Source organism: Echiichthys vipera (assembly GCF_963691815.1).
Source record: "Echiichthys vipera genome assembly, chromosome: X".
Taxonomy (NCBI): Eukaryota; Metazoa; Chordata; class Actinopteri; order Perciformes; family Trachinidae; genus Echiichthys; species Echiichthys vipera.
Window position 1 is genome coordinate 36,728,402 of NC_139825.1, and position 61,334 is coordinate 36,789,735.

Consider the following 61,334-nt stretch of genomic DNA (forward strand, 5'->3'; position numbering starts at 1 on the left):
CAGACAGTTAACCAAACAAGTGCAGTCGTAGGCTGGAAAACCAAAGCATTCTGTTGGATGATAATTCTCTGAGGATTCACCTCTATGAGCGACCACTTCCCCATGCCAGTAGTCAAGTGAGGCATGGTTAACATGAAAAAATAAATTTAGTTACTTTGAAACCAACATAGATCAGAAGTCCTTAAAAGTAGTAATGTTAAGATTTTCATTTTTTTCTGAGCACTTTAATTCCATTTCCTGTCTGGTGAGGACATCATGTGATTAAAGTCACAGAACAGCTAGTGAATGGACCATGTGTTGAGATGATTTTGTTTCCGAGATCAAGAAGGAACTTTCAATTTCAGTCTAATGTTGGTGCATTGCTCAAGGGCACAATGGCAGTGCCCATACTTGTTCCTTACATGGGACTTGAAGCAGTTATTGGCAATGTAATCTTGGATCTCAGGCTCCCTCAACAAAGTTCATTAAATATGTATTTAAAAAAGGAAAATCACACAAGCAAAATCAAAATGAGAATCTGAGACATGAATTATACGGTTAAAATAAAAACATAATAAAACATAAAGTACATTTATGTAGACAGTATTTGCAAATAATAAACATGTATGTAGTAAATGTATAATGAGAAGTAAGAAATATATATACACAGAAGTGTAAACAGTTTGTATAAACAGTAAGTAAGTATATAAGGTAAAGAGATAGTGGCAGTGTAATGAAAGAGTGATGAGCTCAAACCTATGTTTACTTGCATTGGACAAAGAATTTGTGGACAGTGAAAATGTTGTTTTCTTATCTTGGTAAGAGTGCTCGTAAAATGTTCTCTTACCTCTGAGTAGAGCAAAAATAGGAAAACACTGGCAAATCCCAGAAACCAATGGGCACTACAAAATAAGAATAAATCATGAATAAGAACAAAAATAATAGGACATTGTTTGTATATCGCTTCTTGTGTAAGGCCTGTTATCACACACCAGCAGTTTGGACTCAAATAAGACAGTGAGATAGAAAAAGAGAGGAATGAACAGAAGACAACTGCAGTCATGCCACATTCAGATAAACACATAGTGTATCTGGGCATCCAAATAATTTGTGTGTGCACGTGGGCCTGAGGCTTACTACTAAGCCTCACTTCAAAGCCATCCTAGATTACCTTGAGGAATGATGATGATAATGATGGTAGAGTGAGCTGACCCTGGGGACTCATGACGTTAAAAGTGCCTTCATTAAGTCTTAAGTTAAGGCCCTAACCACTCTTGGCAGAATCGAAAACAGCTTGCATGCTATCCCTGGAAGCAAAATCTCCTTTTTTGGTTGTACAGTCAAACAAGGTACAGCAAGTAGCAGATATTGGGCTTTTTTGTTGCTGTTCTTGTGGAAAAGAACAGTCTTCCTTAAAGCTTGATCCTGGATTTTTTTCATGCATTTTACCTCACATTATCTCAAATATCTTGCCATGTGAACTTTGGACCTGCAGAAGTCTGTCAGGGCTGATTTTGGCTTCAATGAGCGGCTCCTTGCAAGGTGGCGGACATGATGTTAAGAAGTGTTGGGAACGTCTAGTACAGCAAGAAGCCTACAGCTGCTTAGGTCTAATCCTTGTGGGAAGGTCTGTGAGGCTAGTGCTATAACTCAATACTCACAATTAGGTATTCAGTGGCATAGATGGGTTTACTTCCATACCCATGCACTGTGTACAATGAAAACTAATGCACAAATTATGGACAATTAAGGATGCTTGCCTCTGAGGTGTCATGAGTTTTTTTGTATATTTCTGTGAGGCTAGTGCTATAACTGAATACTGTACTCATCAGGATATGGATAATAGACTTCAGTGCCTTGTTTGATTGTGTGCATGTGTGTGTTTTTGGTATTTAACATAAACATTCATATTTATCATCTTTTTTTGCAAAATGGAAAAATCTGATATCCCCTGTGTAGGTGGTGAAGCCTCAGTTTGACGCTCATAGCACTCTTTCACTTGTCCACATCCAAATAATCCACGAAGACCAACTGGTAAACTTGAAATATCTTACTTCAAAAATGCAGGAAAAGAGAGAGAGAGAGCAAAAGAAAGCTCAAAAAAACTTTACGGCTCCACTAAAGGTGCAGTCTTTACTAAACAAAAATATATATGTCCACAAATATTGTAAATACCTAAACATGAATATATTGCTCCATTATAAGCAAACCATATGTATAAACCTTTACATTATGTAAATATTTTATGCTTAATCCTTCTAATGAACTTTAATTATTCTATCAACAAAAATAAGTGCATTTTGGCTCCTACACCCTGTCTCAGTTTGCTGGGCTATTATTGTGGACAAAATATTCCTTGTTCTCTGTTCCCATCGACCCCGCTCTTTTTCACACTTCATCACACCTTACAGCATTTAGAGAGGACAGCAACCTCTTGCACTATTAAAAGCAGTCAGCAAACCCTGTTTCAGCAACATTTCTCTGTGGCATAATTCACTCTTCCTCTGTTCTTCAGTCAGCAATAACAGTAATTTCTGCCGTGGACACATATCATTGTACGCGGCCAAAAGGACAGTTAGACCACACTGAGAGTAGAGGTAAAATAATGGCAATACTTGATGCAATTTAGCTGCAGAAGTACTGCAGATCACCGTGAAGTACCCACTGTAGAGGAGCAGAAGAAAAACTACAGGCCAGTAAAGAATACCAACAACAACACCACTGAGGTGAGGCACTTTACCTGCACTGCTCCCATAAAAACAACCAATCTACTGACTTTAGATACAGCTTTAGACTGAGTGGATGCTACTTGCTAGTAATATATAGCTCAGATATGTCATACTCTAAACAGTAGTGTGTGTGTAGAAAGATTGTAATCTTTGTAACCTGTAATACTACTGTATACTCAATGTTCTATGTATGTTCACATAATAATTTGCATTCACTCTGCCACGTAGCTGTAACAGAGGCCCAACTCGTGCTGCATAAACATCCCCCAAACCATGACATGACATTGCTAAAGTTCAATTTATTTGGGTCTGATGGTAAACATTATGTTCGGCCTCGGACTGGGAATTACTGAACCCTAAGTGTCTAAAGAAGTAAGGAGGAGGAGGAAGTGTCATAGTTCCGATCTAAACCCCAGAAAGTAATGGCTAAGAAACCTACTACAGTTATTGAACTGTGGAAAAGACTGAAAGACGAATGGACCAAGATTATACCAGAGCAGTGTGAGAAAGTTGAGATGTCCTGTGGGCGCATATGTGCTGAAGTCATTCAAAGCAAGGGCCTCTAAACTTCCTATTCATTTTTTAATCCTAGAGCCCTAAGAAAACATCGTTTAAATCATCTCCTCTGACACAATGGTTACTGTTCTCTAATTTTGCTCACTGTTTTTTTTTTTTTAATTAAGGTTTTTGTTGAAGTACCTTGGTTAGTTAAAAAAAAAAACATGCTAGGACAGCAGAGGTATAGCCCCAGCGGATTCTCTGTCAAATTCTGAACAATAAAAAATAACAGTATTTCAGAATAAATCAAGTAATAATAATCTGTTCTCTAATTTTGATCTCCAGTGTACATACAGCAGAGTATATTCAAATTGCTTAAAAACTCCAGTTGCTAAAAATGGCCTGGTCAAATCCAAACAGTGAAATTCAGATCTGAACACATATGACACCAAGGATGCAATCGGGCCTCAAAGGAATCAGATCAGAGGTCTGGTCTATTCAAAAAAACAACTCTGTAGAAGAGTCTAAAGTGTTCAATGATGACTAAATTTCACAATTAGGTATTCAGTGGCTTATATGACTCAAATTTTTATCGTCATTGATTGCTTTCATACCCATGCACTGTGTACAATGAAAACTCATTTATGTTTTTGTACACATTTTAGCTTGTCATGAGTGTTTGTTGTATATTTCTGCTTTGAACCATCTGCCTAGCCCGCATGCTGATGACTGGTGTGAAACAGAACAGGCCTCTGTGATGGAGATAGAATCCCTGGCATTCCAAACTCACATAAATACACATTACAAAGATGTAATAATCACATTAAATGTGCATAGAACTCTATTTGACATGTGTCATCAACCAGAATAAGTCATGTACTTTTCTATGTGACTATTACTGATGTAAGGTGCTTCTAATTCAAATCATAGCAATGCATGCAATTCAAAGCACTTCATTCGTCTCCGAGGGGCAATTTAAAACGGCTCATTACAGTAGCTTTTTAAAAAAAGGGACACAATCAACAAACATTAGCAGCAGACATACTGCACAATCAACCAAGACACATAGTAGTAGTAGTAGTAATAGTTTTAAAGTGCTTCCTTAGTGCTTCAATTAAAAAGTATTTAATTTCTTATGTTCATGAGTCAGTGATCAGCATTAAGAAGCTGGGCATTTGGCTTCATCTGGAAGATTACTTTTCAGTCATTTCTTTTACTTATCCCCTGTATACCTGCCACTCTCAGACAGCAGCTTGCTCAAAGAGACATTTGAGGAGTCTCAAACAATGTCTCCAGATCATCACAGATTACCAAAATATGAAATATAGATCATGCTAGCTTGTGTAAATGAATGGACCAGAGCTATTTACAGTAAATGCATATTCAACCTGTCCTGCAATCAAGTGTAGCACTTTATTCCCCACTTAAAATTATTACACAGTTACATACAGGATGAGCGTCGGCTGCATACAAGCCAGAGTTTTACAACCCTAAACTTAACCCTGACCCTAAACTGCCAGGCAGACACACAGCTGACAACCTTGCAGTTGGATGGCTTAGACATACGCTCCATGGACAGCTGCAGACTTGCAGATGTGCAAGTAGTTCCACTAAAGTGGATGCATGTGTTCACGACAATTCCCGTGCAACTGGTCTGGGTCCCCGGGGCCTACTTGTCTGTTAACAGTTAATGACGGGGGTTGGCTATCAATGAAAAAAAAAAATTAAATCCATAGTTAGCCACCATAAGCTTTAGGTCATACCAGACCACAAAGGCCTTTAAACACCAAGTCCGTATTTTACATAGGCATTTTTAAAAAACATCCCGCCATTCAGTTAAAAAAATGTTGCACAATCATTGGCTATACCGGGGATTATGTGCTTGCTTTGTTTCATTATAATGTAAGTGTGTCTGCTGAAGGGGTAAACCACAAGGTCAACGTAAATCTGAGTTTAAGACGTTGACATATGAGCAATATTTTGTGACATCACAACTATTTTGGAGGCTAACATCAAGTTTCAATGTGAAAAAGTGAAAGTCTGCTGTTCTTTTTAGTGAAGAAGGAGACAGCTTTTATCCAGGAGTTTTTGAAACAAACAAAATTTGAATATTCACAGATTCTGGACGAATTAAGGAGTAGATGTTATTTTAAGGATTTTTATCAACATGTTACTTTTCAAAGCAGGTTTGGATGTATCTTTGATGAAGGTCATTCCCCATTTGGTTCTTTGTCTTCTGAAATATATTTAAGAGGATCAGTGCTGACATCTGGTAGATGGCCTGATAATTCTCTTTTTTACAGCCAGTTGTGTAGTTGGAAGTAGAAAAAACAAGTGAACTAAAAATCTTAAATTGGTGTCAAAATCAGACAGGCAAGCATGGCATGTGTAAGATATTTATTTCCTTCTGATCATTGCTTATCTAGTCTCATATATATGTCATACTTTTCACATGGCTGCACCAAACCCTGCTCATACCATCTATGCCGATATGACATACATAAATAAATGGATTAAAAAAACAGTAAATGACTTTCGAGACGGTTCATTTTATGGAGATACTGCATGGTAATTCATAGTCAGACATTTACGTGCATTCACATAGAAAGAAAAAGTACAATAAATATTTGCATATCAAAAAAATAATATATAATGACACTTTATTTAGTTTAACCTCAATAATACATTTTAAGTTGCCTGATAAACATGTGGAAAAGGTGTTAAATAAGATTTAAATACACTTAAATATCATAATAATCCCTTCATTTATGACACCTGAGAACTCTATTGACTAAAGAAATTATGAGATTTTCACAATGAGAATTGCATTTATCCGTTGCAACTTTCATTAAGACACAAAAAGTGTTTCCAGATAATTTCATATTTGCATAGAGGCAGATTACGACTGAAGTTCCCTTTAGCTGAAGTGTACACATTGTCAAGTGCAGTAAGGCACTGAAATAGCACCACATACAGAAAGACTTATAAAAGCAAATATGGCTTCTTAAGCAGTCTCCCTGCACATCTACCATAAACACAGTTAAGACTTAAAGAACATAGAAACAATATTTTATTTATTATATACTATACTCTACTTTGAAATATTCCTATGTCATTCAATGTTTCTGCAAAAATGCTCAAAAAACTCTATAAACCTGGCTATACAGATTCAAAAATATACATAAACACAACAAGTACCCTGATATTGTCACAAAAAAAACAAACTTTTAGAATGCTCTTAACAGGAGCATAACAGTTTGGAAAGACGGTTTAAAAACAAAGATGGACAGAAGAATGTGAGGTACAAAAGGCAACAGTTTGTAGGTAGCATCTGGACAGAAATCACACCGCAGGGCCTATGGGCTCAGCGGTGTGAGAGGTGTCTCAAGGGCCGGACCAGCGCTTATTTCTCCAGAGTATCTACTGGAATTATTATTGGCCTGAGGTGAAGACTTTCTTTCATGTTGCTCCAAATAAGATATCGTGCATGTTGGTTAAAAGCTAGGCTAATGGCTCTCCCTGGTCACTGCACACTACCTGAGATTTACAACAACACAGATGATTTGGGTTCTCTCTCTGATGTCTGGAAGAATAATCTTTACAGTTCTTGTAACCTACAACCTTCTCCTTATGATCCAGTAATGATCCGGCTGTGTTTGTGTGTTATACTACAGTGTGTTTGTATGAGTAAACATCTCACTTCCTCCCTCCCACTGCACACCAACTCTTTCTCGAAGAGGTTGCAGCTGTGACCGTTTACTTTAAACTCAGCCAAAAGCATGAATGGAATTTTTTTTTCTTCAAGCAGGTCTTGTACTCATCACAACAATAACATTACTGGAATAAACCCAGCTAAATGAATTGCTCTCAAAAGGAACATATGGCCGTAACACATGCAGTGTGGAGTGATGTCAGTACTCAAAAGTCCAAATAGCAAATATCACATTCTAGCAAAAATCAGACAAAAGGCAACTGTGTGATGTTTGCTACTGACCAGAAAACAGTTAAATTATATTATAATACAAAAATAAATGGACAGTACAATAAATAAGACGTTTCTATCCAGCTATGTACAGTACTTACACCAAATTAATTTACACTATACACACATGGGAGTTAAAGAGGTCAGGGTGGGTTTGAGCTCTGAACTGGCTTAGCACCAAAGAGGAGGGATGTTACGACAAAATGAGAACCTGAAGAGGACGGCCGAGATGAATGGAAATAGATACTGAAAAACACAAGCTGTGCAAACAACCTTAACACAAATTCATAAACCTGCAAAGTGACATACAGGGTTACTGTCATAGGTGCATCCCGCACCTGTTTGAAGGTATTACTCCACTGTTACAGGCAGACTGGAGCCAGAGGATGGTGTACATTTACCACAGTACCCTCCGCACATTCCTGACACTCTGCTGCCATCCTATGGACACAAGTGGAATAACATCAGTTATGTGTAATTTTGCTGGAATTGCTTAAATTATCAGTGTGTAGGATTTAGTGGCATCTAGCAGGGAGGTTGCAGATTGCAACCAACTGAACACACTTTCCCTCACCCCTCCCTTTCCAAACTTCAGGTAGCGTAAAAATGTGGAAACCAGTGTTTGGTTAGTCTGTTCTTCGCAACTGTAGAACCATTGTGGTGCAACATGGTAGGCTCTGTGGAAGAGGATCTGCTTCATATGTAGATATGAGGGGCTCATTCTAATGATTCTTAGTTTCAGGTAATTATACACAAATGAAAAAATAATGAGGTATATTATATTCATTTTCCTGCCGATGAATCCTCTTAATCCACTGAGTCATACTGACCTCTATGTGAACATCAGTTCTGTAATTTTTTTCTTGTTTTGTAATATAGTTACACAGATGCTGAATACGAGTAAAAGCATGCAACATATGTATATCATTTTGAGATAACTTTTTTCAGGATTGCAGTTTGCTTTAATTTCTCTGCTTGTGTTGAAACATTTGTTGAACATCAGTGTCATTTCCCCCCTGACACTGATCTGTAAATCAGATGTTAGTTTGTGGGGTTTGTTAAGAAAAAAACATCACTTTGTAAGGGATTGTTTTTGGTGGCTTTAAAATTAGCTTTTCCTTTTCAAAAGGCCCAGAAAGACTGAGGCACACCAGGCAGAATGGGCCAAATGCGAACAGATTTGTTCTTAAGTGTCTTGTACAAGTGATTTAGGAGAACTTGCTGCATTCACCAATCTTCTCGCATTTAGAATTTTTCTTAAACACAATTTACGAGTAGTCTTATGAGTCATGTGCAGTTAGTCTTCTCAGTTTTTTTCACTGATGGATGTTTATTTCATTAATTTGAAGCAATTTTGAGTTTAAAAATCATATGTAATATACATTTCGCAGTTAGGTTTGAGTCATATTTTGTTTATATGACTCTTTTCTATGACAATTCAAGTAATAATGTATTTCTACCAGCTTTAAATTGGCATGACTCACATTTACTATATTTGGACAAGGGGGCTAAAAGAGTGGAATCATTGGGAGATAAATCTTTTATTTTATGCTGGTCACATTTATAAATTAAAACCTGAGAAATGGTTTTATTCTTGTCCGTCTCCTTGACAGACAATTTCAGTCATTGTTCGCCTTGCTGTGGCGAGACATTTTTCGAGACATTTTCCATCTTTTCCTGAGTTTTAGCAGGCCCTTTGTTTCAGCTAAGCATGTATTTTCCTTTGTGGATTTCTGAAAGTAGGACTTCAATCTCTGAGATTGTAAAATTCTTATTTTTACTCTTTGGTGCCATTTTAATAAATAAACAATTCCGGACACATGAGGCAGGACACATATCCTTATATGGTATCATTGGGGTGTTATTTATGCTAATTTACAATTCCCATGACTACACACTCATTTACACACAGGTGGCATTCAACATGTGTGTTTGGGTCATTTACAGAGTTATCTGAAGTCAGGAGTGTTTGCTAAATCTCCTGGGAATACAAAATGAGAATACGAAAATGTGCTTGCATGAGGCCCATTGTCACCATGTATAAACTTGTATAATAACATGCAGCATAAAGGATGGTGTTTCGTCCAAACAACTCGAAGCAAAAAGGAAATTGCCTCTGACGAGTACACAGAGAGCACTATCCCACGACATGAAAGCCACCGTGTGCGGTGAATGGCTTTTCTGATCTCCTCTGGAGTGCTCTCTCCATCCCACTGTCACTGATTGGCTTTATTTAAACTGCCTTGAGTGCCCACAACTATGGCTATGGATATCACACTGCAAACACTTGTTTGCATCAAAACTGCCTCTTGCTTTCACCTTACCAAAATGCACTCTCCAGCTTGAGCTCCGTTTCAAAAGAGGAGGGTGTGGGCGCACTTGAGAGACCAGCTGCTCAAAAAGGGTCCTTTCTTAGCAAGTTTATGGGAGAACTGGAGCTGGAAATATTGGGACAATGCCCACTTAGAGCTCTGAAGCCAAGAGGACATACAGAGAGGAGAAATAGCCGAGGGAGGGATGGAGTTAACAGAACCGACTGGAAAAATGAGGTAGTAAAATAAAAAAAGTTACAGATAGGTAGAAAAATGCATGCTCTAAGAGTGAAGAATAATGAATTGTATAGTTACAGAACAGTCACATTTAAACCATGTTAACAAGTCAGGTGCCTAGGAGCTCACCGGATATATATTGGTTTGTCATCAAGGATGAATTAGGGATTATAATGACTTATTTTTCTGTTGGGTATACCAGTATATGGACATATTGCTTATACCTGAGATTTCTGTATATCAGCCACTGCATAGTTGCCCTGGGATATCCACAAGGAATCCTCAACCACCTTAAAACCTGTTCCTGAGAGGTTGATCTTGAACCGACCCTGAGAGAAGAGAGAGAGAGAGAGAGAGAGAGAGAGAGAGAGAGAGAGAGAGAGAGAGAGAGAGAGAGAGAGAGAATATTAATAAGATAATAATATCAATGGCCATGTGTTACTCCCGTCAGGGGCAGGCTTAATGTTGACATTTAACAGCCTACAGTAACACTGTCATGCACACATGTCAAGTGGACCGGGTTTAGTCCACTAAAGGTTTCTTGAAACTGTGCAAACTAGAAGACATCACTGCTCCGACGGACTCAGGATCCAGGCTATGGCCCATTTTAAGCGCCACCAGCAAGAGAAGTATTTTATCAATTTTTCCACTGCACACAAGCCTTCAGCTCTGGACCATCCTCACCAAGATTAAAGAATTGAGGCTTGTCCACTGCTCCCACATTTACACTCTGTAAGAAGGCAGGCCCTTGAACCCATGTTTGTTTTGCCAAGAACTGCTCCACTGTGAGTCCCCGTGAGGCACAATCAGCTGGGTTTTCAGATGTGTTTACAAAGTTCCACTGCTCCACTTTTGTGGCCTCATTAATGATGGTAATTCCATTAGCCACAAAGCTTTTCAGCCTCAATGCTTCATTTGTGATGTATCTAAGCACTGCTGTGCTTTCCTAAAAGCTGAGGCTTGGAGGTCCCACTGGAGCTTCCTTTTCATCACCTTATGCATGTTTACAGCCATCGTCGCTGCAGTAAGTTCTAAGCGTGAGATGGTGGTATATTTCAGCGGGGCTACTCTAGCCTAGTCCATCATAAAGGCACAATGAACACTGGCGTCTGAAAAATGATTGAGCTGGGCTGTGGCATTCGGACCTAAATCCCTTGGCTTGATGCACCTTGTTATCTGGAAGTTGGCTATTTGGAGCAATTTGTTCTCCCAGTTTCTCTAGTCATGCAATAGGTTTTGAGGTATATCTTCATCCCAGGTGATATTTTCCTTGCACAGCCTTTGCAGAATGGATTTGGCAGGGAGTATGACAGGGGCAAGAAATCCAAGAGGGTTGTATATGGAGCTGACCGTAGAAAGAACTGCTCTTCTTGTGTTTGAGTCCGACTTTTTTTTACACCACAACACACCCAAGGGCGTCTCTAACAAGGTCCAATGCTTTCACCTCTTTTGCTCTGTCATTCTCCGGCACCGACTTCAAAAGTGCTGTCAATCTAGATAGTTTGAAGCCTCCGGTAGCGCATAGCATTGCTCACAATGCTCTTTTAATGCTATGGCAGCCTTTTCACTGCTAACTTGACTTAAAGCAGTCATCAACATAAAAGTTTCCACAGCTTCTGGTGATGACCTTGACCTGTTGTCTTCGGCAGTTTTGCGCAAGGCTCGCACAGCTGGCAGATGAGGTGGCCCAAAAAAGATAAATTACTACTTGCTCAGCCATCTCTTGGGACAGGTCTCCCTCTGGCCACCAGAAAAAGCGTAGAAGGTCAGTGTCCTTCTCCGGGACTCTCACCTGGTGGTACATGGCTTCTATATCGGCCATCATGGCCACGCTTTCTTCTCTGAAGCGAGTCAGCACACCTTATTGTATTAGTTAAATCTGGGCCTTGGAGCGGCCTTTGGTTAAGAGACATCCCCTGGTAACTAGCAGCACAGGCAAACACAACGCAAATGATTTTCTTTTGTGAATGTTATACACCATGTCAAGGTATATACTAAGCTGTGCCAACCTGCGTCTTTAACTGTGTTTCAGGGAGCTTGACTGTATATCCTTTATTCAACATGTCTGCCGAGCAGTTGGAATACTCTGTATGAAAATCAGGATTCCTGCTGAGCCTTTTCTTAAGGGTGAGTGCACACTGGATGGCTGCGTCTCGATTGTTCGGCATTATCTCTGCATCTGTCATTGGTAGCTCAATGAAGTAGTGTCCCTCCTTGAATTCCACAGACTTTGAAACTGATTCCATGAATCTTTTGTCTTTGATTGACATTTCCAGTTTGTCATCACAGCTGTGTTCTGGAAAGTCTATGCTGTACTGCTGCAACAGCATCTTTTCTATGCTTTCCACTGCTATTCGATTCAATAATCAATTAGAAAAATTCATAGTCAAACATAAATTACTCACTGACAATCAGTACAGAATCAGACCAATCAGTTAAACATCATTGGCATCAATGGAATCATTAGAAGTAATCACTAATGCCATAGAAAAAAACCCAATATACAATCGGAATATTCATGGATCTTAAGAAAGCCTTTGACACAATCAATCATGACCTATTAATCAATAAACTGGAACGGCACGGGATCAGGGAGACAGTTTTGCATTGGGTTGAGAGTTATTTAAAGGGCCGGAGTCCATTTGTGAAGTTGGGAGACAGTTGGGAGATAGTTCATCATGCTTGGACATTGCCTGTGGTGTCCCCCAGGGGTCTGTGCTGGGTCCCAAACTGTTAATTCTATATATAAATGATATGTGTAACGTCTCAAATATATTGAAATTGGTACTATTTGCCCACGACATAAACATGTTTTGTTCAGGGAAGAATTTACAGGAGCCTCTAGGGTGTATCACTGAAGAAATGTGTAAATTAAAAAGCTGGTTTGATAGAAACAAATCATCTTTAAATTTAAACAAAACCAAATTCATGTTATTTGGGAACTGCAAAATGAACACTCAAGCAATAATACAGATAGACGGGGTGGACATTGCAAGGGTACATGAAAATAAATTTCTGGGTGTAATTATGGACGAATAAAAACATGGAAATCTCACATAAAGCATGTTCGAAGCAAACTGTCATGGAGCATCTTAGTACTAGGTAAGGCTAAACATTTTCTGGACCACAAATCACTCCACATTCTTTACAATTCACTGATATTACCATATTTGACTACACTACAAGCACTGTCGCTTCTGCAAAAAAGAGCAATCGGGATAATTCATAAAACTGGTTACAGAAAACAGGCTAACACCTTATTCTCAAAATCCAAAATACTGAAACTCACTGATCTGGTCAGTTTCCAAACAGAACAAATCATGTATAGAGCAACAAACAACATATTACAAGTAAATATTCAAGCAGGTTTTTTTCCGAGAGAAGGGGGATATAATCGGAGGGGGGAACTGAATCTAAAACATCTGTATGCATGCTCAACTTTAAAAACCTTTTGCATTTCAGTATGTGGAGTGAAACTGTGGAACAGACTAGCGGAGGAGCTCAGACAATGTCCAACCATGAGCAAATTCAAACAGCGGTACAAACAGATGGTATTTACAAGGTACAGGGAAGAAGAGGGGTATGACAAACACTAGGGTTCTCAGATTTTGCCATACTTGTCATTTTTTTTTTTTTTTACACAAGCGGTTATTGTGTTGTTTGTTGGTGATTATTTGTTTTCGTTGAGCGTATTAAAAAAAACAAGATACACAGGAAGTAAGATAACCTATAGTAATAGGTACTTAGTGGAGAAGGGGTAGGAATTAATAAGCTAATGCTTCTTCCTACTCCTTTTCAAACATACAATGGGTTTCAATGGATAGTGCTTCGAGTGTAATATATTTTTTACACGTTTGAAATAAAGCATTCATTCATTCATTCAACTGTGACATCCTGCTGTTCTCTTTCCACATGTGCCCTGATTGGTCCATTAACTGTCCATCCCGGGATTGTTTTGACAGTGTACGGTCCATTGTTGCAACTATGAATCACTCTCCAAGGCTCAAAAACTTCAGGAGTGTAATTTCCAGTAAGGAGTCCGACATCAGCATCGATAATTTCACGGCTCTAAGGTAAGACCACTTGTTAATGACCTTTTGGTGAGGGATGTTTTTCTCTTTCCAACTGTAATCCTCTTTTGTACAAACACCTTTGAGAGAGTTACTTATTTGTCCTCATTGATCCCACAAACTTCCAGGTTTCTTACAAGACAGCCCTTTACACGCTTGGTTGAGTTCATGGTGCTTAAAACTATCTCTGTATCTCTCTCCTTGACCATGCAGGTTAAGCTGTTTGACCAGTGCATCAGTTCAAAAGGTTCCGGGGATCCCGGGATCAATGAATGCATAGGTCTCAAGAATTTTCGTCCCTACTTTTGCTTTAACAAGCACTGGAAGAATTGCCAGGATGCAGCTGTCTCCGGCCCCAGTAGCAAGAGAGTCCTCCTAATCCAGACCAACAAGAGCACTTGACATTGTTTGTTGATATTCAGTGTATTCAGTTTGACAGCTTGTGTTAGTTTGCCTTGTAACATTTCCTTCTTTATGAATGTGCAACAAGCTTGGGTGTTTTTGTGAGCACCCATGACCTGTCATTCTTCTACTGCAATTTTTGCTAAGATGCCCCCTCAACAGACAACCAAAACACATGCCATACTTTTGTGCGATTTTCCTAGGATTTTACTGCAATACAGACATGACCTGGTGAGGGCAGTGTTGTTACATGATGTGGTGGGCCTGTTGCTTGTATTGACAGCTTCATTGCACAATGACACACACTCACACTTTTCCTTCACCTGCCATTCCATGCGGGTCGCCAAAAAGGGGGTCATTTGCTATTCTTGCCTCTTTGTCCACAAAGGTTGCCAGATCCACAAATCTTACGCAGCTTTGCTTTCTCTCTGTGATGTCAAAGGCCACAGCCCTCCATCTTGCTCTCATTTTATAGGGGAGTTTTGCAATCACCACTCTCATGTTGGCCGGGTTATCCAGTTCCTCCATATAGTCAACATCTCCCAAATCATTCGTGCAGGTCACAAGAAAAAGGAAAACACTGTGGAGGGATTTGGCTTCTTCAGATTTAATTAGCCGCCAGTTTAACAAATCATCAACCTATGCAGTTACAATCTTAAGGGGGTTTCCATAGCGGTCCTCCAGTAGGCACACCACTTCTCTATAGCCCCGGCCAGAGGGCATCTGTTGGCAGCTTTTCACCAGGTCGTGTGGTTCAACTTTTCTAAACTGCTTCAGGAAGAAGAGTTGAGTTTTTGAGTTGATAACATGTTCAAATGCCTTCAGAAAAAGACCTGAAATCAAGACAAATCAACAACACAGTTCTGTTATATCCATCTGCCTTTTCATAACATCATATAATACTTGTCATGATTTATTTTTTTGTTGACGACCAGTGTTGGGCTTATGCATTGTGATTGTCTCATGTGGACCTTTAATCTTGGGTTTTGCTCCCATTGACAAGACTGGAGGCTGCATGGGATATGCGGGGGAATTGTCACCTTTGGCACATCAACACCCTTTTGAAGATGTGAAACAATGACTTCATCAAGATTTTCATTCATCCCATCAATTGATTCAGAAACATATTCTTCATACACTTTAATCTTTGCATTAGACACCGCCAGGGCAGTTTGAATTCTTAGCTCATCCTTTCAGCCGCAAGCTGTGCCTCTTTTAATGCCAGTACTTGCTTTTGTCCCAATGTGGCTGCCTTTACCACCAAGGCTGCTGTCCTTGTTTCCTCTTTAATGAGCATGGAGGATGTTGATGTTGCGCTAGAGCGTGCACTGTGTGAAGTTGATGATCTTTGTTTTGACACGTCCAGCGGAGATAATTCATCCTAATCAGCAGCAGCCCTGTCGCTGTGAGGTTTTGCCTTGGACTCTTTGCACCACAAAAAAATACCTTTTGAATGAATTCCTCAAATCTCTTTAACTTTGGCTAAAAACATTGCTCCTGGTCAGTGCGCAGCTCCTCCACATTTAAACGCTGTTGAACGCATTTGTTAAGCTCCTTGAATGTCTCAAACACAGCGTTGAAATCCTTTATCTTTATCTTTATCTTTGTGTCTCGACAGTCCACTTCCTTTCCCAAAAGATCCTTGATCTGACTTTGTTCTTCTTGCACCGATGTCAGGATACAACTTATTATTCTCGCCTCTTTTCGCAAGGTCAGTATGATGTATTTCAGTTTGATCTTTGATGCGTGTCCCACAAACCAAAAAGGCATTGCTCATGTCTGAGTTGTTTCTTTTATTTTGTACAATTCTTTACAGCTCAAAAAATGTTAACTCAGAATCAAAAGATGTGGCGTGACTCTCCCGCTGATTCTGAACAAAGACTGAAATCAGTTATCAAACTATATGACCTGCGTTTCACTCTCTGGCTGCGCCCACAGTCCCCTTTATCCCCACCCATAGCACCTCAAAAAAATAGAATTAAATCAATTGGCCTATACAGTTACACTTGTGCTTTTCCTGCTATGACAAGCCTACAGTACAGTCTACTGTGATAAAAGGATAATTTTTCCTCCTGTTGTTGTTCTCACCTGTGGACAGCGTGCGGCGCTGAAGCAGTCTCCAGCTGTAGCAAATGGAACACTCTTGCCTTCATGGGTGATAGCAAACTGCCAATCTGTAGCTGAAGGACAGTATAAACAAACAAGCTAATCAAGTATGATGTGACAAATAATCTTGGACATTTGTATCTTGAATTTGTTGCTACAGGACCTCAGATGAACTTTATAATGATAGCTTACATCTGCCATAATGACTTGTATTATCTAGATGGTCTAAATCTAGTCTAGTCTTAGGGTCAGCTTAATGGCAATATCAGTATAATTTCATCTACTGAGCAGTTCCATTTAATCCTCTCAAGCCTTGTAATTATGTGTTGCTTAAATTAACTTTGTAGACATCTTGAGCCCATTAACCCTTGTGAGCATGGACATAATTAAATGGCAAAGGAAGTTCTTATTTGAGAGTAATGCAAAGTTAACACTGGCACAGGATGCTGTTGCATGAGTGTGTTTGTGTGTTCCTTCTGATTTTTCCTTGTGCATAAGCCACTCACTGATGATGTTCATCTTGCTGAGGTCCAGGCGGACTTTGGAGAAGGTGGTGATACCGGCAGTGATGTAGTCTCTCCGACAGTCACAATCCTCTCTTCTGGAGTCATTGGGTGGACACTGGGTGGGGTCGTTAAGTCTGGGAAACACATACAAAGAAACCCATGCACACACACAAACACACACACACACACACACACACACACACACACACACACACACACACACACACACACACACACACACACACACACACACACACACACACACACACACACACACACACACACACACACACACACACACACACACACACACACACACACACACACACACACAAAACAAAACCTTAACTCAACTTTACACTTGCATGGAATTTCTTATTTTACAGGCACAAACAGAAGTTGGACCAGGATTTTGTAATGAAAAAGGCTTTTCACACTGTTATCCAGTTAGCTGTTTACCTGAAGCCAAAGATCTCTGAAAAATTCTCTCCTTCTCCTGTCGTCAAGGTGATGTACTCCTGTGGATTCTCTGTCTGCATTCCTGCACAGTAGACCTGAGGAGAAAAGGCAGAGGAGGAGGAGGAAAACGAGAGGTGGTATCAGAAGGAGGAGGTGTAAGAAACCATGAGTGAAGGAAAGAGATGGAGGTGGTAGTACGATAGCGCAGATTAGGAAAGGAAGGAAAAGGAGTAGAAAAGAAGTTGTCACGATGGCAGTTGTAGGCCCCATCAAATACAGAAGCAAAATGCAGACGATCCCTACAGATGGCTTGAGCCGGCCGAGCCTTCCAGTCATTTTGAAGGCAGTCAAAGTATTTCCTCTGACTGTGTGTTCTGAAATACATGCTGCATCTTTTTTGCAAACCTGTACACCAAGACACATATGCCTGAACACAAGCTAGTAGAGATGCACATTGCAAAGTAAAGATTTGGGGCTTTTTTTGCTTCCTTAACATGTCTTCTTTCAGACTAGTGAAAAGAAAACATCCAAAATATACATTTAGGTGTTTATTTTACAACACTTTGTCTATTTTACACTGTGCTGTGTACATTTGTCAGGGAATAAGATCATATATTCTTACCTTCAGTGCTTTTCCTTGAATATTGACAAAGTGTTCGCTGTCTGGGACAGGGCCGTTCATGTTCTGGACATCTTGACAGTTAGAAGGCAAATGGCCTTAGAGATACAAAATAAGTAGAAATAAGTAGGTTTACCGTGTATAGAGCTCAACAGTTCAGAACATCCTTAAAACCAAGCCTACAAATATGAGATGAATCATGGTCATAAAAAAATATGATTTAGTACAAAAACAGTTGTTACATAACAGCTGTAGAGTTAACATTTACATTTACATGGTAACACTGTTACGCTTAGGATTGTGGGTAGTGTAGTACTTCTCCATGACATTGTGAATAAAACATGTTTTTCTTAAAACAAGGTTGATATCATTCAGAATTGTGGCTTCTACATGAACACAAACCATTGTTTTATCAATCGCATAGCTTGTGGTAAGGCTTCCTTTGATGGCGAAGACATTATGGCTAATAATCAAAATCCTGATTCAGACTGTTGAGCTTTATTTTGCAAAGATTTAACACAGGATAGGCACTCAGGCTTTATGCACACGCATGTGCATGCATGCAAACAGACATTTCACGAGTTAAGTCACGTGTGGCAAATCACTGCATCGAATCAAAGAAAACATTTTCCCACTCACTCTTTGATGTCCCCTCCTACTGTAGGGAAGTAAATACACTAGACAGTGAATCTTTGATGTTTCCCTCGCATCATAAATATTTCACTAAAGGCCAAATCTCTGAGATGACCGAATCAACTCAAGCCATGCTTAAAACTGGGATTTTGTGATGCATTCAGTTGACCTGTACCTAACCCTGGGAGCCTGACCTTTTTAAAAGAGCCCTGCAGTACTCACAGCTTAAATTTCTGCATGCTTTTCTGGCCTCTGGCATGGCGTCTTGAGAACATCTATTGCTTTCCTGACCATCTGCTGACACACACCGCACCGTCCTTTCCATCACTCCATCACCACAGCTCACTGAACACTGAAGAGGAGGAAGAGAACCATGACAGTGTGAAAATAAAACTTGTTGATGACAGTCATGTCAGCATTTTTCATCTTCAATGTGGCTCTCTTCAAAGAAATGTATGTGAATTTTTTTTAATAATTTCAACACTGATTATTTACCATTTGGCTATGACACAGGTTAAAATAAAAGGTATAATGTTCTCACTGTCCGGTAAAAGTCATTTATGTGAAAGAAAACGTTTAAACCTCTTATGAATAAAATATTGTGCATTAATGGCCCATTTATGAAATTAAAGATAGGCAGTCAAAGTTTCCATCAAAATTTAGTACAAACAGAAATTTGCAAAGGAATAGGCAAATTAATGCACATTTCCACCCACTTCTATTGCAAAACTTGACTGCTGTGGGCAACTTTGTCACTTGGAGAGAGCTTAATCATCTGCAGCTCAACGTGACTAAAACAAAGGAGCTCGTCGTGGCTCTAAGGAGGGTGAAAACACCTGTGACCCCTGTCTCCATCCAGGGGGTCCCTGTAGACACTGTAGGGAAGTATAAGTATTTGGGGGTGTACTTCAATAATAAGTTGAACTGGTCTACAAAAAAGGGCCATAGTCGACTCTTCTTCCTGAGGAGGCTGAGGTCCTTTAACATCTGCCGGATGATGCTGAGGATGTTTTAAGAGTCCGTTGTCGCCAGTGCGAACTTATTCACTGTCACATGTTGGGGCAGTGGGCTGAAGGTCGCAGAAACCAACAGACTGAACAAACTGATCAGGAGGGCCGGTGATGTCGTGGGGGAGGAGCTGGACACCCTGACGACCGTGGCAGAGAGGAGGATGCTGTCCAGGTCTATCCTGGACAATGTCTCACACCCTCTCTACGACACACTGGCCCAGCAGGGGAGCACCTTCAGCAGAAGACTCCTCGCACCCAGATGCACCACAGAGCGCCACAGAGCGCCACAGGAAATCTTTCCTGCCTGTGGTCATTAAACTATACATCGCATCCCTTGGAGAGCCTGTCACCTCCTCTTGGTAATTCAGACTCAAACACAGACAATTTTTGATCTTGTATATGTTTCAATACTGTAAATATTCATTTCTGTAAATTTAGAGTTTTTTCTAATATATGATTAGTCTGTAAAATATTTGTTGTTTGTAAATCTGGAGTTTTGTAACAAAAATAATTTCCTCCAGGGGATTATTAAAGTATTTCTGATTCTGATTCTGAAAATGTTAAATTAATTTAAAAATTTAGATATATTCATTATTTTGCTTTTAAAATGTTAAAAACTATTACAAATAGTTACAATTAGTGACAAAACTAACTTTATGAAAAAACAATTCATTAAAATGTTTATTTCTTTTATATTTTAGGAAACAAAGACCAAATACGCGACGAAATAAAGATAAATGACTGTACAACATTTAGAACCATGGCCCTCTCACCAGTCCCCAGATTCCAACCCTCCACTCCTGTGGTGGCGGGCATGGGTCCAAATTACATGGCATGTAGCTCTCAGGGGGGGTCCCAGGGCAGTTGGACAAAGACTGATGGCCGTACTCATAGTTGTCATTCTCCACATGCACCTCACTGCAGGAGATCAAACGCTGGCGGTAGCCCTGACCACAGCTGGCCGAGCACTGGAGGAGAGAGAAGTCATGAAATATCAACAGTATTCCACACAGGAAACCTGGGTGAATTCTGCACCCCTGGATTTGAAGATAGTGATTCACATGAATGGTCTTTTTTGAGAGGAACATCCAGAGCAAACAGACTTTTTACAATTAACATCTCTCAGCCTTCAGTGGGACAACATAATATAAATGGCTCTCACCTCAGTCCATTCTGCTGTGATCCAGATCAATTCACAGGCGTGGGTGTTGCAGCTCTCTATGTCTGGAGGCCTGATCTGATTCACACAGTACATCTCATGGATATCCTGCTGGTTCTGGTCCGTGCACTGCAAGGCTCGTCGTCGGTGGCCCGCTCCACACGACTTACTGCACTGTAATGGAGACGAGACACTGGCCCTTAACAAATCATGTATGAGCGGCACTAGAAGATACGGGACATTCCTATACATAGTTTTATTGAAAGTAAAAACTGAAAATAAAATACAGCTGCAAACAGGAATCCGCATGTGCAACCACAAAGTTTTAAAATAGGGATTCTCAATAATGAACAGTTATAAAGGTATCAATGCAACAGAAGAGCAAGGATGAACAGTCTGAGATTTGTGTTCTCTTATGAAACAGGAACTTCACCACGGGGCTACAGCAAAAAGAGGTCAAAATAGGAGATACGAGAGGGGAGGAAAGCACTGTGTTGTTGGGAAGAAGAACCTCAGCTGAGGACATGGCCAAGTCCGGAGAATAGATTACACAACTTCTAAATTTTGAAAGTTACAGTCCATGCAATAAATGTGTCTGATGAAAGGTCAGAGCTGAAATTCTTTTTTTTCTTTTCTTTTTACTTTGGACCAGGCAGAGCTAGCTGTTTGCTATCAGTCTCCTGGATGAAACTTTACATTTGATGTACAGACAATGAGACAATAAAGGAGAGCTTATCATCCAAATCTTGGCAAGAAGGTGGGGATGTGTATTTTTAATGGGATTGCTATGAACATCATGTCCTTAAATGAAATGTACTTGACTGCAAGTTCAAAGCCAGGACTCAGAGTAGCTTCCACTTGCGTCAGAAACACTCTGTGCTGTTACACATGCAGCCGACCCCAGCTGGTCTTCATCACTCTCAATATGTTCAACACTGTCAAACAACTTAAATACCTGAAACTGCTATTGTGACTTGTGCTGCTGTAGGGGACCATGCACTAATGAAACCTTGCATCATGGAGTTCTAGTATGTTTTGGTAAAATAAATGATGGACAAAGCTGTAAACAAAAAATATTTACTTCTAAGTAGGTTAGGCCTATAGAAAGAAGCTACATGTGCAAGTCAAATGTTGGTGTAAGAAGAAGAATTCCTTTATTTGTCCTGTAATGGGGAAATTCAATTTTCACTCTATTATTATTATTCATGTTACACTAACACAGGCCCAAAACACACACACATGCACAGACAGGACCTATATCCATTCAATTATGGAGAGATGTTAGAGTGAGGGGGCTGCCAGTCACCGGCGCCCCGAGCAGTTGGGGGTTCGGTGCCTTGCTCAGCAGCATAAGACATCATCTCTGATCTATGAAAGCCCCCTACTAACGCCAAAGGCCCCTAATGCTTGGTGTGAGACTCTGTTGCCACCAGTGGTGTGTACAGACTTTTTGAACGGCAAAGGCGAAAAGCAAAGAAAAGGACACATATAGGGTGTCCTTACCACTGAAGAGGGCACTTTAGTACGCGTTTTGGCTCCTAGAGGGCACTTTAGCATGAGTTTTGGCCCCCATGAGGGCACAAGCATGCTTTTTGGCTTCCAAGAGGGCACTTTAGCATGAGTTTTGGCCCCCATGAGGGCACAAGCATGCTTTTTGGCTTCCAAGAGGGCACTTTAGAACACGTTTATCAACAACTGGGCCACGAGGGGGGGGCAACCCCTCGTGCACGCCATTGGTTGCCACAGAGTATAAAGTGTATGAAACACATGTTAACCCTTACCAGGTGAACTATTGTGTAATTACCTCCAGATGTTAATTGGGACACCCAGGCAGAGAGCTCCTAACATTTTCTCCAGACTAATTAGACTCTGCTTTCAGAGGAGACATTTCATGCTGCCTGCTGACCCAAATTCAACATCACTTGTACACAGTTAAGAAAAACTGCTGCTGCAGTTGCCTGTTCTAATAACCCCAGCTCTCAACAAGGATCTGTAGCCTCTAGCCAGTAGAAACTTGCGGAATGCAGCATGAATGTTAAGTATATCCCCAGGTATGATTGCAAACTTATATAAAGCAACAATATATTCATACAATTCACAATATTCACATATGATTCAAAATAAATGAAAATGATCTAAATAACTAGATGATAAGAAAATAACCCAACCTATCTATCCACCCATCTATCTATCTATCTATCTATCTATCTGTCTGTCTGTCTGTCTGTCTGTCTGCTTGTCTGTCTGTCTGTCTGATTGTCTGTCTGTCTGTCTGTCTGTCTACCTCCCTACCTACCTACCTATCTATCTATCTATCTATCTATCTATCTATCTATCTATCTATCTGTCTATCTATCTATCTACCTATCTATCTATCTATCTATCTATCTATCTATCTATCTATCTGTCTGTCTATCTATCTGTCTATCTATCTATCTACCTATCTATCTATCTATCTATCTATCTATCTATCTATCTATCTATCTATCTATCTATCTATCTATCTATCCATCTATCTATCTATCTATCTATCTATCTATCTATCTATCTATCTAAATAAGGGGGCTTTTATCATGCAGAAGGCTTGATAATGTTTAGATAATTAACAGTTATGCTTCACTGGTGTGTATATGCTTTAAAAAAAAACATATTAGCCAATCAGCATTAATTATTTTATAGCGAGGCTGTGTTAAAAAAAAACAACCTGCTGCTCATCTGATTTTCATAAGGGCCAGTTCATCTCTCCTCCTCCCCTCTGGCCCCCTCAGAGCAGTGCCTGCCTCTGACTGAAGCAGCGACCCGTACTTCAGATATGGCTGAGCAAATCCCTCCTCGCCCGACGCACACAAAGTGGTAAAACTACACACACGTTGCCATGCTTTTCCTGCACGGGCGGCTTACCGTCTGCCAGTCTCCTTCTCTCCACCGGTACCGAGAGGCGCAGTCAGCGACACGGCAGCTCTGGCTGGACGCCGGTCTGGAGCGCTGGGGGCAGCCGCTCTCCAGTGGGTTTCGTCGGTTTCCGACCTGGCAGAACACCTCCCGCCTCTGGATGCCGTCGCCACACGATGCTGAACACTGGAAGCAGCACAGATAAGTACTTTGAACACATTTACATAAACGTCATTACTCTGTTTAACGTTGTTGATTTACTGCATACCAAATAATTAACTTGATATCCTGTAGGCTAATAGTGTGGCTGTCGCAATATGCAATCATTTTCGTCAGTTGAATTACCTAATGTATTTTCTCGTTTCTTTGAATTGATAGCTATGGTATTTTATTATTCATAAAGAATAAAAAGATAGCATGTATTTAAGTGGATATAGCCTTGATTTGTTTTCTAGTTGTCACTTTGTGTCCCTTTTGCTTTTTTTACTCTTTATGTAACCATTAACACATATGGTTTAAATGTGGCCAATACTGAATTACATTTTTAAAGATGTAAATGCATATGACTTTTATTTCCTTTACAAGCCAAAGTATGAGGCATTGATATTCCAACTGTTACTGTGATGATGAAAATGCATTACGTAAAGGGCTTGGGTGTATTGAGTACTATAAAGGAAATAGGTGATTATTAAATAAATGAAACAATGTCTGCACGTTCATAATTAAGTTTATCATAGTTCATATTAACTTAACTGATGTGTTTTTTTTACAGAAATGTGAAGAAATGCAAGTTGGTCCCTTGGGAGTGGATGGTTTTTGTCAATCAGTGTTTTTGAGTAAAACCTGTCTTTTCTGCTAAAATAGACACATTTCTACAGAAAACTCTGTCTTGTTTTTCAACCAACTGTGTTCGGCTGTCATAATAAGAAATACATATATTTAAATTGAGAATAAAACGTTTTCATGCGTTTGTTAGCGATATTTAACGGTGTTGTGCCTCTTTTTGAAACAGATGTTGGTGATTCTGAACAACCTGTACTGCACTGATATTAATGTAATGCTATTCATAATAATAGATAATGTGTGTAGCTTTAAAGTGAAGGGTTTTTTGGGGTACAATATCATAAAGAGTATGACTGATACAATGTGCTAATGTGTGTGTGTGTGTGTGTGTGTGTGTGTGTGTGTGTGTGTGTGACAGAGACTTAGAGCAAACATATGCAGAGTTTCTATATAAATCTATACAACTACAGATATATTGTCCAATCATATGTGACACAACTTTACACGGTTTGCCGTTTCAGCAGTTGAACCACTAGGCAGCCTGCTGCATCATGGGTAAACATGCTAAAGAGCCTCATGTGGAGTATCATTTTCTCCTGGCATGTGTCCCACTCCACAGCTGTTCAGAGCAATCACACATCCTATCTGACGTCTGCAGCACAGATGTGGCTCTTTGAAACTCTTGGCCATTGGGGTGAATTCAGAAAGAGACAGACACGGGAAAAGACAGAGACAGAGTGAAAAGACAGAGTGAAAACGAGAGACAGAAAGTTAAGGGGAAAAAAAAAAAAGCAGACAGGCACCAGATAGGCTCTCCGGCAGCCCAGGTGCACGTTGTGAGTGTGTCTGACATGATGACGTTGGTGGATTGGCGCTTTACTGGGGCAAAACTAAAAACTTAACATGTGGTTCCCATTGGGGAGGCAGAAGATAGAGAGGGGGAAAAGTGAAAGAGAGAAAAAGCGCTTTGAAGAAAAAGTGATCAGTGGGAGAAAGAGCAACTGTAAGATGGAGGATAAAAGGGACATAGGAGAGAAAATGTAGAGAAAAGAGGTGCAGATTAACACTGGCTGGACGTGGTTGCAGCCCCAGCAAACAATACCTCAAAACTCCTGTTAGCAGCGGCCCCATGCCTAGTAATACACTGCAAACGGCCATGTGTAAAAGCACCCTGCCTTAGTTAGTGGCCAGGCATGGTGCATAAACACACTCAGCTTTAGCTGCAGATGTTTTCACATTTATGCACATGCAAGCTGGTAAGCATTAACATGGAAAGAAAGGGAAAAAAAGCTTGCATGTCTGGCAGCGTGAGAACAAGAGTGTTGGATGAGTTTTTTTGTTTTATAGCAGGGTCAAACAGTCCTACCTCTCCCCAATTGCCAGTCTTCCACTTGGGACATCGACCACCTTTACAGCGCCTCTGCTTGCTCGGTTTGGGGGACAGATGCTGGCAGTTTTCCTCTAGGATGGTTCGGCCTGACCCAGTCGCACAGCCAACCTTACGGGACTTGAACCCTCTTCCACAGGAGGCAGAGCACTGCAAGATGTCAAAGGAAAGAACAAGTGAATTTGAAATCAATAGGTATGTTTATTATAACAAGAGGTAAATGACAGGACATTTATAATTAAAAACAAGTATTTATCGGTACAGTAAATATTAAACACTGTGGATGTTTTTGTTACAAAAAAAAAGGAAATGTGATATGAGACAGTTCCACGTGGGTAGCTAGTCCAATGGCTATGCGTGTCCGTTCGCCCCGGCAGCAGTTTGTTTGACCTCCGGGTTCACCGAGTTACTGGGAGTCTAACTCTGTGTGACAGGCAGACACACACAGCAAGTTACAGGAGGGAGTGGAGAAGGGCTGGACTGTAGTCAGATAATCAAAGGGGGCGTTGCATATGGGGATGGATGGGAAGCGACAAGCTCAAAGTTGAATGAGTGCGGCCCAGCATGTGGTGCTGTCCTGACCAGCAAGGGACTGCACAAGATAGGAACATGCTGTGACCTCTCACCTCATCCGGGGAATGCTTATTCCCCTTTTTAAATGAAGGTAACCCTCACAGCCCAATGTATTGTCAGTGATGTCATTGGTTTGTTTTCTGCCAAGAAATAAAGAAAATAAGTCATATAAACGGTTGGGTTCTTATATTGTTGTGATTAAAGTAGAATACAACTGACAGACTGTTGCTTATACTGTATGTCTATGGGATAGCACTCTCAATAATAAATTAAGGTTCAAGTCATTAAAGGGGAGCATTTACAATCCAAGGCAGTCTTCCATCTGGTCATTCCTCAAAAAGGTTTATATACTTTTTTACAAGGGCTTCCCTGCTGTTATAATGTACAACGCCCCCATGCAGGGTTCATTAAGTTTGCCCGTAAGTTCTCTGGTGTTCTGTAATTATCCAGAGCAATACAAACATCACTGCTCACACATAATTAAATGTAACATTTCTTACTTCATTATACAATAAATACACTATACAGACAATGTGATTTGCATCAATTTTATTTCCAGGAGGTAGAGTGGTAGGTCCACTCGTCACAGGGTTGGCAGTTTGATCCCTGGCTCCTGAAAGTGATGAATCAACTGAACCATGTTCCTCCTGACAAGCAGCAAAGTGCCTTGCATGTGTATGAATGGGTGAATAAGCACTGTATAAGCTATTTATTCATTTAGGTAGAAATGCAGTACACAAGTGCATTTACTATTCACTATGATGCTAAGTGGAGTTCAGATGGTGTCAATCTGCAGTCTGTTCAAAGGGTGATTTTATTCCATTGAATTGCCGATACAAAACGCATATTTCAAATTATACAACTAGAGACCATCTTGTAATGGGATTACACCAGCCGCAAAACCAAATCGGGCCACTTTACAGATGTAAAGTTTCATGATTTGCATCTTGCAATGTTAGTATGCTATCACAGTGACACAATCTGTCCACAGGCAGACAGACATGTAAACATCTAGCAAAATAAACCAAACTTAAAACCAGCTCTGCCGTAGTTCCCGCTACAGTAGGTGTCTCCAGGGCTACGTTTTGCCATAATGACACACAGACTCACAAGGTGAAGACAATACAGCATCGTTGTCACGGCTGGTAAAAATCCGGACAGGCAAAGCATCAGTAAGCACAATGTGAAATGACAACCCCCCCACCCTAAACACTTTTCAATGTCAGCATAGTTTTTGGAAATCCTTTTTAACTCTGGCCCAACAACCCCCCCTCCACCACCCCCCCCCCCCCGCCCCAACCACCCTGGGCTCACAGCAGTTTCCCAGAAGTCTGTCTGTGCTGATGGCGATAAACCAGGAAGGGGCCCCTCCCCAGATCAAACGTGACCTTTGAACAACCAATACACCCCTGCATTGTCTTGTTGGCGGCCCCCCTCGTTCGAGTCACTGTCTCTGGCCCCCATATTGGTACACTGTCATCAACTTGCATTAGACCAGAGTGGAGGGGCCAGACAGAAAGGGTCAAAGGTCGCTGGCAATTTTATAAGAGAGCACGCGTCACCGGGCGTTCCAGAAAAAAATCTGGGGTAGGCATTAAGAGTGAATGAACACAGTAAATGAAATGGGAGGTATACTGATGCATTGTCGCAGAGGACACATATTTACCTTGATGGAAAAAGCTTTGAACTCCTGACACAGATGGTAAAAGCACGATCGCTCAAAGAGGTCAGCAGAGGCCCTGACCACTTAAAATAACAAGGATATAGCTCAGTGATTTGTGCTTTTTCATTCAGGAAAAACACTCCATTGAATAGACCGGCGGGGAGGACTGCTTGATAAGCTGTTTGCCAGGCCTCTCTTTTTAAATCTTTTTGCTGAAGTCAAGGTAAAGCACTAATTAATATAGGACACTTCCTTATACAGAAACACACTGTAATTAACATACAGAAGGAGTTGGTACTCTTGAGTTAAATACTTCATTATAGGGCTTATCAGCAGGACTACAATTTTGCATGCAGCAAGGCTATTGGTGTAATGAATTATTTTAGAAGTTGGTACTTGTTATTTCGGTTTGTGACTTTTTCTTGGACAACTAGTCAGTGTAAGTTGCCAGTAAATTGGTAATGCTTTAGATTACAGCCTGCAACATACAACCTAATTATTCCAAATTTCAAACTAAAGTTTTGTACTGACTGTGTACCAGCACAGTATACGTACCGTTACATACGTGTAAGTGAACGAGATATGAAGTTAAGGGAAGTAAGGGAATAACAATCAAGTAACTTATAAAAATACAATATTTATACTGTAGCTACCAGGTACCAATTATATTGTGTACATCAGTATAACCACTCTTAAGAACCACACCGGGTCATAAACAAGCGTCAACCATTGTTTTCTTCTGTTGCTGAGGGAAGCTGTATTGTATGGCCGTTGCCTGGGGTTTTGGCTTTGGATCTAATCAGATTTATACGCAAGTGTAAATAGTATGTAATTGGTTTTACCGTTAAAGCTAAAGCTGCAGGGATTAGTCGACTATTCGAATAGTCGATTGACAGAAAAATAATCAACTATTTTGATAATCTGTTAATGTGCATTTTTGCAGGAATTTGCATTTTAATGAAAATAATTTTTTTTCAGCCTCTCAAATATGGAGATTTCTTGTTTTTATCTGTGTTATATGATGTTAATCTGAACATATTTTTGTTTTGACTAACGAAACAAGATATTTAAAGACATTATCTTGGACTGAAAAACTGGGATTGATATTTTTCACTATTATTTGATATTTCCAACCAAAAAATTAATTTCTTAATCTTGAAAATAATCTGTAGATTAATCAATAATAAAAATAATTGTTAGTTGCAATATGCATTCTGTGGTATAAGGTTGTTTTGAAATAACTCACATCAGATTTATAAAGTTCTATGGAACTCATGACCCATGAATCATGAACCATGATTTTTCCCTAAATGCCACACTGTACCCCTTCATATGTTAATGTTAGTGAAAAAAAACAAACCTGCAGTATAAAATATTGTATTGTATGTATTGGTTCGTATTGTACACCGCTAGTAAAAAAAAACTCCACAAAACTTTTAATAAGCAAAAATGACTCTGTATGTTGCAGGGCGTAATTTTAAGCGTTACCAAAATATATTGTTCAAATAAGAATGAAAAAAGCCTTTGATAGTACCTCTACTTCACTTTAATCGTAACCTTTTCTGGAAATGAACAGAAATCCAACAAATCCATAAAAAATTAAATATTGACATAACATTATAATGAAGTAACAATAAATACAAGTAATTACATAAATATACAGAAATCTTCTTGAAACACAAACTAATACTGCCATTTGTGAATAAGAGACATACAATATGCTTATTTCAAGAGCCTGTTGATATGGTGTTTGACCTGTACTGCTATTTACATTTAGAGGTTGACCACGAGGAGTCAAACTGCTCAGACTGAAAAATCAAACTTTAGAGGAATAATATGAGGTGCTGTATTAATACTGTGTTCTGCTTTCACTGATTCAACCTAGATTTGATATGCCGCTTACAATCACACGAGGGAGTCTCATTTGTAAATGATGTGTGGTAAAAAAAAATTAAAAAGTACTCACTGCTGTTTAACAGGCCCTTAAAATAAGGTGTGATGTCAGTACAGACATTTACGACCAGGAGGAGTTAACTGAATGGGCTGCGGGAAAAAGTTGCCCCTAACCACAGTTTCTGGATCAGTTTTCACTGTCCTCCACAGGATGGTAAGCATTACAAGGTTGTAGAGGACACACTCCCTGGATCTGTGTTAGGACCATCAACTGCACTGGGTAGCCTCAACAACTCATGCTTAATCTTAGCCAGCACAAATCCCTCCGGTGCAAGGGAGAGAAAGATACGGCAGGGGGGCAATCATAACAGAGACTGAGGTAGACACATAAGGTTGGCTCAGAGTAAGAGCTCTGGATACAAAACACTTTTAACTTCTCCTGTGGTCACAGGTATTACGTGTTCAAAGTAGACATTTTAACAGCCCATTCTCAACTTGTTTAATGGACATTTGAAGACAATTCAACATTATTTCATCAAATCCGGGATACACTTTTCATTTAGCTGATCAATCCACTAACTGCTCAGGGAAAGAAATAAAAAGTACAGAAAAGGCAGCATTAAAAAGCAATGTGCCACAATAAACACCTAACCAACTAAAAATGAGATGGTCCATTTTTTATATCTATAACTTATATCTCCCTTGTTTGGCTAAAGCACCACTGTAAAGTAGATTTTCATAGTTAAATGGCTAGTTGAGTTGTGTTTTGTTCCAAATGAGGTATTGTTGTTGCATATTTAGCAACTCCAAGTACTTACTGTACAAAGAAAACATTAACTAACACAATATAAATACACTCATATCAAGCACCTTTGGAGCAGAGAGCTTTAAACCTATTGTTTTGGCCACACTAAGGAAATTTGGGTCAAAACCCTCTGCCAAACTGGAATACAATGGCTATTAGTACTAATTAGCACAAACGCAGTGAGACATTTTATTTTACAGTACTAGTACAGCTGCTGATTGCTGGTGTTTACTACTGATACTGGACGTTTCAGGAACCTTTGAGTCAACCAATTCATGCGTCAGTGTTATTTTGGGGCCACACCACTGTTTGTCTCATAGCAAATTACATACATAAACTGTAAAATAGAGTGTCTAAATAAGATTAGGAACTAGTAACTCTAAAAAAAACACATGTGCCTTGAGACAAATTGAATTCTTGATACAATAGCCATTTCAAAGATGTATATAGTACAATGATGTATATATAGTACACAGCCCATATACAGCCCTATGTAGTAGTAGGTGCTTTTAAAGTTCATAGGCTACATTGTGTAGCACCACATATTTGGAGATTATGGGCTATTCTTTGGATAATAAAAGAGCAAGGCATCACACTGTATATTCCTGATATACAAAAACATTCATCAGTGTTTGCATATGAACAAAGATTTTCTAAATACAAAGAGCTAAGACACAAATAATCACTTGTAAAAGTTAATGCTATATACAAAAGATAAAAAGGAAAACAATCTCAATAAATTATCTTTGAAAACAATATTTTACAAAACTAACTTTGATTGTAATACAAAGTGATCCTGAATTTTTCAAATACTAATACAAGGCTCAACAACAGTTTTATGGTAACTAGGACTGACAATAATGTTCTTGTGGTCACAGCTGTCACCGAAGTATTTTTGACAGTACTTGTTTTTGGCATATTGCAAGTGAGTGTATCTTTGCAATGTAAGCGCAACAGAAATTAACTTTCCGAATGTCTTGAGGAAACGTTGACCAATCGCAGGCACCAGAGAGGGAGCAGGAAGTGGAGGAGGTTAAAAGTAGAGAAGCATGAGTGTAATGTCTCCAATGTGAAAGCACCAAAGCCCCTTCAAGACTGTTTGTGAAAAAGTAAGACTACATGTATTTGAAAAAAAAAAATGTGAGGTTGAAAATCAAGGTATAGAGTATTTTTTACGAGCGTACCGAGCTCCATGGGTCTGTGCTCCAGTGGGGGCTAGACGGGCACGGCTGAGTATTGCACTGCTCACGATCTGGTGGCTTGTCATGGATCTCGCAGCTCAGATCATTGAAACGCTCGCCGTTTGGACGCTGACACACCACCAGCCTCGTCTTTATCCCACCTCCGCATGGCTTGGTGCACTAAAGACAGCAGGAGGAGAGGTTGTGTTTAGGTATGAGGAAAAGGTTTCCGAGTATGAAGAAAAAACTTGGGCCATTTGAAAGTCATGCGAAAAATTAATGTCTTGTTTAAAGCATGGAGGATGTGAGTCTGAGCCTTAGCTGAGTTCTAATGCATTTGCAAAACCTCCACACTAGGCAACTTCGGCATCTGTCAAAGTATTTATTCAAACACAATGAGCAACAGTTTACAATTTTCTCTCTAAGCTAGACCTGTATCTGTGAAGGAGACTCAAGAGCCATAAACTGGTATGTGATGTAAACATCAGTAAAGTGGTATCTGTCTTACCTCTCCCCAGTTGCCATAGATCCACTGTGGACATGGCCCTGACTCACAGGATCGTTGCTCATTGGGCTGACTACGATCCTCACAGCTGTTGGCAGGGTAGCCGTTCTCATCCTGGCACACTACTACACGCCGCTGGAAGCCTCCTGCACATGTGCTGGAGCACTGTAGTACAAGAGTGAAGAGTGAACACTGTCAAATAGATGGTCCTGACAAACAGATGCTCAGTGTATAAGTATAAATAAGTCACATGGGGGGATATACTGTATATTATTTACATTTCCTTTGGACATAAGGTACATACACACACACTAAAGTAAAACACTCAGCTGCAAAGTATTACATCAGTGTCTTTGAGCACATTAAAAAAAAAACCACTTGTTTAATGCAAACATCAATCAATGTGAAATATGATGAGCACTTTGTGTGCACACTAAGCCCCCACTCTGACAAATTGACTCATCATGTGTGTTGCTATATTAAAATACTTGTCCTCAAGACAGAGGCAGGAAGAGGATTCAGAAATAGCTTTGCTCACAATCACTTCCCAGAATTATTTAAAGGTCAAAGTTATTTTTGATCAAAGATTTTCACAAACACAGTTTAAAAAAAACAATCAAACAGCACAAAAACACTTTGTTAGAGGAGAACATTTGTCAAAGTCTTTATCAGGTTACAAAACACATTGTAGAAAGTAAATAGCTAGTTCACAAACGGTTATTAGAAATTGCTGGATTTTACTATTTACCTTAGTCCCTGTACCACAAGGAACGTAGAGAATATGTGAGAATATGTGAGAATATATATATACTGTCCAGATATGAAAGTGGTATCTATCTTCTTATCTAACTCTCGGCAAGAGAATAAAGTGAATCTACTTTCCAAAAATGTAAAAGTATTTATTTAAGCCTGCATGGACTCCACATTAGTTCAATCAATAGAGGGCTGCATTTCTGCATGTTTCATTTTCCCACTTAGTAAAATCTTCTCTGGACTTCTATTGTTTGAGCTGGGGGCTTGGTTGAAAATGATTAAGAACAACATATTGGATGTCAGGCTCAAGAGAAATGGTTTCTTAACAACTGTGATGTGATGTGATGCTGTAGTGTGTAAGATGCCTTACTGCGCCCCAGGGTCCAGTCCGCCATTGTTGGGATTGGCTGCGGGGCAGGTTGTTCCTGTTGCTAGGATTTGGTGAGGACGGGAAAGGTCGGGATTCACTGGAGCGGGACGGGCATTGAGACATAGCACAGTCCTGCTCTGTGGTAGGACGATCGTCTGGGTCACACTCACTAGCATTCACTTCTTGGTCACTGAAGTTGACGCACAGTACCTGCCGTGTCGTCTTCCCCTGGCCACAGGTTACTGAGCACTGAAAACAGTCATAAGTCATAAGTACATAATGTGAGGCAAGGACCTGAGAATAGATTAACTATTCATACCGACTGAGGACAAACCTGCCTATGTAACCTGCCCAGGGTTTATTTTCTGCACTATAAATTTTGAGGCGGCGACCTCGTTAAAATTGTTTGCGGCTGTGCTGGAATCTTGATTGAAAATCAGTGTAGTTCTATGGAAGCTCAGTGTTTTCAACTCGGTTCAAACTCGACCACAGCAGAATGGGTGCGTTTGATTTCAGCTGCGGGCTGCAAAATTACGTTGACACGCTGCATGTGTTCCCGCGTGGCTCAGAGGGGCTCCTCTCCGTTCAAACGTTGTGCTGAGCGTAAACGCACCCCAACGGCACAGAGCGAGGCGGTGGTTTTATTTGCTGGTTGGCAGGAGGACTCCGATACTTTTGAAACAGGTGAGGTGAATTATTTCGCATAAAAACACAAAGTTTCATACAAAAACCCATGTTTCACCCATATTTTATGCTTCACAGACCTCATAATGTCGCGGATAATCTTATGGATTTTGTTTTGTGTTATTTATGAGTCTACAACAAGTAAAAACAGTCCCATTTCCCCATTATAGAATGTTTTTCAAATCAAGGGGCTGAAATCAGTTGAAAAGCTAGTAATGGTTAGGTCAGTCATGCGACCGTGTAGTTAGTCTGTTAAAGCCGGTTAAAACCGCTTTTTACTTCTGGCGATCACATTTAAGCTTCAAATATAATATAAAAAGGTATTCAAATGTGAAGATTGACTGAAAAAAATGTGTAAGTATCATAAACGTGAGTCACAGGTCATATTTTCTGACGTAATCCGTTTTGGACTTCCAGATTTTGATGTCAGCCCTGGCACACTTACTGCTCACAAATAAGGGTGGAATAATACTAATAATGTAAAAAGTGAGTGATATTTTGTAGGGAACTGTTTTGGTACTTGGGCTGACAGAGTTGTATGACTGAGAAAGGTCAGGTGGATGTGGTTTTGTGCACATTAAATTAGTTCAGTATTCAGTAGCTGGGCACTTCATGCACGTGTTACTTGACAAGCGTTTTCGCTCCCCTGCCAGCCTCAGCCCAAATTTAGGCCAGAAAAAAACATCACCTGCCTTTTACAGAGGTTTGGCACCATTAAAATAAAAAGGTTACTACCATGCATTGCTATAATAACTTGATCAGTAACCTTCTTATCCATAAATTCTATTCTCTGAGGGAATTGAGTGAGTAACTGAATATCTTCAAAATGCCATCAGCATGTATGGGTGGAATACACTGCAACATATGGATCTACTGTACATTAGAAAATCATGTGTGTGGCTCTTTCTTTCTATCTTTCTTTCTTTCTTTCATTCTTTCTTCCTTCGCAAATATGTTAATATCTTACAAAAAAAAAAGTTTGTGGCCACAGTAGACGTTCAAATGGGAAATAAAGTGCTTCACCTTCAGGCTCAGCTACCTTTTCCCTGTGATGGTCAGGAATAATGAACTGTGACTGCTTCATATATCCAACTGTAGATCTTAAGGCGACCACATACTAAAATCCCCTCACAGGGGGCAGCAACAGTGACCTGTTTCCTCAGACATAGAGGATGTTAGCCCCTTTTCAGCTGACACTGGTTGAAATCCACCCCATGGCCTGCTGAAGGCCTAAACCAGAGGCGAACAGCAGAACTATGTCAACTTGATGCTACCAAAGTGGAAACTCTCCGCTCCTCAACTGGGTCACTCATTCTAGGTGGGATCCAACACCAATTAAAAGCAAGCTTGACTTGGTGTCGAAGATGCCGACACATCTTTCATTCCAGTAAAACGTGCCATGTAGAAAATGGCTGCAGCTCTTTCACTGGCTGACACTGCAGTTTGTCCTTAAAGGACCCAAGTACACATAGCTTTCTTTACAGGAAAATGATACAAGGCAGGCCTGCCAAGCACTAATGGTGTTTCCCTTGCAGAGTCCACTTTCTGTCTTGGATAAGGTGATCTATTTTACTCATGCAATGGCTGTCGAATCCAAAACCTCGCCTGGAATGACACTGTCCAGAGGTCTATCCTGCTCTGTCAAAATGTAGGATTTCAATTGGTTTTAGATACTGTAGGAATGTTTTACATACAGTAAGTAGATGTGTATGATGTGATACTAAATTAAGCTGCTGGATAACATACTGTAGGCTGAACAGGCCCTGAGAACAATAACAAAATTGTCACTGCAGGACAAAGAAAGCTATTTTACTTTAGGTTAGTATATCTAGTGTGTGTGTAGCTGGGATGGGCCCTAATATCTTTTTTGGCCTTGAGATGAACTATTTCCTTTTGGGGGGTCAATGAGTGTCTTTGGCTTGGTGGTACATGTTTGTGTGTGTGTGTGTGTGTGTGTATATGTGTGTGTGTGTGTGTGTATGGTGACCAGACCTGCAGTCTGGATGCACTGTATCACCAGGACTCTGATGAGAAACATCTGTATACAAGAATGGAGCCCCTCAATGCAGCCCCTTGCATCTCCCAGCTCCAGAAAGTTTTTCATCACTCCACTCCAATTCTCTCTCTCTCTCTCTCTCTCTCTCTCTCTCTCTCTCTCTCTCTCTCTCTCTCTCTCTCTCTCTCTCTCTCTCTCTCTCTCTCTCTCTCTCTCTCTCTCTCTCTCTCTCTCTCTCTCCTCCCTCCCTCCCTCCCTCCCTCCCTCCCTCTCTCTCTCTCTCTCTCTCTCTCTCTCTCTCTCTCTCTCTCTCTCTCTCTCTCTCTCTCTCTCTCTCTCTCTCTCTCTCTCTCTCTCTCTCTCTCTCTCTCTCTCTCTTTCTCTCTCTCTCATACACACACACATGCACACACACACAATCTCATTCTCTAGCCATATTCCAGCCCCTCCTTCAGGCCTCGATACACACTTGCCTTGCAGCTGCCACCTTGTCTCCACATCTTTGCACACACAAACATCTACATAGCGTGTGCAGACAATAATTGTCAGTGTGGGTTAAAAATAATGTAGAGTATACTGAAATAAATAAACCTTGCAGGAAGAAAAACATCTGGGTTGATGGCACACAAGTTGGGTTAATCTACAGTGCTGTCTGTCAAAATAATAAGATGCAGATCTGAAGGAAAATGCTTTTTGATTCAACAAGAAAGCTCTTTTCCAAATTTCCACTCATTTGAAACTGTCTTCTACAACATTGGGTGAGCTTATATAAATGCAGCAACATAAAATAGTAATTTTGAGATCAAATATAACTGGGTCAGATACAACTGAATAAATGATGTCAGTTGGATTTCTTACCACTGTCCATTCCAGCACTTTCCACTGTCCACAGGCCACTACTGAGCACACTTCTCTGGCAGGGGGTTTCGGTAGGTGGGCGCAAGCCGACTCCTCTGCCACACCACCCTGGTTGTCACGGCAACTCACATAGCGCATACGTGTTCCTTTTCCACAGCTGGCACTACACTATTGTGTGGAGAAGAAAGGTTAAGAACCTGGAAAACAACAAAAGACAGGAATTGAAGATGTGACAGCACTACCAACCTGGGTCCAGGAACCAAACCGCCACTGGGTTTTGTGGCCCTGGTGGGAGGGGACTTTAGTCCCCGGGGGAACTGGGTTGTTGCTGGGACACTGGGCCAGTTCACAGTCCTGTGGAAGGGAGGACACATTCACCCATTCATGCAGTGATTAACAAAATGAATATACTGTAACAACATCTGTCCCTGACTACAAAATACCATGAATATCAGGGATAGCTCATCTGACATGGGATATTCATCAACAACTTAAACTCTATTCCTTCAGCTCTGCATTTGAGAGTAGTTGTGTTTCCCATCATCCCATTCCCCCCACCTTACGAAAACAACATTAACGGGGTCCGCACCGTCAGTTAAAACTATGGATTGTGGCAGTAAGCCACTCAGCATAAAGCCCTGATCCCTGTCATAACAGGTCATAGTGGAGTGGTATTCAGGGCTCCAATGACCATGCTGGCGTGGTTGTAAACCCCACCCCTAATCCATCCCCCTTGTACCTCACCTTCCGCCCTTTCCTCTTTTCCCCCCCATGCCCTCTGGTGCCCTCTGACCCCCAGTCTCTAGGAATGAGGGCCTTAATCAGGTTGCATAGGCTCTGAGTAGGCTCCACATTCCACAGTCTGCTTCCTGACTGAAGCAAATACTCCTCATGGAACCCCTAAAGTAGATCTAAGCACACTTCCTGTCACTTACATTTTACATGTATAAACTGATCAAATCTGATTTTGTGATGATAATGTGAGTTTGTGTGTATGCAAGTGTGTGTGTGTGTGTGTGTGTGTGTGTGTGTGTGTGTGTGTGTGTGTGTGTGTGTGTGTGTGTGTGTGTGTGTGTGTGTGTGTGTGTGTGTGTGAGAAAGTATAGAGCAAAGCATCTCTTGCCTCAACCTCTCTCCTTCTTGTACTCAAACCTCCATCAATCTATCTGTCCTTCTTTTTCTAAGCCCTGCTTGGTGGCTGGTGGGACTCACGACTGCTGGCCCACTTCATGGCTGGCTGGTTAGAATCACAACAAGGTGGGGCAACTGCTTCAGGGTCACTGGCTCTGTCGGCCCAGGCACCGGAATTAAGAGCCGCTACGACTAGAGAGGGGCCTCTTACTGAGTCTGCACGCTCAGCCCTCCGAAATGGGTTTACGCCCCACGCTGACCAAACAAAACTCTCATTCAGTTCAAAGTAGGTTTCTTTGGTGTTTCTGTGTATCGTTTTTGCGTGTGAAACATTTAACAAACAGATGCATAACTTTTTAACTAAGTATTCTGAAGAAAAACACTGTTGGATATCCTAAAACATTTGAGCTAATTTGGATTTGGATTCTGTCTGAGAGCTAGAGAGAGTGTCTTTATGTGGATATAGTCAAGCCAGTATAACCTCCCCCCTTTCTCTAGACCAGACTAGATCAGACAAATAGCTCTATTGGGACCAGGTAGAAATGAAATGTGTGTGTTTGTCTGTCCATAAGCGTGGATGCTTTCTTCTCTTCTCACAGTATTTAGCAGTTTGAGACTCAACCATGGAACAACAGTTGTTTTCACAAATAGATAAAGAGATTATAAGCAGCTGAGGGAAGTAAAAGAAAGATTTACAAGAGGTATAAAAGATGCAAGGAAAGAAAGAAAGATGACAACTCCTTCCTTACCTGGGTGTCAGTGGGTCGGGTAGCAGCATTACATTCAGTGTCATCCATGACAGCACCATAAGTGCCAACTACACACTTCACCGCTCGCATCTGGTAGCCTGGCCCACACGAAATAGTGCACTGGGTTTACAGAGGGGAAAAAGGAGTGGTGGGGAACCATTAGCAACAGTGATCCAAAGAGAAAACAGAGAAAGAGGCAAGGAAGGCAAGCAAAAAACTTAATCTGAGCCATATAAGCAACTCCCACACAAACAAATAAAAAAAATGCAAAGCAGGCTTAGCACATAAAAAGGCTTCTTTTACCTCTACACTCCCATCAAACACCCTTAGATCCAAGTTTCAAGCAGATAAGAGTCCCAAAGATCAAATGCGTGAGGAACCTTTGCTCACATACATTGCATTTGTCTTTTTTTCCACTGTAGCCAAGTCCGAGGGTTCACGCTCTTTTCTGCCTCACTGCCTCCAATGAAACAAGGTCAAACTTGTGTGGCGGCAACTTCAACTACCATTTGACCATGCTTCATTAAATAACTTCATATATACCTTAACGTGCGGACATCCTCTGATGGGGGCACAAAAATAGATCACATTTTTAGGTGTTTAGCTCTCTGTGTTCACATACACATATACACAGACACTAAATACTGTATGCATAAACATATTTAATGCTTTTGGAGAAGAACACACCTATCCATGTCATCCATAGTTTTTTTTATATTTATGTTGGGAGGATATGCTCTGTGTCTAAACAGGGTAAAGGTGACAGCGCTAAATGATGGGCTTAGCTTATCTGTGTCCTCCCTTTGGTTTACATCTGGGGATAATTCATCAGAGGAGCAAGAGTAGTAGTAAATGTCAGCCTCTATGCTGCTTCCCATCAACTGGGTACACTTCTATATTACCTATATATGACAGCAGTGGCTGTGGATCAGGATGCCTTGGAAAAAAACCCAATTCATTTTCTGATATAAAACTCATATCAAGTACAGATGTACTGTACAATACAGCTTGTATTTCATGAGGTCAAAGCCTTATATTAGGAAAGAACACCTGATGTCTTTATAAGACTAAAGGAACAAATTCAAAAAGAATAGATTGCGGCCTCCGACAGCACCATGAATTGCACATCACTTGCAAATGCTAATGATATTACAGCGCAAACAGGCTCATAAAGTTTTTCAGCTCGGGGCAATTACCCTTTTGTTGCAACTGAATGCAATCATTCATGTGGTAAAGTATAAATGTTGTGGTGATGCGTGCAGAGTTTTTTAAGTCAAGCACCCGCCCAACCCGAATCGGCTTCGACTCGCCAACCACCAACTTTATGAATGATAGTAGCACCACATTGTCAGGACTGAGGACAGAGATGGATGCCACCGAGCTGTGTTTGAGAGACAGGGAGAAAACAAGGAGACAAGGGTGGCTGTGGCTCAGTGGTAGAGTAGGTCGTCCTCCATTTGAGAGATCGGCGGTTCAATCCCCAGCTCCTTCTGTCCACATGTCAAATTGTCTTTGGGCAAGACACTGAACCCTGGGTTCCCATGCTGTGCATGGGTGTGTAAATGTGGTGTGAATGGTTTGGTTAGATTAGATGGTATGTACTCTAGGTGTCCACTGCCATTGCAAATGTGACAATTAGTGTGAAAGCGCCTTGAGTAGTCAGAAGACTAGAAAGGTGCAAGTTTTTTTTTCTATTCATGCAAGTTTAGTGGCCATAAAAGCTGTGCAAACCTTTTGTGAATTCACCCCTAACAGTGCAATTTCCAATCATAGACCAAACAGTTACTGTATCTGCTGTTTCACCTGATCTTGAATATAAATTATTTATTATATTCCAGATCAGGTTGTGCACATACATCTCCCCCTTCAGTAGATGAATGTGAAAACACTTTTGTAGTGACAGACTGCAATGATAAAAGTTGATATAGACCAGGTCAGGCATTTTTGGGGACATTAACATGAGAAAAACCCATTTTTGAGTGGAGGGGCTCTTTAACATCACACATTAAGTAGGTATTCCCTGGAATCAGCTGTACCCTGCAACAGTACATAGCCTCTCTCCCAACAAATTATTTGTGGATAACAAATGATAACTTTTTGGAGAACCTTGCACAAGGTATAGGGTAATATTGTTATATAACACTTAATATAACGCTCACCTGTCCCCAGGGTCCGACCTGCCAAGAGGCACACTCCTGCTGCTGGCACGTCTGCACCGACTCAGGTTTAGCTGAACCACAGAAACGGTCGTCTAAACGATCCTCACCAAACTGACACCATGTCTGACGGTGCTTATAGCCTTTGCCACACGTCACGAGGCACTGAAAGAAAAAAGATTCAGGTTTTAGAGATAGATATGTATACCATAAATTACATGACCACTGGTTGTTAAAAACCATTAAGCCTGCTCGAACTGACAGAGGGAGACCACTTGGTGTTGTGGAAAGCAGGATAGTAGATTACAAAACAAATAGTATCTATAAGGGACAGGGCCTGGGTGTCTATTTATGTGTGAGTACAGTGCTAATGTATACAGTGCAGTGTAGATGTTTGTATTTATCAGCACCACATGGGAGATCTGAAATATTCCTGGAATGCAGCCCAAAGCTTTGCAAGTTCCTCGCTCAACAATGTGTAAACTGTACAGCAGTTAAGTACAATCTTACCCCGCAATCAGTGATTTCTCAACACTCACTATAGTGGAAGGAGGGGAGTAACTCCGAACGCTGAGACATGCACAATCAACACTGGGATTTTACATTTGACCCAGATAACTGATATCTTAAAACTACAGTATTTACACACTGTTTTTTTTCTTTTACATTGACTAAACCAAGCTTCATAATCACCAGGTCTTCCTCACAGAAAAATGTAAATGCACAGGCCTTATGTTACTGTATGTCTTAAAATGACATTTATTCTATATGGTTTTTTTTTTGTACTTTATATGTATGATTGGAAAGAAGGAATATTTTAAATAAATCCACTATAATGTATGTGACCACTTTATATTGGATTTGTCTTCCTCTGAGTGCAAAGAAAATACAATAAGAGCTGAACTGACCTCAGACCAGTCGCCAGTCTTCCATTGTGGACAGAGGAATTCATTGCAGGGTTGGACGGTCATCTTGTCCCTTTGACTGCATTTGCTCTCATCACTGCCAGCCTCGGCTGCCTTTCGACACACTGCCCCTCGTCGGCGGGTGCCCCCACCACAGCTCTTAGAGCACTGCAGTACAATTATTTGAACATCAGCTTGTGTAAACACATATACACAAGCCGTGGTAAACTTTGACAAACATCTGGATTATGCTCACACACAAACCCCACACTTCCTGCAACAATCCTACCTCTGACCAAGGCGAATACTCCCAGCCACCCGGGTTACAGTCTCCATGGCAACCTTCCTTGTCATCAGGTTTGCGTTGACCGCTACAGTAGCGTTCATCAACTTTCTGGGTTTTACCATCTGTACGGCCAATTTTGGCACAGTATATTTCCAGGGTACGATATCCCAGGCCGCACTGAGCTGTGCACTCACTCTTACGAGCCACATGCCACCTACATCAAGGAAAATCCTGGTCAGTATATTTTGAATGACAGTGAAGAAAGAATAATTGATTGGTTCACATAGTTACTAAAGGTTGGTTGAGTTGGTGATACAAACCTGAGTTCACATTCAGTGTTACAGGGCTCAGTGATGACAGCAGGTCTAGCTGTACCGTGACACCTCTGGTCCGATACCACCACCCTGTCTGACTCTCGGCTGCAGAGAATCTTCCGCTTACGCTCTCCTATGAAGACATGATGACACAAGTTTGAACAACAGTTTTGTGCTGTGCTGCATATACTATCCGCACTGCAAATGTTGAAAAACTGCAACCATGAAGTTTCTTTTTGAGAAAGACACAAAAGAAAATGCAAAAATGCATGACTACAGTTGCAGTCAAGTTTTATAAATTCATCCTCAAATTAAACTTTTGAGTGTTTGAATGGGTACAGACAGTGAAAGCTGTGAAAGAAAAGAAATTTAAAAAAGAATGAATCTGAAGCTCTACTACATTCCACTGCCTGACCTCAGCTTCTGTAAGATCCTGCAAGTAGTTGGCTTAGTCAATGCAACAGCTTGCATAGGTACCATATAGATCATCATGGGATCGCACTGACAACTAGCAGCAAAGTGTGTGCTTCAGTTTGGCTCTTGTGTTGACATCCCTGCACTGAATCACAGTGAACCAACTGTACAGAAGAGAAAGATTTAAACCTCATGTGGCTGCAGGAAATAGATTCTCTATCAGTACCTCATGTTACCAAGTTTTGCAGCTCAGTGCTATGAGAGCTTTGTGTGCTGCAGACTGCCAGAAAACACGAATAAATCAGAAAATAAAAAAGTGCTGAGGGCATTACATCTTAGCTGTTTACCCTGCTGTGTGAACGAATTGGTTTCTTTTTGGAATTTACTGTCGGTTATTTAAGCAGGACAATGTCAAAAAGTGTTTTAGTCATAAAACATAACAGGTTTTCAAGTTTACCTGCGATCCGCCTCTGCACGCCTACTTACTCAGACATATCCAGGGTCATGTCAAGAAGGTAATCTAACAAAACATACCATGAGGTTGAACTTTAATCACTTGTTCCAAACCTTTAGGTATAGCATGAAGCTGTCAAGTTTAGCCAGACAATACTCTATCTCCTATGTGGTTCCCACGTCTCCTCTCCCCGTTCCATCTCATCTCTACCCTCACCACACCATTTATCATTGACCACTCCTATCACCTTACTGTGCCAACCCCTTGTGCCTCCCCCTCACCTTGGCACAGGCGGCTGCACTCCTGCCAGGGCCCATAGGCATCCCAGAAGAATTGCTGAGGTTTGTCTTCTATGGGGATATTAAAGGAGTACCTGACATCTGGGTTATAAAGATTCCCGACAGACAGCACCTGGGGAAAATGCAGGCAATGTGATATGCATTATAATACAATGAGATTTTAACACCAACAATTGTCCACATCTTCCAAAGTAAAAGTAAGATCTTTTTGAGGTCAAGCCTGTAGAAGTATTTTAGCTCCTGCATTCAAAATATATTTATATAAGTTTAATTTATGCCACTGCCTCTAAATCAGCCAATCTCATGCATGGCATAATAAGGCATCATGTTTAGGACAATTTACCTGGACAATGATATCCTCCTCAATGCGCTCAGTACAGTTGATCCTCTCAATGACATGGTCAGAGCCACTGTACTCGATGACGGCATTTCCTACTTTGATTTCCCTTTTGAACATGCTGACCACAAACTCTCCATTGAGCAGGAACTCTCCACGACTGTTTGATATGGCTGCAGAGAGAGGGATAGAGCGAGAGAAAACACTTACTGTCCTTGATCCAGGAAGCCAGAATGAGGGGTGTTCCATGTGAATTGTGTATGAAAATGATTTTTTCATGTGACAGAGCAGCTCAGACCACTGTGGTTAACATTTTCATTTACAGCAAAGCACATGCAGTAGGCAGCAATAAGGTCTTACTGGGGTAAAATAATCCTCTGTTCCTGCAAAAGTCACATCCAGGGGCATCCTGTTCTTTTCAAACGCCAGTCTGCTGCACTCATTCACTCTAATGCGATTATGGAGCTAATTTCCTGCCTTTACTTTCCTCACCATTTCACACATTACACTAATATGACCGAGGAGAGCGTAGCTCATTCCGGCAAAATCGTCTCCACCTTGGGCCCCTAATGATTGTGCCCAAACACAAATACATATAACCTTGGAATGGTAGCCAGAGGGCTATATGAGCTCAAGTAATATCATGCTCCTGCCAGCAAGACATAGCTGACAATGCAGCCATATCCATACAGACAGGCATATGGCACAGACAGACTCACATTTACAGAACCAAAGAACACACGCACACGCACACGCACACGCACACACACACACACACACACACACACACACACACACACACACACACACACACACACACACACACACACACACACACACACACACACACACACACACACACACAAAAGATACAAACACTTATAAACCAACTGACATTGCTGGAATGGTACCCACAGGCCTAGTTCTGGCTCATTAACGTGTTAGCATGCACACTATATGCCATGGGTTTGCAGTACATTACTTTAAACTAAAAGCTGAACGACTGAACGACAGCACATTTCTGGTAACGGTATGTATGTAAATACAATGAAATATTAACAGTAGTTTCTTGTAAACAAAATGTTGCATGTCTTACCAAGGTAGTTGTCATCCTCTGGTTTCCCTGAGTAGCTGTGTTGACGCACATCTACATTTGTAGCACCACTGGGTATTCGCACTACTTCATTATAGCCTGCAAATAGCATGGGTAATGTGTTTAGATCATTGGTGAACTCTAGGTTTGTGCCTATGCTAACAAGTGAGCCTCACTCCCAGTGCTATTTATTCTGACAACCAAGCAGATGTAAAAAAACAATATAACAAGATCTGATGTCTTTTATACTCAATGAAAGTGAAAAGAGGCTATAGCTTACCATAGTGGACGATGTTGAAGGTGCCTGCCACAGTTTTGCAGGAAGAGTTGTCACCTCCGCAAACCCCACATTTGTCCCTCCTGGCTTTAGAGTTCAATACATGGTCACAGCCCGCTTGCTGATCAGTAAAGAGGTAGAAGGCAGGGATATATTAAATAGGAAATAAGAAAATGCCAGGAGTTATTTAAAAGCCAAGGGAAAAGGACAAAAAGAAGGAAAGTGGTGTTTGACAAACAAGAGAGAATATCAGATGAAGGTTAAAGGGGATAAAGAAGTGAAGGATGTGCAGACAACACTATATGATAATGCACTGGTATGCTACAAGAACTTATCCGATGTATTTTGTAAAACAATAAAAATACTTTTTTTCAGCTATCAATTAATTCCAGTTGCTGCAATATCAACATATTATATATATCAAATAAATGTCATTCCATTATTTCTGACCATGAAAGATGGAATCAAACCCAGTGACCCAAAATATTTACATAAGAACTTATTGAGCCTTATTGAGTTATAGCCACATAAAGACACCCATATGAAATTATTTTCCTTTAAAACACCACATAAATTAAATGGCATGGCTCTGCTTGTAATTGGCTTTAGCAAGAGACATTTTTGAATTTTTACTGTATACAGGATGCTCAGCTTTGAATCAAAATCCATTTGCCAAGGCGGCCAGGAAGGCAACTTGCTGAACCACAATCTAACCAAAACACTGTGTGTGGTTTAGAGAGTACATAAAGCAACCTGCTGCTTTTTTCAAGAAGCCTACTGATGTGTATGATATGCTAGTAATCCAGTTTTCACATTAAATTGTCACAAGTTTGAGGAAATAAATAAAGTAGGGATGGGACTTAGGGACAAAGGATTAAAATGCCTTTTGATAATATTTGCTAAAAGATATAGAAAGATTGATAGCCACTACACACAGTAACTGTGCAAGTATGGTCACCATTAGTTATGAGAACAAGGTTAGCTGTACATATGCATGAACCATGCAGCTGAGTGAATTCTATAGTGAATAATAGTTAGGAACCTCACCCTGCACAGGCCCTGGACACAGATGTCGTTGGTATCGGGTCCGCATGGTGTGCCATCAATGACCCTGTCCCTGAGCTGATAGTAGGCAGTGCTGCCTGCCACCCTGCAGAACAGTTTACACCTGTCCTTCATCAGGACTGAAGGAAGCAAAACAGAGATAAAAACTTAATACCAATAGATGGCAATGTCAAACTTATGTCTATTATGCACAAGTGAAACATGGTTGCCAAGAAGGAGCAAGGAGATTCTCACTTCCGCTGTACTTGGGCACCCAGCGGACATTAGGAGGTAGACCGTTGATGTTGAAGTGCCTGCCATCAAAAGCTGCACATTGTTCCTCCCTGAAGTCTTTCTTCTGCTTGGAGCAGGGCTCAGAATTACAGGATCGAAACTTCATTCGGCGACCCACACAATACATTCCTCCATTCCTGGGCCTGGAAACAACATTGATGAATTGAATGGACCAATCATTGGTTTAATTTAGTAATTATTTGAAGTAGATGCCTTAGTAAGTATCTTTCCTCTTTTCAAAATTCTGCCCATTCTCTATCCCCCCCCCCCCCCCCCCCTCCCTATTGCTCACACACCTAAAGTATGCCATTGGCATTGTTTTCAGGTTCAAACTCATTCTCATCATGCATCCATTAAACTAGGATGAAAAGCAATACTCAAGTTCAAGTTGACTGGAGTGATGTCTTTACCAGGATGCAACTCTGTAAGATCTGCTTTCAGAGGGTCTGTCTTGATGAGCATTAGCTATGGAAAGAATTCCCTTTTAAGAGGCTTCATCTATGGAACATTGACTTCAACAGCTAAGATGAAGACAAGGTCCACTAGGCATGCATGACCACAAAGAGGGACTGCTTACACGGGCCGGTTGCACTCGCGCAAAGCAATCTTGATGCCCCCACCACATGTCCGCGAACAGGTACCAAAAGGACTCCAAACTCCCCATGCCCCCTCCACAGGTGTGGCATCATGCTCTTTGGCTATACACAAGCCATGTTTGCAGTGCTGCAATCAGAGAGACAGAAAATAAAGAAGTCAAATGAAAAGAGCAGAGAGAGAGAGTAAAGTAAGTGAGTAGAAGACAAAGAAGTCAAAGAGGGAGAGGAACAGACAGGGAGAGCACATGAAATCTCATCCATGGAACTGGCAACACATCTATCTGCTCTCCTATGCTTTGATGCTAATCTGGGAGAAATTATACAGTGAAGCAAATGGAAAAAATAAGAACTAAGAAAGACATTTCACGGCTTGCTCTGGCTGGACAGATGACAAGAAAATACCACGCACATAGTCAATCAATATATCTCAGTTCATAACATTCGGATAATCTTACACTGTTCATCAAACAGACTCCAGCTTACAGTAAGTGTTTAGTCTGGTGAACTGCATGGCATGGGATGAGAAGTTGGTGTAAACATGAAAAGGTTTCAACATGTGTGTGTATCTGTGCATACTTTCATGTTCTCTCAGTCTTAGTGGCAGGAAGTGAGAGGTTAGTGAGAAAGTCCTAATTAAAAGCTACACTAAGAGAGTTGCCTCTATCATTTACAACTTCACACCATCTACTTACATTATTGTTAAATTAGTACATATGTGTCAGTGGCAAGTTGATTTTTGTTTTTTGTCCAAGTGTTTGGAAACTTGATTTATTTTGTCATTTTAAATTAAAACCCCTGTGTCTAATTTCATGGTCATGACTCACTGGGAAAGAATCGTCAGATCCTAACACAGAACCATATGAGTATTAAACCCTAATGGATAAAAATGTTGCAGTCTTGTGGAGTGTTAAAACACACATTCACCCAAAACTTTTCAGACTTTTTTTATTAACAAAATAATAATGTCTTCATTCCCCCACATGACGTTTACCTTTCCAGGAGAGCAGTCAGTGCCGTCTGCCCATGGCATGTGCTGGGTCCTGCAGCCCCGCTGGGCTCCCTCTGGACTGGTGCACCACAGCCTTCGACACTGGGTCTGGGAAACACATGCACAAAAGACAATAAAAAAAAAGACAAAGCACATAAATGTCACTCCAGTTGTCAGATATCCAGTTTATTGTATAATATAAAACAGTATGCCAGAAGGTGACTCCATACAGTAAGTTTGCTGTACTAGCCATCTCATTTGCCAAGTGTTTAACAGCCAGTCGCTTACAATACCTTTTTGTTTCGCCAGAAAGCATGGGCCAAGAAAAAGTTTCACAGTAATTAAGGGTGTCACACTTAATTCAACAAGGCAAATATACAGTAAGGGAGTTATTAACAGAAATTATGCTGAGATATCTAGTCTTATATATTAATTCCATTGTTTTCTGATTGCGTGTTCCTCAGAGAGATCATGTTAATCATGTCTTTTTTATTATAAAGCAGGCAGAGGTGCTAAATAAATACTGTGAAAGTGTCAAAAGCTACAATGTCTTTACAGTCATTCCCTGGCTGCAAAGATGGTACAGAGACACTGAAAATGCAAATGTGGAAGACCCGAAAATCAGAGTAGATGGGGCTCTTTTGGGAAGGGGGCTAAAAGAGACAGACGCTAAAACGGAGCGTTTCAGACAGAGGGTGAATACAGGTACATTCAGACAGTATGAGAAACATAATGTGTTTTTTTAACATTAAAGCATGTAAACATGTTCTAGTAGAAACCAAAATACCAGTATGAAATGTAAAATTAACATAAAATGGGACCTTTATAGGCTATAAATTAAGATGAAAACCTCCTCAGTACATGATCCTAATACACCAGGCTTCCCTCAGAGACCCATGACAGACATGACGGTTTGGATTTGCACACTGACTCTGCTTACCATATAAGGGCACACCTGTGTCCCCTGTCCAAATATCAATTCACACTGTTTATTGACATTGTATATCCGTCCAGGCAGCTGCTGCGAGAGACTGTATGGCCTAGAAACGGGCTCGTCGAGTAAGCACTCACCATATCCTGTGCTATTAAGAAATAAAAATAAAATGACTTAAAGAAAAAAAGGGAAAAACAAGAGAAACAAACAGACAGAAAACACACTCAGTAAACACAGTACAGCCGGAGATGTTTTTCTGTAGTGTACACACAGTACTCAGTATCTTGACAGGTTTCTGTTTATATCTGTCAGCTATGTGTAGTAAGTGGTGGGGATCTCAAGAGTTGCGAGATACAGAGAGAACTTTGGACAATTGGGGATATAGAGAGGGATTTTGGATAGTGTCCAAATACTATCCCATTTACTTTCCTACAGTGGGAGTTCCCCAGCCCTGAGAAATGATGACATTTTATTTGCATTTCAGCCTAAAAATGTGTCTGTTGCTGCCAAATGTAGAGATAACTAGCCACACTCTAGTCGTGTCTAGTTATCTGTTTAAGGATTTTTTTTTGTGAAATCTCTTTGATTCAGTTTTTAAATACAATGTTTTTAAATGATTATTTAAAATAAAAATTACTTTAAAAATACAGCCAGTTAAAATGTACAGTTATTTTCACTTGAGCTGAGCTCACTACTTTGTATATCCTACTGTTTAACACACGCATGTTTGCAACAATCCCAAAGAAAAGAGAATGACATACTCAAGGAACTCTGTGATGTACTTCCTACTACACTTGGACCACATCCAAGGGTTTGTGTTGTAGTTAAGTGTGGGAGCCATCACATGCTGCTGAATCTTAACTCCATCCTCCTTACACTTGTTACTGTCGTCATGAGGCATGTTGAAACTAGCAGAGAGAAAACAGAAACACGTGTTCAGGTATCAGAAAATATATTACACTAACAAGAGAAATTCGTTCCTTTTTCTAGTGATATTTCTGTTGGTTTAGGTTTATATCACACATTTGCACAGCTCTGTAAGACCACTGTTTTGCTGAGATAAATGTAACAAAAGCCATTGTTATGGTGATGAATGCCTCTAGATTGCTTCAAAACCCATTCACAGTTTCAGATTTTGTATTTCCTGCTTGTGAGGAGTTTGGAAGGAAACCAGCACAAAATTAAATTATAAGAACACTGCGAAATAGACACGGCAGAAGAATTTAGATGTGAAAATTAAGAGCAAAGTGAGTATAAGAGAAGACTTCAAGCTCCTGTAGGGTGAACAAATAAGGTCCCAGTTGGTGGTGTACAGTTTCAGCACCACACTGCCTGAAACCCTCACTCTGAGCTTCTGAGCTCCCCACCTGACAGGTACCATATAACACGGGGCTCTGGGGCTAAGCAGTCGTCAAGCATGTTGTCACGACTTGATGCGGATAAATGTGAAATTGAACAATCCCACCTTTTGTTTAGAGGTTAGAAGGAGTATTTGTTTGAGATGATGAGGGCTGTTTAGGTCTGTAACAGTCTCCACTCTAGATGGCTAAAACCCACCACAGCTCTGGCTGACTCAGTATATTGGACAATGCAGAGTTTGCTGAAGGGCGGGTTTTACTTTAATTCTGAGAATCCACAGACTCGTTTCTCTTTTCTCTCCAAATGAAAGGCAGGCAACAAATTAAGAGATATGATCAGAAACAAACCGAAGCATCAAAAAATACTGGGAAAACAAAAAGGAATGTACAATTGTGGTTTCCAAATATGCAAGATTTCTGGATCCCCATCTGCTGGTAAGGCATACATGGACTTCTAGAAAGTATTTTGAAGCTACCGATGTCTCACTGAAGCCAAAACCTTCACTAACTAGGAAAGGTGACAGTATTTGAGGTAAACAATCAGTGGAAACATGCTGTGCTTACACATGACCAAGTTCATGGGCGATGGTGAATGCAGTGCTGAGTCCATTGTCCTCACTGATGCTGCAACTCCTGTATGGGTCACACACCGTCCCCAACTCTGCAAGTCCTTAAAGACAAGAAAACATTTTCATAATTTTCAATTATGATCACAACACCATCAGCAGGTGAAGTACACTATATATTAGTTTATGGTTGTTAATCTATCAAAATATTGAAAATTTACCCAATGTGTCACATTTATCCCTTGCTCTGCAGATGTCCTGCCTGTGATGAAGACACAAATAATGGGTCATGGTCAATGGCAAACTTCCCCAGCCTTCAGGGGATCCTCCTTATTTAGGTTCATTTTTAAAGCACATTCATCAGGCATCTGGACCCCATTTGATCCGTCTTTGATGCAGCTGATTTTCTGAGAATTTAAACTCATTATAACTGTTCAAAGTATGTCCTGTTCACAGGAAATAATTATATATTTTTCTTGCACCTGGTGATCAGGATGGCGGTGTCGTGATGGGAATGGTGGTTATCATCCAGGATGTTCTGGCTCTGCTGCCAAATGCAGAAGTTTTTTAAAGTGGTCTGTGCATTAAACGAAATGACTGGACCATCCTGAGAACACACACAGAGAAACAATCAAAAGGTGTAATTTCATTGATAAGTGTGTACACCACAAGTGTGTAGGTATGGAGCTCAAAACACATTTAGCAAGCTCACCAGCTCGTTGTTTATTATGACTAACTTTACAATCACAATATTAATCAGATTGCCAATGCTGGGGTCCTTGTAGATGGAAGAAACCTGAAAGAAGGAAACAAAATGTGAATTCAATACTTTGAATGAAAACATTTAATATCAGGATAATATACAATATTTCATTAACTTCACCTAGGTGAAATCTGACACAGTATATTTGCTGGTAACTCTATCATGGACTGCCTTCCCACAGTTATAGTCAAGTACTGGGGACTATGGTTGATTGGAAGATCAAGTTGATAATGGCTTGAGCCCCTGTGGAGAAGGCAAGCTTTGCCAAGAACAGAATATAGGTCATCTCAGCCACCCCCTGAAGACCGTCGGCCCCAGATGCCTGCTGAAGTTGGTATTTGAAGCGGCCCAGAGTATGCCGTCTATGTGACATACCTGAGCTTATTTTTAACGTTCATCAAAGCTGTCAGGCAGGCTCTACTTCAAGCTGCCCTCTCTTCCCCCTAGCCGTTTGAAAGTAGTATTTACCCCTGCCCTAGGCTGCCCTTTTTCCCTTCCATGGCCCTCATCCAAAGACCGACTGACTGACTTGCAGTATAACAGAACAGGTACATACATTTAGTGCAGAAATATGCACATATGTAGCTACTTCCTGGTCATCAACATCACATCAACATGCTTCCATCTTCCAACAAGCAACCATTAAGATAGAGCAGAACTTACTATGGACATTAATGTGAGTATATAGTGCTGTAGGTTGCTGCCGTGATGCTCCACCATTTTGCTGTCGGCCACCAGCATGACTTCAACAAAGCGCGGGTAGGAGAGGAAGCGCTTTGATCTCCTGTGAGGTCCTGAGTCACCACTGCTTTGATTTGATGGTCTAGCGCTAGCACCGTCGCTCTTCGATCTCAGCAGAGCATCACTGGCCAGACCGGCAGTTAATGACTCCACGTCATTGAATATACCAGCGCTGACCACAGGGGCTGCGCTGGATACAGTAGTCACCCCATCCACAGGCCTTTTCTTAAGCTTGTGCCTCTTTTGTCTTTGTTTGTGTCCTAGAGAGAGAAGCGTGAAGGAATGGAGCATGTGTAAATATACAAAGAAGGAAGGATGATGGGAAATACATTCAGTCAGAAAAACAGACACGGTATGAATCAATGTTTGATCATGTGTTCCGGTTAATCTAAAGTGATGGTTTATGTCTTTAAAGGTGGAGATAAATTAGGTAAGTTGGTTGTCTGGAAGTGGGTATTGTCAAAATATGTTACTTCTTTTTTCTTTCTTTTGTTTATTGTTGCTCAAAGAGTGGGTTGACAAATGAACTGCCTGGAATGCCTTTTTTTTCTCTCTCCCTCCTCTTTCAGAAGAGAGGGAGGGCAAAGAGTTCAGACTAGGTAAACCTGGCACCAAGCCATCAAAGAAAATGGAGCACAAACTGCAGTGCAAACACCAAAAGAGGGCAGTTCAACAAGTAGGCAGTAAAACTGCTTAACATCCAGGGGAATTAATCATGACATTGCACCAAAACTGCTGAATGCCAGTCTGTTTTGTTTTCTCATCACATGCAGATCACCCTTTCTGAACCACCATCAATGTATCACTACAAAAATAACAATCAGCTGGACTACATCATAACAGTGGATCTGCTTTCAGTAAACATGATTTATGATAAAACAAGAACAATTTGCTCTCCTTCAAAATGCACAAAAATTGTATTACAGAAAGGACCAATGAGCAACACAAGCACATACACAGTGAAAACAAACATCTGGAGAAAGATGTCCAGCAGACAAAGAGAAAATGTTTTGATTATTTAACATTATTATTAACAGTTTCAAGTGGCATGACTTTTCTAATATACTATTTACGATACATTTTACACTGCATGTTCATGGCAGAGGGTCTGCCCAACTTTCTTATCAAAGAGGAGGGGGAAGTGCAAGAGTCAACAGGAAGTTCAACCAGTAAACTGAGATGGAATGATACAAGGGTGAACTTTCAAATTATTTTTCCCTGTGTGAGACTTGGAAAGCTTCCTTACTACTGTGCTGCAGCTGCAGGCACTGCACTGTGCAGGCTATGACATGATATGTCAGCCGAGGTGGTTTCACACCAAAGACAGATCATTTTATTTCCATCTGACACTTCAATTTGTAGCCTACTTATGGGAAAAATTGTCCACATTACATAGTGCCATTTAATTTAGAAAAATGTAATAGTTATTGTATACCTATATAATTATTTACATTAATATAGCACTAGTCAATAAATTATAACATTTCCTTTTTATTTGCCATTTTGCTATGATTTTGCAGTAAAGTATCCAGCGCTGCAGAACCCCCTTCTTTTTCTGCCTTTCAAAATCTACCTCAATAACCACACTCAAAGTTTTTCCTTGTTTTACCCAAATACACTACAGTACAAATGATTCTACTGTTCCAAACTACAAGAAATAGCTCAAAAAGCTCAATTACAATTACATAATCATTTTTGATAGTGGAGACTTTGGTGGAAACACCTGATTACACCTGCTTACATCTGTGGGAACCAAGTAAAATGTCACATAATGCATGCACAAATGGCAAATTCACATGCACAAATGGCAAATTCTCTAATCATAATTCACAAGATCCCATAAAAGCACTTGCAAACACTTACATGCATAATGCACATGAACCAACCACATATACAGTCTTTTTGCTACTTGGGAGGTCCATGTTCAAAAGTGTACTGGTAAGCTAGAAAGGTGACACTGCAAGGTCTGAATCAACACTGGTTGCACGTATGGTGCCTGTGCCTATACTGTACGTGTTTGTGTTTACAATGTTGCATCTATAGCTGCATTTCCACTGCATGGTTCAGTTCAACTCACTCTTTTTTGGTTTTCCATTAATATATATTAATATATGTATATAATAAATGTTATGGATAGCACCAGATACTTTTTTGGTATCACCTCTGTCAAGGTTCCAAGCCAGCTGAATCGGTAATAGGAGGTGGAGTTAAAGCACTAATGACAACTGGCTGGTCAGAGAGAGCATGGCGTGACATGGGGCATCCTGCATGGCACAGTAGCATAGCTACTGTCAATAGCAACCACAATTATTTAGTAATTTGTCCCATTTTTTAAAATGGAAGCCCACAAAACTACAACGTACACAATGTACATTAAGGCATACCCTATGCCACACAACTGATGAAGTGCTGACACTGTTGCCGGCTCCAGCGTGTGTCCCGTTGAAGATAATGTCATGGCAGTTTTATGCGCCGTCACTATGGGGACGATCTAAGAATCCCACCAACACTGACTGAAAACGAAATAGAGAAAAGCACCTGGTACCAAAGGTGAGTTGAGCCGAATCATGCAATGGAAATGAGGCAATATGTTTGTCAGTAAGTTTGTGTTTGTGTATTTTTGTGAGTACCCATCATGTAATACACCATACCTGAAGTGTCACAAGCTGAGTTATCCCCAGATGTCTGTTTCTTGGGTGGACTCTTCCTGTATACAATATGAGGTTTTGTGTGTTCCTCTTCATAGTGTTCTCCTTGATAACTGTGTAGTGGCTCCACAAAATACTCCCCTTCTGGAGACCTGAAAGTGCCAAGCTGGACGGTAGAAAAAAATGCATACTAGTTAGTCTCCACCCATCCATTTCTTTTGTAAATGCTCATTCCTTTACAGCAGCAACATATGCAAACACGACCAGAAATCTTCACAGACAGGCCCAAGGGGAATAAAATCAGTGAGCTGTCATACCACTTTAAAGCAAAGTACGTTTTACTTACAAAATATTTAAAGGCAAACAACAGTGGAATGTGGCCCATTTACTATTCATTAGAGAAAATAAACCATGCAAAGACCTGGGGGCCTTCGGAAAAAGGTGAAATAAGTGAATTTGCATGCATGTAAGAATGGTCTCTAAACAAGAGGAAAAGCATAATACTGAGACATGTGATACCTATCAGGAAAACAGTGAGACTGTATTTTCTGGCAAGCTTGCTATAAGCCTTGTTATATGTGTTTCTCATGGCGCCTTTAGTGTAACTGGCTAAATTGGAGGTCTATGGTGTTCCAGATAAGGTGCATGGCAACCCAAGCACATTTTGCTTGTTGCTCATTGGCTTGCATGCCATGTTTGACAAAAATTATCATTCGAAAAACATTAAATTCTCCTGCATGTGGAAAAATGTGCATAAGGGGGGACTTTTGTTCAGCAAGGGCACACAAATAGAAGCTTCCTTCCTTTCGTCCTTACATTTCCCGAGACACTATCCCCATTACTACACTAGGAGGACCGGCTCTTCTATAGACCTTACACCCCTACAATTTTGTCTGAAAGAAAACAACCATGATATAATTTTAGGACGAGGTACAAAACTTGTGGCAATCAGTATTAGAACATATATGCCCTCAGAGTTCTTGAATAAATAGTATGCTCCATAAATGCCAGCTCAACTCCCTAAATCTCATTCACAGCATTTTAATTTGATTTGACATTTGGGAATACATTGGCCTCTTCTCTGTTGCATCACTGTGGCTTTTATGTATAATCTCGGAGTGTACTTTTGCTCCACTCCAAAACGGATGCCTTGGAGGGAGACCAATTTGTGATGACGTCGGTACCACCCGTACTCCCGCTGTACTAGCGTGCGTAAAGACGTCCCCGACAACCGGGAGACCAGAGAGAGGCATGGAAGTAAGAGTGTTTCTTAAACTTGACTACAGGCAATGGACCTGGGACTCTCGCAAGTTTGCACGTAGCAAGTTTTTCGATATTTTTAGTTATTTAGTCTCCAGATGATCATATTATAGCTTCAGCGTCACTCTATATAACAAATATATTTACACAACTTTTTATTCTTTATTGGGATATGCTCAGGTTCGACTTATTTGCTAAATACAAACATATTTAGAAGAGTTCGGTTAATAATGTGACTGGTTACGTTTGACATTTGTAAGTTCAATACAAAAAGAAGGTTGCGCGAAAATTTTGCATTGACAATGTGTCAAAACAAAACAAAAATCTGAGGCAGTTTAACCAGTCCTGTAAGCAATAATGGCCCCTAAAAACCCATGGTGGAAAAGTAAAACACCCGGTCGTAAAGTCATCACATGCACGACAAGTCTAACCGTGCGTAAAAACTCACCAGTCCAGAGCACAAACTGATGACAGCGGCGTGTTCTGCTTGTGCATTTACAAGTCCTTTATAGAAGCAGTGCCTTAACTCGGTGTCCTCCTCCTCCACCTCCCCACCGGTTGCAAATTCCGTTATGTTATCCCCTCGGGGCACTCCAAGTACTGTCACAGTATATAGAGGTGCGATAAATCCTGAATCCAGCGTGAGGTTGAGGTGGTAATGCTGTCCGAAAGCAGATATCCTGTAGTGGATATTTGGCGAGGCCCAATGATCCGTAGTATTGCCGGCGCTCTCGTCCAAACTTCGTCTTTTCCTCTTGAAGTGCACACTGGTTGGAAACTTGTCACCGGCTTCATTCACTCGCACCGGTGTTACAATCTCATAAGCGCCGATCTCCTCTTTTACTAGGGAATAAAGGCAGAAGAATAACAATGCAATTATGTCCAATAGCATCAGTGCACATCAGAGAGCCAAGATGCGTTACATCGATAGGTATTCGTTTACATTTGAATGTCGTTCTTGAAAAAAAGTTGTTTTATAGCATTGCAAAGAAATGAGACTCAGTAAACTTTAGGTACCTAGAAAGCGATGCAAGTCATGTGCTTTGCTGAATTCAAAACTCATTCATTCTCTGCCCTCAGTGTCAGAAAATAACTCCATGAGGGGACATGCGTGGGTTGTCAGAGCGGCATACTTTACCTGTGCTTGAGTTCAAAAGCAATTTCCCTGTAGATGCGACTACATTCAAGAAATCAGGGAATAGTAGGAACCCCAAGCCCCAGAAGAGCACATGCATGATTGTCCACGTTCAGAGGAGAGCGGCAGCCTGTATTCCTGTAATACTGTATTCCTCCGGTCACTCCGGGCTTTCCGCCTCCGGTCCGCCTGCCACATCCAATTTTATTATCCTCGACTCTTTAGTAGATGGTCTCTGGTCGGTGAAGTACACTGCTGGGACGTGAGCGCTTCGTGGATTCCCTGGCGAACATGCATACTGCAGAGGGGTGGGCTGCTCAAACAGTCAACTACGATGGGCTCCGCTGCAAGCCTGTGCACCAGCTTTCTCCCCAGCTAGGGGCGGGATCAGTCAGACAAGGTACACTGGTGCTACAGTGAAGCCACTCCCGTTATATACTGTAGTGACAAAAGTGGTCACGTAAGTCCACTTGGATAATGTGATATCATGTGTAAGTGAGTACACAGGATCCAGGGCCCCCAGGGACCATAAAGTGCGTCAATTAACTGACTTCATGAAGTACATTCATGGGGTGATTCAATTGTACATTTGCACTGTCATTCAAATACTGATATACTTGTGTAATTTCAATAGTTTGTGGTAACTTGTGTTTTAGAGGGATGGGCAGTTGCACAGTGCACAGAGCAGATCTGTGACCATGACAGTGAGGTGGGGCCCATATAGGAAATGCCTGCCCTGGGGCCACAAGCGAGATAATCTGGGCATGGCTGTATACTTAGAAGTTCATGGGATCACAGTGTGACAAAATGCAAACTGGCAAGCAGCGTAGCCGTATACAGTAGTGATTTGAGGTCTTAAGTAGGTGCTGCAAAAGGTATTGTGTAGGGATAATGGTAATGGTTTTATGAGCTATAGTCTCCTAAGCGGAACAATGCTACAGGCTGTATGGAGGCCTTTGTAGGAGCCTTTATTATGTGGAGGATCAAAGAGTGGGCTATCCAGTCTGCTACCCCACTCCATACGCATACATACAGAGCTAGAACAGAATACACAACTTTCCTGCTAACTTTTTCAAATAAATGTCAAAGTGGTATACATATGTACTAGAGCCAGACCAATATATTGCCTTTTAGCATTACACAGACATATTAGTATTGATGTGTATGTCATCTAAAAGTAAGAGGAAAGAAATGCCAGAAATATTATTGAACAGTGTCATCATTGCATAGTTTGTCCACCAGAGACCAGAAGAAGTGTAATAGCAAAATGTCCCATACAGTTCACAACGTGGTATCAGTTATTATACATTTATCATAATAAATATAATGATACTGTTAGGCATTTAAGTAAAAAAAAGAGATTGGCTGATATAAAAGTTTCAGATTTCTTTTTATAAGCATACAAAGGCACAATGGAAATATGACTTACCTAATGGAGTTAATGTCCTAAATGTAGGTATTTTTCAAAGCAGACATTTAGACTTGTCACAACAGGAACATCCCAGGTGCACACATTAGCTATTGTTAACAGTGTTTCTATTCCAATTAAGTACCCCAGTAAGCCAGGTTAGTGAGTGAACACACACATTACCAACCCTAGAACTGAAAAACCTAAATTTATTGCAGCCATTAATGATTGTTATTAATTTCACCTGTGCTTTTTCCTACTATGACTTGTTACATAAACTACCCTGATTATATGAACCCTACTTTGGCAACATCTGTTTCTTGATGTATACTGTTTGAAAAAAAATTCAAAAAAATTTCAAGAATGTAAGGCATGGCTATTCAAGGGCTATTCATCCCGCTTCACTCTTCTTCGTGGGTTTCTGAATCCTCTTGGCAACAAGTCGCCATTTCCACTCTGTTGTTGTTTTTGCAATATTTCAGTCTGGTTAAATCGGTGGTTAAATCACCACCGCAATGTCTCTTTCCACTCTGAAAAAATTAAAGGTTGACACAGAAAACCTGCAATTCACCATGGAATGGTTAGAAAATATTTTTTTATAACGGTCACATTGTAGTCCGGGTTCATTCTACAGTCACGCTTTTGATGAATAAACGGATGTTTCATATGTGCTTGTATGCCTGGTAAAGTAACCTAAGTAATCAGATAAATGCAGTGGAGTAAAGTAGAATGAAAAGAAAGCCTCAAACTTGTACTTTAGTACTATAATTGAGTGAAAACCTCTGGTTAGCAGGTATGTTCATTTAACAAGGATTATTTTTTTTGACAAGGTTGTTGCACTGGTTGTTGGCCTATACTACTTGTTTTGATCGCTGTAGTGTTTTACAATGTCCATTAATGTGATGCTCATATTTTTCTAGCCCCTCATTTTGGATCATTTTCGTCAACCTGCCCCAATTCCAAATTAATTGAATATCCCTGATGTACGATAATATATCATATCTGATATCTTGTAAATTTATATTTGAAAAAGTACAGTAAAAGAGAGTCAGTTGATAAGATAAAATAACCACCTGAATTAATCAAATATCTAACAGTATCATTTTTGTGTGAATTCAGCTATTTTTTCAGTTATTCAGTTAAAAAATTCAGTTTTTTTAATTCCCAAATATTTTAACTCAACAACAGCTTTGGTATAGCTAAGCTTAAGCTAACCCTCACACTAGCTAGAAGCACTTACTGTACCTTTATGTCTTATAGTTGAAGTTTGCCAGAGATAAACTGATTCGTTTTCTAGACTAGTTAGATTTAATGTTAGCTAGACCTAATCAGGACTATTGTTATTGTATCACAGGATACAAACATTTCAGTCACTCAATTGTTACAGAATGAAGAAAATAAAAACTTACGAGAAGTTCGGCAGACTTCTTAGTTATTTGTAAGTATGTTCAGGTGTACAGAAATAAATACATCATGACTGAAGTTTGCAGAATAGAGCAGTTTCTCATTGATCCCCATGTTGAACAGGCCGTTTTTCACAGCATAATTAAACCTACTTAGCCTGATGCAAAAAAAACATGCTAGTCTATGTTCAGGTTATATCTCTGTGACAACACTGAAGGGGGTGAATGTTTTTGTAACAGGCTAGTTTTCATTTTATTGGAGGTTAAAGTTTATGAATAATTAGGGGTGTGGCCTTGTGCGTACAGCTTGACTCTGTCCCTCACTTCTCCTCGGAGGCTAGTTGTCAGGATTAGCATGCTAACTCCATCATCTCGACTTGGACTGTGGTTATTCGTGTGGTGGTGTTACTATAAGTGACAAGATGGTTTGCTCTTCGATCGACTGTACAAACAGATGGTTTAGGAACACAATGTGTTTACGTTAGCTTTGTTATGCTAATTAAATAGCCGCACGTGCACCATATCTTGCAATACAACCTACTATCGATGGCACATACACTAGATGCTAATCTGGAGCAGTGGGAGGATTCGGGCCGTGAGGGTCGGTGTTTTACAGTCTATGGGCATGGTACTGTCAGTGCTGTCACTTGTGGCCAGAAGCTTTATTGCAACAGTCAATGATCCTCCATCAGTACAACATAGACTGCAGCAAATTTTACATTTACAGTCCCGTACTG

The 61,334-nt window shown here is 40.6% G+C and overlaps 1 protein-coding gene across 1 annotated transcript; it reads right to left on the reverse strand.

Annotated features, from left to right (window-relative positions):
* Positions 1-31,869: 31,869 nt before the first annotated feature.
* Positions 31,870-57,886, reverse strand: adamts9 (ADAM metallopeptidase with thrombospondin type 1 motif, 9; the record flags this gene model as incomplete). Its single annotated transcript, XM_083938466.1, has 28 exons — positions 31,870-32,058; positions 32,387-32,548; positions 33,507-33,755; positions 37,045-37,212; positions 37,291-37,398; positions 38,925-39,044; positions 41,084-41,245; positions 41,989-42,153; positions 42,275-42,485; positions 42,592-42,718; positions 43,735-43,864; positions 44,096-44,262; positions 45,186-45,281; positions 45,463-45,580; positions 46,507-46,643; positions 46,759-46,940; positions 47,375-47,520; positions 48,385-48,489; positions 49,322-49,463; positions 50,077-50,223; positions 51,238-51,343; positions 51,461-51,501; positions 51,722-51,846; positions 51,952-52,035; positions 52,666-53,003; positions 55,395-55,557; positions 57,100-57,494; positions 57,790-57,886. 28 exons carry the CDS (start codon positions 57,884-57,886, stop codon positions 31,870-31,872), a joined length of 4,380 nt encoding a protein of 1,459 aa, XP_083794592.1.
* Positions 57,887-61,334: the final 3,448 nt, after the last annotated feature.